At 35.9% G+C, this 72,089-nt stretch overlaps 1 protein-coding gene across 1 annotated transcript; it reads right to left on the reverse strand.

Moving 5' to 3' along the window:
* Positions 1-36,683: 36,683 nt before the first annotated feature.
* On the reverse strand, positions 36,684-40,151 carry LOC113306497 (F-box/LRR-repeat protein At3g58900-like). Its single transcript, XM_026555427.1, has 3 exons — positions 39,204-40,151; positions 38,558-38,883; positions 36,684-37,095 (listed from the first exon to the last, which is right to left on the reverse strand). The coding sequence occupies exons 1-3, from the start codon at positions 40,149-40,151 to the stop codon at positions 36,684-36,686; spliced, it is 1,686 nt and encodes a 561-aa protein (XP_026411212.1).
* Between the last annotated feature and the right edge of the window lie 31,938 nt (positions 40,152-72,089).

Genomic DNA, 72,089 nt, shown 5'->3' on the forward strand with positions numbered 1-72,089 from the left:
AACAAAATAACTACCGTCAACAAGCACCATCATTTTTCTTTTAACAAAATTGATAAACCCTAATATTCAAAACCCTAACCGTGTGTAAAGATAAAGAACTACCGGAAGAACGATGAGATTCCACCCTTGTTGCAGCATTTTATATAGAGAGCATCATGCCAAATTTTACAATTATATATAACGACGAAATAGGAAAAAAAAGTGATTAAGTTAACAAAATCTCATACAAAATAGATGCAATTAATTAGTAACCATGAAATAAAGATTATAGAAATGGTATATTAATTATTAGTTATCAAATAAGTAAAATAATATTTTCAAGATTTTGTTTACATTTTCTTTGTTTTTTTTAACTAATTATCAATTACTAACCCTAAAATAATATTTTTTTAATAAGGAAAATAATCCGTAAGGATTTTGTTTACATTTTTTATTTTTTGTTAATTATAGAAAAAAAATTAAGAAAAATGATTTTTGGAAATCATAGTTTCTTTTGTATTAGCGCATTTTTTTTGTTTTGTGTTAGCTTATTCAAACAATAATTTTTGTTCCAAATCATTGATACAGATTACTAAAAAAATCTAATTGATGTGCAGGTCCACCAATAAAGATTTGCGGAAAAGAGATTCATGACCCAAGTTTTGCAGAATAGAGATCTATGACCGGGTTAATCAGGATTTTTTTTGAAATTTTATTTTTTCTCGATTTAATTGATAGTTTGGGATGTAATTAGGAAAATTACGTTTTTTGTGCATGTAAACGGACAATGGACACTGAACACTTGATGATCATTCGATCAAATTTTTTCATCACGTGATGATCATTATATTTATTTTTTTGATTATCATGGTGGAATCCTGATTTGATATATTATTGGCATGTTAGGAGATTTTTAAGATTTTGTTATGGGAGGCAAGAAAAAGATTTTTAAGATTTAGTTATTTTATTTTCAGAAAAAACATTATTCTATTAGTTAAAATTTAATATTCTATTCCCAAAAAAATTTGGTGGAGCCAGAATCAACCAGAAGCGAGAACCAATCAGAAGTCAGAATTAACGTGGAGCTCGGGTGAATGAGAACGTTCCAAAAAACTCTGTTATTATATAGAGAATAGTGTAGAAAAACCCTTTTAATTTATTAAGGAAACGGAAAGTTCCACACTTATTACCCAATTAGTTCATTTCTCGGTACAGATAGAGTAGAGGACTTTTCCTAAATAAAATAAGTAGCTCATCACAGGCTAGAAAGACGATCCTAAACAGTAGAATCAGAGACAACAAGGATAGAAAAAGAAGAAGCGAGAGTCAGCCTTCAAAGGGAAGGGATGTTGTTCTAGAGAACATAATTAGGGGCAAATGCATGACGGTTGTTTTTCGATAAAAAACAAATTGACGTTTTTCTTTTTATAACCATGGGTAGATCGAAACTATGCGACATTGACACTTTAAAGAAGTCTGGACCAAAGTTGATGAAGTTTTTTATAAGACCTATCCATGTGCACACGTCAAACATCTAATTTTGCCATTTTAATTCCCACTATGGGTATGCCAAAGTGCCAAACTTATCTGCCTATATGTGAACTATAACATATGGCCATACAAGACAGAATTTCCAGCGAGCGACAGACATTCCATCGCTAGATGGTCAAAATATCATTCGTTGGTCTTTCCAACACCAGCAATGGTCCACTACGTCGCTCGCTGACTCGATCATCGCTCATCAATTCCGCATCCAAGGTCTATAATTTCCCCCTCTATACATACCAAATTTCAAACTCATTTCAACTCACAACATAATTTCTAAACCTCTCTAGAATTTCTCAATCTTCTTCAAATCTAAAACAATCATACCTTCTTTACAATTCTTAATTTCTCAATCTTTTTAAATTTCTCGACCTTTTTTCACTTTTTTTTTCTTGGATAACCGATTTCCAAATCGGTTTCCTATTTTTGTTTCGGTTGTTTTTATTGGGTTGAGGTACCCCTCTTAAGTACCTATTTTTCAATGAAATTTCTCTTGACCAATCAAAAAAATTAAAAAATAAGAAATCTTGTAATATGAATTTGCAATCTCAAAGTAAAGTCAAAGGTAAAAAAACCCAAAGTTCGTGGTGGAAAATACAACCTCACACAAGATGAATGCATTTGTCGTACTTATGATTTTTTTTACCCAACGTTGTATCGATGGTGCACAACAACTTGGTAACACCATGTGGGAAAACATATTTCATAAACGTGAAGCACAAACTATGAACATCAATTGTCGTGATGTAAAAGGATTGGCAGATTGCTTCATTGTAATCAATAAGGAAGTCACCTCTTATGTTGGATGTATAATGGAAGCCAAGAGAGGCCGGGAGAGTGGTCATATGGATGGTGTTGTTGATGTTCAAAGACAGGTTTGTACAGATTGGTAGCTAAAAAATGGAAACAGTTCTCTTAAGAAAGTTTTTATTATATTTTGAAGGTGTTGAACAAATATAATCCATAATTATTAGCAGCTATTCAACAAGTACCTGAAAGGTCACCATACAATTATTCTCCCTCAACACCAAATTCCTCACCATTTTCAACCGGTCCATCAAATTCTTCACCAGAGACCCCAAGAAACTCAAATGTCAACTTAATTCTCAATAATGATGATGCTAATAAAAAAGTTCTAGGAAGAAACATTGCAAGACTTGCCAGAAAATCAGCTCAAGAAGGTGGAAGCTCCGATGGATTTAACATGGAGGAGTATATGGAACATCAGAAGGCCATCGAGAAGCAAAGAGCGGTTGATAGGAAATTATAAAACAAGGAGAGTAAGAAAAGTCGTCTTTCTCAAGAAAAAATTGTGAATGACTGAAAAAGAAGGGGTCTAACAACCACACCCAATATTTCGCTTATCAATCTGTATGGACTAACTCCAATATAGTTTCAAGAGAATCAACTAGACATTCAGACTCAATCTTAAGAAAAGTATATCCAAGAGTTGTATCTCAATTACTTAACTCAATCTACAATCAAACAAATAGGAATTTGCGAGCCCGATTGAATACAATAAATAACTTGGACGGTATGAAAAACCAATATCCAAGTGTAAATCAATTTAATAAACAACCAAAGGTTGGATTCACAATTGATTGAACTTACGCACAACCTGTGATATTTCAATCATATGGAAAATATAACACGGAAAATAAATAACAAAGACACTATAAGTTTTGTTAACGAGGAAACCGCAAATGCAGAAAACCCCCGGGACCTAGTCCAGATTTGAACACCACACTGTATTAAGCCGCTACAGATACTAGCCTACTCCAAGTTAACTTCAGACTGGAATGTAGTTGATCCCTAACCAATCTCACATTGATCAAGGTACAGTCGTGTTCCTTACGCCTATAGAACCACGCCAGATTCTGTGCACTTTATTCCCTTAGCTATGTCACCCACAACTAAGAGTTGCTACGACCCAAAGTCGAAGACTTGATAAACCAATCTGTCTCACACAGAAAAGTCTATTGAATAGATAAATCTATCTCCCTCAGATATACCAATGAGTTATGTTCCGTATTTTGATAAATCAAGATGAACAGGAACCAATTGATGCATCGGACTTATATTCCCGAAGATCCTCACAATAATTTTAATCGTATGGTAGCGAAACAAGATATTGTGGAATCACAAACGATGAGACGAAGATGTTTGTTAGATCGAACTTATCTTGTTACACACGAATGAAAAGTGACTTCATTTAGATATGAGTAACCTTACCTAAAAGTGTACACCTTTGTTGGCTCAACAATAGTTAACCGAAGTTATCCATTTGAACAGTTTCAGATCAACCTTGTTCATCTTAATCATAACTAGTTCAATGACTAAAATGAAACTAGTTCTAGAGTTGTTCAATTGTTATATTCTACACAATTGAAGAAAAATCGATTTTGATTCACTCGAATCAATTCATGAACATTATAGCCATGGTTTGCAAAAGATTGCATTCCTTATTATATAAATGTATTCGTTCATAAACAAACCGATTTTAGAACATAACCTACTCACGCCAGTACGCATACCGGTATGCATACTAAGTTCCCGGACTTTCATTAACCAACCAGTGTGCATACGGGTATGCATGCTATGGACCTATGGTTCCCGGACTTTGAATAACTTGCAACAGTTAGCATACAAGTACGCATACTGTGTTATATCCAATTATGGTTATTTGTTATAAACTCTCATTTCAATCATTGAAACATTCTTAAAAGATGACAATAGATGTCTCAAAAAAATTATTAGCTTCAAAGCAATTTTCAAGTGATCGAATTATCAATACGAAACATTCCGAGTCTACATCAAATGACTGTCTCACACAAATCATGTAAGATGTTACAAGGCGATTTTCACATGATCATCTTTTGATTTTCGTCAAGAATATAAGATGAACTTGGTTAAAGAGAAATCTTATCAACACATATTTCGAGAAATATGTAAGCGAGTTAAACTCAGCTCGAAATATCAAATGTGTATAATTGAAGTATATATAGCTATACGATTTTTATCTCAAATAGGAGATAGAGTAGATAGAATTTTGAGTGATAGATGAGTTAAAGTCTCCACATAAATTTTGTTGATGAAGTTCCACAAGCTCCCCTTAGTAGTTCTTCGTCTTCAATTGATGAACTCCGTAAAGTATAAAGCTCAACTACACTTCATATCCTAATCCGAGACTTAGCTATAAGTAGACTATAAATAAAGACTTATAGTTTTGGCAACTAAACTTAACAAACAAGCTTGAGATAGCAACGCTTGCGAGTTCGACCGAGCAGTGCTCTAACAATCTCCCCCTTTGTCAATTTTAATGACAAAACTATCAATACATATGGATTACAAAATAAATAAACTTTGTGGCTTCTCATCCAAATGTTTGATTTCCTTGGTTCTTCAACATTACTCGAAATATTCGTCACTTCCAAGTATTCCAGTGATTCTGAACGTGTTCAACTCAGCATCATAGTTGTTGAAGATCCGTAGCTATAACAATGAGAAAATAGTATCTCTCAATCATTGTTATACAATGTCGTAGTATTATTACACAACATCAAATTCCAACTGTATCATAACTTTGACAACAATACTATAATGATATATGAAAAGGCGGGGGTACCCAAATATACCACAAGCTAAAACTTTTCCTACCTATAAGTCTTTTCTCCGAAAGTGATTGTCTATGGACTGAGTCGAGACAATACAACCAATCGGTTCACACTTCGTGTGATCGTCTATGGATACGAGATCGAGACAATGCAACAACGAAGTATGTTTACTTGATACAAAGGTTCGGACTTAACCAAATACAATAGGATTGCTTATTAAGTAAATAGGAATTAATGTTTGTGTAATTTACTTTAATTATAATAAAACAATTATAATGCGAAATATGAAGTAAATGACACAACAATATTTTGTTAACGAGGAAATCACAAATGCAGAAAAACCCCGGGACCTTGTCCAGGATTGAATACTTTCAGGATTAAGTCGCTACACAAAATTACACCTAACTTCGTATAGTTGAGACCAATCAACTAAACCTATAGTTCACCTAGTTCCGTCTGTATTCCCACACCTCCAACTTATAAATAAGTCACGTACTTGGAACAATTCCTTTGGTTCGTATTCCAAACAGGAAAGGAATAACAAATTTGTTTGGTATCAACTCTATTCAACCAAGTGATATGAGTCGGACAAAGGCTCTTCGGTTTATCTTAACATAAACTCCTTCGTCGGGTCCTTAGATATATCTTATGTTCAATTACCGAAGTAATCGTTTAAGATTAAGCCAACAACACTCTTAATCCAAAGAATTGTGTTGATGCCAACCTACTCAATTAATCAATCCAATCTACCACAAGGATAAACCGATTATTAATTGGATCCTCTTTTACCAAAACAAGTATTGTGCACACCAAAGATTATAAACCCAAGTCAGATCTTCTATATTTTCTTTGTCTTCAAACCTTCTTAAATATTCAATAAAAACCTGCACACAATCACTTGAATCTCTTGTGATCAATCACGCACAGAACATAGTCTGTTAACAATGGATTATCACAAGATCGTCCTTATCACTAACAACAGTCTAAAGATCCCTGTCGAAACTCTGAACTAGTTTGAGTGAATCTTATATCAGAAGAGAAGATTGATCAAAATTTTAATTGTTGTTGTAGTAATATAAGATTCGAACTCTAAGATTTGTGAATACTAAATTTAAAGGTTTAACGAAAATAATAAAAGAGAGCTACTTGGACTAGGATTCCACCGAATTCATATCATAAGGCTCAATTATTCATTCATAGACTCTTATTTTTCCAAAGTAGATTCTCAAAATATTAGTTATAAATCGTAAGCATGGGACATCAAATATTTAAGCAAGCATGACCCATCAAATAAAATAATAAATAATTAATTCAAATCATATTTCTATTTTAATTAGTACAAAAGTCATACAGAAAATAAAATAAATTTACCCATGTATGAAATTTGGATTCTTCCGTCGACCCATTGTAGGGGTCTAGCTCATCATGTTGTAGACACACTTAAAAGACTATTTTATTGCTCAAAAAGTGTTTACAATGGTGAAAATGAAGAAAAATTAAACGCAATTATTTTGCTCTTCCAAAACTCCCCTCCTCTCCGGATACCTGTTTGGTCCTATTAGCACCCTATTTATACACAACAACTCATTACTCAAACATCTTTTCAAAATATTCTTCCATAACTCCACCAGATCTTGTCTTTAATGAAAGATATCTCAGGAATAATTTCTTTCTCCATTTATCACACATCTTCCTCTATTTGCTAGAATAAAATCCTGGGGATATTATCTTTTTTTATTTATAAATAAAACAACAGATTTTCTTTCTCCTTTTCAATAAAAACAAACTCATCAATATATTATCTCTTTTAACTTCAAGATATGAAAACTTCCTGTATAATAGGCAAGAGAATATCTTTTCCTTAAATCTTTGAGATCTGCCATAAATTATGTGAATCTGTTTCAAATGAAGAAGAAGAGTTTGTCTTTATCCATTTGTTGGGTGCCCGTATCTGAAATTATGGGTGCCTTTATCAGTTCCTCTTGTTGCCTTTAATACTTTTTCGAGCTATTTTTCCAAAAGAGCTTATTTCCTTGAAAAGACTTAAAACAAGATTATTAGTGATTAGATTAGTCATAGCGAATGTAGTTATGGATGAAAATGCGTCACACTTGCGTGCTCATCAAATTCCCCCACACTTACATTTTGCTAGTCCTCGAGCAAAACAGAAAATTGACCCGCAATACAGCTGGTCATATAATAAGATAGAGAGAAAGAGACCCGCTACACAGCTGGTCATATCAACTTTTTTTTGACCCGCTAAACAGTTGGTCATAACATGCAAGAAAAAAAAACCGCTACACAGCTGGTCATAACCCTAATAATCATAATAATTTTTTTTTTTTTTAGACCCGCTAAACAGCTGGTCATAACATGCAAGAAAAAGAAAAAGACCCGCTACACAGCTGGTCATAACCCTAACAATCATAAAAAAATTTTTATTTTTTTAGACCCGCTAAACAGCTGGTCATATAATAAGATAAAGAGAAAGAGACCCGCTACACAGCTGGTCATGATTTGCAAGGAACTTCCTAAAAAATAAGTAAAAAGTTAACCCCTTCCTCCCCTCCCCCCCCCCCCCCCCCTAAACATTACATTGTCTTCAATGTAATTTAGTCATCCAACAGAAATATTAAGATGGGAAATGCAAAAAGTAAACCAAAATAAATATACCTACTGGAATGTACAGAAATGGATCCCCAAAGATTAACAGCCTGAAAATTTGGGGATCAATCCAAAATACAGTATTTACAAACGACAACTTCACAATTATGCTATGAAAATATGGTGACATTGAAACTGTCTGAAATAGAGGATTACCCCCAAACCTAATTTTTACTTCACATGGAAGTGAGTATAGCACATAATATGGGGATACTATTGGGATAGGGAAATTTTCAATAGGCTCATGCATGGTATCAGAAACAGGGACGTCCTCTGGGTATTTGGATGCAAAGTATTCCAACAAAATTTTTGAAGCACATAATTCTAACCCTAAATTAGGTAATTTTTGGAAGTCTAGGGGACTAGAAACAAACTCTAAGTCGGGTGAAAGATATTTCGAGATAGATTATCCTAATAAATTATACAAATCATCTACACAATCATTCACAGGGTCATCTACAAATTCTATCTCGACCAGAGAGTCACTACAAGACTGATCATCATCATCATCATATAATTTTTTACATTCAAGAATTCTCAATCTTAAGTCCAAACTAAGTGGTGTGTGTTTATAATACTTCTCATATATCTCTAGAGGAGATTCTTCACTTACCACATGTGGATCAAAAACTCCATACCGTTGCCTACGCTTATATTCAGCAAGCGTCATCTCAGACGAGGTTTCCTGATAATTTGACTTTCTACGCTTATACTCCGCCAGCGTCATCTTAGATGACGTATCCCCAGAAGAAGTCATCATCCTCTAAATGTCCCTGAAAAGAAATACAAAAAGAAACGCGTAAAAAAGAAAAAAAAATCTAAAAAAAATTGAAAATGCTGTACAAAATAAAAAAAAATAAAACTAAAAATTAATCTAAAAACAAATCCCCGGCAGCGGCGCCAAAATGATTAAATTTTTAATTGTTGTTATAGTAATATAAGATTCGAACTCTAAGATTTGTGAATACTAAATTTAAAGGTTTAACGAAAATAATAAAAGAGAGCTACTGGGACTAGGATTCCACCGAATTCATATCATAAAGCTCAATTATTCATTCTCAACAATTATCGCTAAATAAAAATAACATCGACTCTTATTTTGCCAAAGTAGATTCTCAAGATATTAGTTATAAATCGTAAGCATGGGACATCAAACACTTAAGCAAGCATGACCCATCAAATAAAATAATAACTAATTAATTCAAATCATGATTCTATTTTAATTAGTGCAAAGTCATATAGAAAATAAAATAAATTTACCCATGTATGAAATTCGGATTCCTCCGTCGACCCAGTGTAGGGGTCTAACTCATCATGTTGTAGACACTCTTAAAAGATTATTTTATTGCTCAAAAAGTGTTTACAATGGTGAAAATGAAGAAAAATTAAACGCAACTATTTTTCTCTTCCAAAACTCCCCCCTCTCCGGATACCTGTTTGGTCCTATTAACACCCTATTTATACACAACAACCCATTTAGAGCTGGCAAACAAGCCGAAACCCGCGGGTTAACCCGTGTCCGACCCGTGAAAACCCGAACCCGGACTGGCTGGTTTCTAAACAAGTCGGGTTCGGATTGGAGAAATGGTGACCCGTCGAGAAACGGGTTAACCCGGCCCAGACCGTAAAACCGCGGGTTAACCCTTTAACCCGTACTTCCCTCTCAGTTAGTATATGTGTCCCTCTCCTTCCCTGGGTATAAAAACATAAAAAACCCTAGCTTCTTATCTTCTCTGCTTTCGTCTTCTCCGTCTGTGTCTTCTCTGCTAAAAAAAACCCATCTATTGTGATTTGTGTGAGTAAAAGCTAGGTCTTGATTCTTGAACTAAACAGAGAACCCCTCTTTTTCGGCAGTGAAAGTGAGTAAGAAGATTCGAAGAAGGTATACGATTTTCCTTTTATCTCTCTATCATCTCCATCTAAAATTTTATTCTCTTTGTCTTTTTTCCTCTCAATCATTCCCTCAATTTATCATTTTTTCTGATTGAGTGAAGTTACAGAAACCTCGTATTAAGGAGTTTCCGAACAAATTCTGTTTTTTTTTTTAATTTAATCTAAGAGTAGAATACAAGAATACCGCCGGCCAGATAATCTTGTTTCTGTTCAATGTATAAACATAGTTTGTTTGTTTTTTTTTTTTTTTATGAAGAAAAAATTAGGGGTTTTCTTAGATCTGCAATGCATGTGTTTTTGAGACCATTTTTTGCTCGATTTCAACTGTAAGAATTGATAAGATTTCATTTTTACAACAAGGGTTTCTGAAATTGATGCTAATCGTACCGTCTATTAACCTTTCACGGTTAAAGAATTAGGGATTTTGATTTTCTAATTTTTATGGTTTGTTTAGATGATTCTGGATATATTTTTAAGGTTTTCATTAAATCTTATATGTTTCTACTGATTTGGTGTTTTTTTTTTAACTCATACAATGGTTTGTGATTTTTATTTGCAGGTAAGATTTGTGGGTTTCTATGTATCATCAGCATCAACAACTCAGGAGTGAATTATGGTAGGTTCTGTTTTTTTTTCCTGCTTAACTTTTTCTGTATTCATTTTACAGTTTGAGTGGGGTTGGTTTTTTAGTTTAGTTTATGCATTTGGTTGTTTTATATGATTTTGTACACTTATTAACATGTTTAGGCAGTCTTGTATTTGAAGCAGCAAATAGATTGTATTTTAGTGTTAATCTTAGTGTTTACATTTGTCGTAATTACTTCGTTCTTATGTTACAAGTAATTTTAGATCCCTGAAATATCATGTTTAGGTTGGTTTTATATGATTTGATTACTAAGATCAGTATCATGTTTAGTGAATCATGTATCTAAATGATGATGTTTGTATGCAGGGACGACCTGTGATTTTGCTTCCCCGAAGTTAAGAAAAAACTGTTGCCCTGATCATAAGGATTTTTGGTAATGCTTATGCACAATACTAACTGGATTATAGGTTCTTGATTGCAGTTAGCTAGTTATCATCATTTAAGCTGAAATGATTTGATATATATGATAGTAAATGCTGCATGATTAGGTCCATGTTAAACGGTTGACACCCTTGCTTATTAGCACATATTATAGTCTATGAAGTAGAGTTCATTATAGCGTTTATCTTGATCAAATTTCATACTGCATTTGGTTGTGCAGTTTGTAACCATACAGATTATTGTATGATAATGAAGTTTTGTGACTGTCAAGTAAGTAATGTACTGATTTTTGAGTCTTTGACCTATTCTTTGTGGCTCCATCCAGGTCCAGGATGTCAAGTGTACAAGAATAAGTTGGAGCAACTCAAAGATAAACATGGAAAATGAGAATGTTTTTTGGACAGACAGTTATCTCACAGTGTCTCCGCTTTTTGTATAAAAAAGAGATTTGAGATGTTTTTTTTGGACAGTTATCACTTTTTTTAATTAACCACAAATATATATTTTGTGCAGGAAGTCCAGAAGTGGTTATTAATATCTTTATATTGGACTTGGTGATACAGAGTACAAACAATGGTAATACTATTTACTACGGTCTTGAAGGTTATTTTTTTTGTTGAAGATATCACGAACTGATGATGTAAATGGGTTCCTTTTGTGACTCTATAGTCTATACTGTGATTCTGTGAATCTGAGACTGTGATACATTATTAAGTTTTGCAATTTTCTTGATCTTTGAATCGAAATATCAAATGAATTAGATGAAATGATGAATGTTAAATTAAGTACTTAGGTTGGGAAGGAGCTTTAGATGGCCTGAATGTAGCCGGAAATAGCCCAGAAATCGATTTCTGGCGAGTTGACTCAACAAAAACCAGCTAACCCGTGAGCTCCCGTGAACCCACAAGCTTTACCCGTGAAGAATTTCAACCCGCAAGCTTAGGCTTGTATTAACCCGTAACCCACGGGTTGGTCACAAGCCAGCCCCGGCCCGCCCGTTTGCCAGCTCTAAACCCATTACTCAAACATCTTTTCAAAATATTCTTCCATAACTCCACCAGATCTTCTCTTTAATGAAAGATATCTCAGGAATAATTTCTTTCTCCATTTATCACACATCTTCCTCTATTTTCTAGAATAAAATCCTTTGGATATTATCTTTTTTTATTTATAAATAAAACCACAGATTTTCTTTCTCATTTTCAATAAAAACAAACTCATCAATATATTATCTCTTTTAACTTCAAGATATGAAAACTTCCTGTATAATAGGCAAGAAGATATCTTTTCCTTAAATCTTTGAGATCTCCCATAAATTATGTGAATCTGTTTCAAATGAAGAAGAAGAGGGTGTCTCTATCCATTTGTTGGGTGACCGTATTTGAAATGATGGGTTCCTTTATCAGTTCCTCTGGTTGCCTTTAACACTTTTTCGAGCTATTTTTCCAAAAGATCTTATTTCCTTGAAAAGACTTAAAACAAGATTATTAGTGATTAAATTATTTATAGCGAATGTAGTTATGGGTGAAAATGCGTCACACTTGCGTGCTCATCAAAGATCCTCGAGCATAAACAAACTAGGTGCAATCAGATTTCAACCACTATTAGTCAATCAAATCAATCGAAAACGAAAGATAAACCGCAATTATCTAGTTTCCCACCAACGGTATACGCTAGAGCTTCTCAATCCCAAATAAGACTTTAAACTGAGCGGCCGTAAAAGATTTCGCCTAATTAGGTTACTCTCCTCTCCGAATAGGCGGCTACACCAGTAACAACAACAAAAGAGGAAGTATGTTGTTACGAAGGATTAGTTTGCTAGAAAAGCAAACTTCAAGTATTTATAGACAAGGAATTTTAGACACCAAGGAATTTCAAAAACCGAAAATATTCTCAAGATATTCACTAAAGCACAAATTCGGTTTCCATAATTCCTGGAAATGCTATGTCCAAAAATAATGATCGAAATCTCTCGGAAAATCTAATTAGTAAATGCATATTACTGGTTCTTATATTTCCCTACAAAATGAAATTAATAACCTTAATTAAAATATTCTTAACTTACTTATGTTTCGATCCTGGGATTTTCTTCCTTTAGCTATAAAGAATAACTTTGAACAATTAAAGAAATAAACATTCACAGCACGTGTTCAAAGTATGTCGACATCCTTACTTTGTAAGTTCTCTTTCACACTTACAACCTTGAAACCGATTTTCCACACTTCCAAACAAGTTTAGAATTGGTTCATCTAACTTTCAAGAACTATGTGATTGATCGAACAAACATTCAATCACAATCATGGGTTTAACGGTTCTACCAAAACAGGTTTCGGTTCTACCTCCATGTGAGTACTGTGCATAGTCACACTAGATTTCCAAAAATTCGATTGACTAGGTACTAGGATCGGTTCCCTACATATATATGGTATCTAACTTATATGTGTTGCACATGTCCATAGGATCGGTTCCCCTTTCTACTATAAATCTTGTTGCACCTCATACAAGGATCGGTTCCCCTTTGTGATGTACTGCACCTCTTACTAGGATCGGTTCCCCTTTCCCAAATTTGGTCAGATATAACACAAACCCGATCATACCATCTCAGGTGATTACTTAAGATCGGTTTCACTAATAAAAGTCATACCAATACATAAGTCAGGCCATTGTAAATATTTCTACCAAGAACACAAATAAGTTGTAAGCGGTTATACTCAATCACACATATTGGTTGTTCAGAAGATATGCAATGAATAACAAAACCAATAACACCTGGCAATTTCCTTTTTCGGTTCACAAACAAGTTTATGAACTTACTTCCTTAGAACACATGTAAAAATTGTTCCCTAGGATGAAATCCTCACCTCATACCCATACATAATCACAATAGCATTCAAATGATTATGGTGATGTCTTATCTACAGAGTTTAATGGTTAAGCAATAAACCTCGTATTGTATTCCTTAATACTATGTCTATCTAGAGTTCAAATATGCTTCGCATTTATGTTTTCAATATGCACGACTTGGAAGATACGTTATGGAATGGAACAGTTCAAGTCAAATATCACTAACCTCAAGTGGAAGGATGATTGTTGTCGTTTTAGCTCCTTGCTTCTTCACATCTTTAAGTCTTCGCAATACTTGTAATGTCTCATATCCTAATACTTTCAATCTAACCTATACGAAGTTGACTCTAGTACATAATCAAGCAACTCTTAACATGAGTTTTGATTCACTAAAATATGACAACCAAACTTGACATACAAACGCTTGGTGGTTTCAACCGAGCAATGCTCTAACAATCTCCCCTTTTGTCAATTTTAGTGACAAAACTCTTACATCATATAAATAAACAAATTACAAGAATTCATTACACATACGCTTGATTCCCGAATCCAACAGCACAGTAAACTGCTTACATTCAATCCTTGAAAATGTCGTTGTTGACATTATAATAACAAAGATATTACTCCCCCTAAGGAAGATAGGTAGATCTTCAATCCACACGTCTTTGTTATACCAATTCATATGACATGTTACTCCCTCTTAGTTTGTGCTTTCACTCTTTCGTTAGATAAACATTCAAGCACCACTGTTCTTTTCCTTAGCGATACCAATCAATATAAAATCAATGACAGTATCACTTGTTTACTCCATATACCTCCCCCTTTTTGTCACAAAAATTACAAAGAAACGAAAAAATAAAGGACAACACGAAAAGAATCTTACAAATCTCAATAGACTTGAAACCTGTATAGTTAGGCACGAGGGTTCCACACATCGTGTTCTGATAACCAATATCAAAACCGAAACTAAAAGTAGTTTTATTTTGATATGTTACCAAGGAAACAATTGTCCGAAACAATTTTTCCACTTTAGTTTAGCAAAACACAAATCAACTAAGCACCTTAGTCCCTTTGCTAAACCGATTGTTCAAAAACAACCGCTTAATTCGATAAGACCAAAATAAAGATAACTCTATTTTTCTCATCAGGTTCTAATTATCCATAAACTTAGACCTTTCATTTTTAAACAAGACAAGTACTAGGTTAGTTAAATAGCACTTCTTGTTAAGGAATTTGATTAGACTTGAATAACCAAAACCTCACTTTAATAAGTCTAACTAAGATCATAATTAACTTAGTTTCTCTTACCCGGAATCGAATTGGACTAAAAAACTCATCCCGTACACCTTTTATTTCATTAAGCCATAAATAATTCATACAAACTAACATAAATCAACTTGCATAATTATTCACCTTAACCGGAAGCAATTGAAACAACATAGACATTAAAAGCACCGCAATTGCACCGAAATTTTGTAAGACTAAACAATTGATACCATACAAACGCAAGATAACAATAGTTTTTCTTAACCGGAACCAATTGAATCACACATAACATCAATTGTACCAAAATTTTGTAAGCCTAAACAATTGATACCACATAATAAAGCAAGATAACAATAGTTTTTCTTAACCGGAACCAATTGAATCACACAAAACATCAAGTATACCGAAATTTTGTCAAGCAAAATCAATAAATATATATGATATAAACTCATGCTTTTATTAAACAGGAAAACAATTAACTAACAAGATTGTTACCTCAAATTTCGCATCCACTTCTCCAATATGTTTGCATCTTCGTCCAGGGAGATTGATATGGAAATATCATCATGTTGTCATCCTTATGCATAAACAAAGGAATAACAACAACCAACCTTTACCAGAGAAAGTTTAAAAATCGTTTTTAACAATTACAAGAAAAAGTTGAAAACCGTCGAAACACATATGCTTTTATGCTAAAACAAAACCGATTCAATATATTGTGACTTTTTCACATATTGTTTCTACCAGAAACCCTCATGATTCTTTAATAAGGCCTACCAACATGGGCTAGAACTTAATCATGCTAAATCAAAAAGTCACCCAAATCAATGTAGTCAATATCAGATTTCGGTGAATATCGGTCAAGTACCGAGACACGATATTTCGGTGAATACCGGCCAATACCAGCAATATCGGCATCTCGGTGAAACATCGAAACCGATATTATCGGAAGTATTTCGGCCATCTCGGCCGAGATTAACTACATTGACCCAAACCACAAGGGTTCACAATATATGAGATCGAATATTAATGTAGTAAAACCGAAATCAAACATCCCATAAACTTACACAGAAATAAGATAAAAGCATGCAACCACATGCTATGTAAACTGAAAACTATCACAAGAAAAATTACCAATCAAATAATTTTATTCATAATAGACCAATAAAGTCAATAAAAGAAATCAAAAATTGATGTCTATTATTCTAGATTAAGTAATTTTAACTCATTCATCCTTGTTATCCTCTGTTTCCATGATTTCATCAAGGTTCTCTTCAAAAATTTCAAGATTGTTGGAGTGAAAACTGATCATTTGAAGTTCATGAAAATCTCTATATGATGCCCAACAAACAACATGAAAAATAATTTCCTTTCGAGCAACAGAATATAATTGCTTCAAGAGTTCTTTTCGTCCTATCAGTTCGAGAACTCCTTAACATAAGCTAGTATCCCTTACTTCAGTAAGAGAGGGCATGATCTGATATGAGCACAAATCAGAACAAATTTCGAATCTTCCTTTGTTGGAGGAATCTAATACACTTTCCACTTCCTGGATATAATATTCTCCCACAAATTCATTGTAATACCTTTTATTCTCAGTGAAAAGAATTATATGAATTTTTCTAGTTAGCAGATCATGAAATCTACATGAATATATCAAATCAGATATAACATACTTTAAATCGTTCATTATTGAAAACCATGAAGGTTTCGAATGAGAATAGGGTCTTTATAAGATCTTATCACTTATTAAAAAGGAAACCTTTATATACAAAGATTTTCGGTAATCTTTCTCAGAAGGAAGTAATCAAAAATACCCATTTTTAAACAAATTTCGATAACACAGGAGTGCTTGGGTACAGTGAAATTTTTTATTATGCGCAAGTGCATCATTTTTGACTGTTCTTTCTCTTCCATTTCTTGAGATATGATATGTCATCATAATCTAAGAAAGGTTTAGAGACTGATTCTTTTAAAGGATGAGAGACAAATCTTGCCAGTTTAAACTCATTTTTCTTATACCCCTTTTTAAATGATTTTGGTATATACTGGGTAGACCAAAGATCAACATAATATTCCTTTTCTCTATTTGATAAGAGATGGGGATCAAAGTTTATTTTTCCCAATTCCTCTGAGACAAACCGAAGAGCATTTTGCATCTTGCGAATCTTTCATGATTTCTGAACATGTTTTTCACTACCACAAGAATAACAACATTTGATATTATGAGAGATGTAATGTTTGTAGTTACATGTTTGTGCAAGATCGTTGAAAGTTCCTTTATGATTCTTTTCTCTCCTTAGCTTTGATCTCTTTTCTTCTTCATCAACTGTTTGTTTTTCCCTGCAGATTTCTGAACAATTGTGTTCAGTATTTTCTTTTGGAGACTCCTCTGTTTGAGTATATGCAGATTTGACAAAGTTAGTTTCATTGTTAGAAACTATAGTATTATTTCCTTCAAATCCTAAACAACGTGTTTCTCGATGGTATCTTCTAACTCCAATAAATAATATAAGTTGTTTGAACTCGCATTCATTTTTCCCAACATAGAGACTTCCTCTTTTAATGAAATGTTTTCATTGAGAGTGATGCTGAGAGATTCCTCTAAACAACTTATGTTGAAAAAGAAGATTTTCTTCCTTTTTCTTGAAGCACTCTTGTTGAGAGTTCAATTTTATTTTAGAGTCATCAAGCTCTTTCTCCAATATATAAAAAAATTCTTGAGATCTTTCCAGATCTTTTTCACAAGCCTCTACATGACGACGTTCAGTATTTATCCTTTTTTCATAGTCACAAACTTGTTGTGTGAATTCTTCTTATAACGATTCATGCTCTTTGAAACTTCAATGTTAAATCTCGTTCTCTTTCAAGAGTTAAGAGAAGTTCATTTGAGCAGAAAAGAAATTGTTTACTCAATTCCTTTAGTTCAGAAGTTTTCACACTTGATCTTTCATCAGAGATCTCAATAATAGAACTAAAAAATGCCTCGCTAGAGGTCTCATCATTAGAATATTCTGAGATCGAAGAACACTCTCCTTTAGGGAACATATATTGTGATACGTTAATTGATCCTTTCTTTAGTTTTCTCTCTCGCTTAACTTTTCCTTGGCCCATATCTTATAGGTTGGATCGCACCAAACATAGATTGTTAGATCTTTTCGTGTTTGCATGCTCTGATACCAATTGAAAAGGCGAGGGTACCCAAATATACCACAAGATAAAACTTTTCCTATCTATAAGTCCTTTCTCCGAAAGTGATTGTCTATGGATGGAGTTGATCCAATACAAATAATCGATTCACACTTCGTGTGATCGTCTACGGATACGAGATCGAGAAAATGCAACAATGAAGTATGTTTACTTGATACAAACGTTCGGACTTAACCAAACACAATAGGATTACTTATCAAGTAAATAGGAATTAACGTTTGTGTAATTTACTTTAATTATAATAAAACAATTATAATGCGGAAATATAAAGTAAATGACACAACAAGATTTTTTTAACGAAGAAACCGCAAATGCAGAAAAACCCCGGGACCTTGTCCATAATTGAATACTCTCAGGATTAAGCCGCTACACAAAATTACACCTAACTTCGGTTAGTTGAGACCAAGCAACTAAACCTATAGTTCACCTAGTTCCGTCTGTATTCTCATGCCTCCAACTTATAAATAAGTCACGTACTTGGAAGAATTCCTTTGGTTTGTATTCCAAACAGTAAAGGAACAACAAATCTGTTTGGTATCAACTCAATTCAACCAAGTGATATGAGTCGGACAAAAGCTCTTCCGTTTATCTTAACATAAACTCCTTCGTCAGGTCCTTAAATCTATCTTATGTTCAATTACCGAAGTAATCGTTTAAGATTAAGCTAACAACACTCTTAATCCAATAAATTGTGTTGATGCCGATCTACTCAATTAATCAATATAATCTACCACAAGGATAAACCGATTATTAATTGGATCCTCCTTTACCAAAACAAGTATTGTGCGCACCAAAGATTATAAACCCAAGTCAGATCTTCAATATCTTCTTTGTCTTCAAATGTTCTTAAATCTTCAATAAAAACCTGCACACAATCACTTGAACACAGAACGGAGTCTGTTAAAAATGGATTATCACAAGATCGTCTTTAGAACTAACAACAGTCTAAAGATCCCTGTCGAAACTCTGAACTAGTTTGAGTGAATCTTATATCAGAAGAGAAGATCCTCAAGAATAAACAAACTAGGTGCAATCGGATTTCAACCACCGTTAATCAATCAAATCAATCGTTAAAAAAATATAAACCACAATTATCTAGTTTCCCACCAACGGTACACGCTAGAGCTTCTCAATCCCAAAGAAGACTTTAAACTGAGCGGCCGTAAGAGATTTCGCCTAATTAGGTTACTTTCCTCTCCGAATAGGAGGCTACACCAGTAACAACAACAAAAGAGGAAGTCTGTTGTTAGAAAGGATTAGTTTGCTAGAAAGAAAAACTTCAAGTATTTATAGACAAGGAATTTTAGACATCAAGGAATTTCAAAAACCGAAAATATTCTCAAGATATTCATTAAAGCACAAATTCGGTTTCCATAATTCCTGGAAATGCTCTGTCCAAAAATAATGATCGAAATCTCTTGGAAAATCTAATTAGTAAATGCACATTACAAGTTCTTATATTTCCCTACAAAATGAAATTAATAACCTTAATTAAAAGATTATTAACTTACTTATGTTTCGATCATGGTATTTTATTCCTTTAGCTATTAAGGAATAACTTTGAACAATTAAAGAAGGAAACATTCACAGCACGTGTTCAAAGTATGCCGACAACCTTACTTTGTAAGTTCTCTTTCACACTTACAACCTTGAAACCGATTTGCCACACTTCCAAACAAGTTTAGAATTGGTTCATCTGAATTTCAAGAACCATGTGATTGATCAAACAAACATTCAATCACCATCATGGGTTTAACGGTTCTACCAAAACAAGTTTCGGTTCTACCTCTATATGAGTATTGTGCATAGTCACACTAGCTTTCCAAATATTCGGTTGAGTAGGTACTAGGATCGGTTCCCCACATATATATGGTATCTAACTTATATGTGTTGAACATGTCCATAGGATCAGTTCCCCTTTTCCTAAAAACGTGTTGCACATGTCTATAAGATCGGTTCCCCATTCTGGTATAAACCTTGATGCACCTCATACAAGGATCGGTTCCCCTTTGTGATGTACTGCACCTCTTACTAGGATCGGTTCCCCTTTCCCAAATTTGGTCAGATATAACACAAACCCGATCATACCATCTCAGGTGATTACTTAAGATCGGTTTCACTAATAAAAGTCATACCAATACATAAGTCATGCCTTTTTGAATAGTTCTACCAAGAACACAAACAAGTTGTGAGCGGTTATACTCAATCACACATATTGGTTTTTCATAAGATATGCAATGAATAAAAAAACCAATAACACCTAGAAATTTCCTTTTTTCGAGTTTATGAACTTACTTCCTTAGAACACATGTAAACATTGTTCCCTAGGATGAAATCCTCACCTCATACCCATACATAATCACAATAACATTCAAATGATTATGGCGATGTCTTATCTACAAAGTTTAATGGTTAAGCAAAAAACCTCGTATTGTATTCCTTAATAATATGTCTATCTAGAGTTCAAATATGTTTCGCAGATATTTTTTCAATATGCAGGACTTCAAAGATACGTTAGGGAATGAAACAGTTTAAGTCAAATATCACTAACCTCAAGTGGAATGATGATTGTTGTCGTTGTAGCTCCTTGCTTCTTCACATCTTCAAGTCTTCGCAATACTTGTAATGTCTCATATCCTAATACTTTCAATCTAACCTCTACGAAGTTGACTCTAGTACATAGTCAAGCGACTCTTAAGATGAGTTTTGATTCACTAAAATATGACAACCAAACTTGACATACAAACGCCTGGTGGGTTCAACCGAGAAATGCTCTAAAAATTTCCCCCTTTGTCAATTTTAGTGACAAAACTCTTACATCATAAGGATAAACAAATGACAAGAATTCGTTATACATACGCTTGATTCTCGAATCCAACAACACAGTAAACTGCTTAAATTCAATCCTTGAAAATGCCGATGTTGACATTATTATAACAAAGCTATCACTCCCCCTAAGGAAGATAGCTAGGTAGATATTCAATCCGCACGTTTTTGTTATACCAATTCATATGACATGTTACTCCCCCTTAGTCTGTGCTTTCACTCTTTCGTTAGATAAACATTCAAGCACCACTGTTCTTTTCCTTAGAGATACCAATCAATATAAAATCAATGCCAGTATCACCTGTTTACTCCATATATTTGTCCCCCTTTTTGTCACAAAAATGACGAAGAAACTAAAAAATAAAGGACAACACGAAAAGAATCTTACAAATCTCAATAGACTTGCAACCTGTAGATTTAGGCATGAGGGTTCCACACATCATGTTCTGATAACCAATATCAAAACCGAAACTACAAGTAGTTTTATTTTGATATGTTACCAAGGAAACAATTGTCCGAAACAATTTTTCCACTTTAGTTTAGCAAAAAACAAATCAACTAAGCACCTTAGTCCCTTTGCTAAACCGATTGTTCAAAAACAACCGCTTAATTCGATAAGACCAAAATAAAGATAGCTCTACTTTTCTCATCAGGTTCTAATTATCCATAAACTTAGACCTTTCAATTTTAAACAAGACAAGTACTAAGTTAGTTAACTAGCATTTCTTGTTAAGGCATTTGATTAGACTTGAATAACTGAAATCTCACTTTGATAAGTCTAACTAAGATCAGAATTAACTTAGTTTCTTTTATCCGGAATCGAATTGGACTAACCAACTCATCCCGTAAAACTTTTATTTCGTTAATCCGTAAATAATTCATACAGACGAACATAAATCAACTTGATTAATTATTAACCTCAACCGGAAGCAATTGAAATAACATAGACATTAAAAGCACCGCAATTGCACCGAACTCTTGTAAGCCTGAACAATTGATACCATACAAACACAACATAACAATAGTTTTTCTTAACCGGAACCAATTGAATCACACATAACATCAATTGTACCGAAATTTTGTAAGCATAAACAATTGATACCACACAATAAAACAAGATAACAATAGTTTTTCTTAACCAGAACCAATTGAATCACACACAACATCAAGTATACCGAAATTTTGTTAAGAAAACTCAATAAATATATATGATATAAACTCATGCTTTTCTTAAACAAGAAAACAATTAACTAACAAGATTGTTACCTCAAATTTCGCATCCACTTCTCCAATATGTTTGCATCTTCGTCCAGGGAGAATTGATATCGAAATATCATCATGTTGTCATCCTTATGCATAAACAAAAGAATAACAACAACCAACCTTTACCAGAGAAAGTTTAGAAATCGGTTTTAACAATTGCAAGCAAAAGTTGAAAACCGTCGAAACACATATGCCTTTATGCTAAACCAAAACCTATTCAACATATTGTGACTTTTTCACATATTGTTTCTACCAGAAACCCTCATGATTCTTCGATAAGGCGTACCAACATAGGCTAAAACTTAATCCTTCTAAATCAAAAAGTCACCCAAACCACAAGGGTTCACAATATATGAGGTCGAATATTAAGTTAGTAAAACCGAAATCAAACATCCCATAAACTTACATAGCAATAAGATAAAAGCATTCAAGCACATGCTATGTAAACCCATGTCTGGATACATTGCAGTTTGTGTACTTAGTGTGCGAACTGTTTTGTCGGAATTCAGGACCAAAAGTTAAGTTTGCATACCCGTTCATAAAGTTATTCAACTGTTAAAGTCAGGGTATTGAAGTTTGCATACCCGTTCGCAAACTGATTTAACTGTTGAAATCCGAGAACCAAGTTTGCGTACCCATTTGCAAACAGTTTCAACTGAGTTCAGTCTGGAGATGGCGGTAAATAACGTTTTAAAATTATTTTGATTCATATATTACCTCACAGTCTCACACGGTGAGATCTTTTTATTTTATTTTTTCTCCATTTACCTTTAATCTGGCTTTGTACCAGTCCAATTTTCTTTAGTGTTTATGCATTGCTGGTTGCTGCTGAAGCTGAGGAAATAGTTATGATCAGGGTCAATTCTTATTAAAAGTAGGTTCTTTGTCGTATTTTCCCAGGTGTTCCAGCTTTCTAATTTTGAAAGATTGCAATGTAAATTGATACTTTTGGGCTCGAATATACTGGATATGAACACGAATTTGTAGTTTCACCAACATTCTTGTTATAAATTTGCAATTGAGAAGAATTAGAGTCTGGCATGATATGAACTGCAATGTATTTTCAGGTCACCGGAATCTTAAATTTTCAGATAGCCGGAACCTGACATTTCAAGCTGGAATCACTTGAAACGGTTTTTTTTTTTAATTCAAATCTAACAATTTCCTAATGGGAAACATGTGTTACCCTATTTTGAAAAATAAAACACATGTCATCTCTTTATTAGTCACTTGAACTGTTATATAAAGGGTTAGCAAAGATTATAACACAATTACCGTATTACAAACTAAATATAAAGTGTAAAATGCCAATAATTAGGATAAATCTTGTAATGAAAATGAAGTGTTATCCTATTTAATTTCTCTAATGGAATAAAAGAGTTAGACAAAATTCTAACATATTATATAACTGCCTATGGGTAAGCATTTTTCTTAGTTAGGGAAATTAACTTATATTTCTTTAGTAATGCTTTTTTTCCATAAGGAAAACCTTGATATGGTGTAGTGATCACTACGGAGAACACTTGCTTCCTTTCTGGACATTCGTTTCATTCTTACTTAATAGGGTTATTTGGTTTTTGGTACTCAGGTTTTGACCATAACCTGAGTTTGGTCTAACATTTGTCCAGCCTTTGCGTTTGGTCTAAAGACCAACGTTGACCTGCATTGACCACGTTAAACTTTGACTTCTGTTAAGTAATTAAAACTAGACTTAACCAAGTCAAAGTAAGTCAACGTTGGTATTTAGACCAAACACAAAGGCTGGACAAATGTTAGACCAAACTCAGTTTTCGGTCAAAACCTGAGTACCAAAAACCAAATAACCCTACTTAATAAGCTAGCAACAAATGATAGTTGTAGCTCATCTATCATATCTCTGTTGGAGAAAATGAGTTTTAATTAAAAAGATTTTATGGTCTTGGTATGGTTTGATCTAATGACCTAAGGGTCTAAGGATACTCACTCATTTTTGGGTGAATGAAGTGGAACCTTTAGTCCCACATTGTGGAAAACTAAAGAGGAGCTCCACTATATAATCATACACTTATGTATGAATTGTAAAACGTGGGTGGAGCGGGTGGGCAAAAATACATATTTTGACCCATGCGATATACGCATATACCATGCACCAAGTCCCTTTCCTATTCGGATTTACTTTTTGGAGAATTTTTTCTTTAGGAATTTAATTCCAAAATTATTTTTTAAGAGTTTTATTTGTGGGAAATTCCTTTTACGAGTTTTACTTGTTTTTGAAGAAAACAAAAAAACCTAACTTGATTTGCAAGTATCTCATCCTATAAATATGACTCGAAATTCTGTTTTTAAAAAACACACAAAGCAGCGACTATCTCTAGGTCTACTTTTCTTCTTCTTCTTATATTTGTGCGGCGTTTTGCTTCCATCCCTGTTGCTGAGTTCAAGAGTGGGTAACTTGCGTTGTGCTAACTCAAGTTATATCGGGCAGTCTTATCCTGGACACATCTTCGCACGTTGGGGTTTAGCATTACTTCAGAGTATACCCGCGAACTAATGTGTTAAGGACAGCTTGTTGAACCTGTGATTCTGCCCTCATCAATTTGTTCGTGGTAGAGTTGTTTGATACTGTTCTTTATATTATTGTTTGATACATCTGACGTTTCTTCAATTGTTGCAAGATTCCAACAATCTTAACACATTATTCCTTGTAACAATGGGAAAGAACGATGTTGAAAGACCACAGAAGTTTAACGGAAAGGATTTCAAGAGATGGCAATCCAAGATGCTATTTTATCTAAGCCATCATGAACTGGATTATGTACTTGTTCCACATGCTGAATTGATGAATGCTGAAGGTTTAACTGAGGAGGCGATCGAGTATAACAAGAGGTGTAATTTTCTGGCGAAAAATCATATCATGAATGGTTTGGAAGATGCGATGTATGATTTTTACAATGCTAAAGAAAATTTCAGTGCTTATGATTTGTGGACTGCGTTAGAAGCAAAGTATCAAGCGGAGACTGCAGGGAGCAAGAAATTTCTGGTGGCGAAGTTTATGGACTTCAAGATGACGAATGATAAACCTGTTGTTGATCAATTTCTCGAATTTCAACAGATCATTAATGAGATTCTTGCTGAAGGTATGGTCATTGATGAGACGTTTCAAGTATCTGCGGTAATTGAGAAGTTACCATCTTCTTGGTCTGAATACAAGAAAAAGCTAAGACATGAAACTGGCGAGATCAACATGGTTGAATTAGGAAAGAAAATTCAAGTGGAAGAGATGCTGTGCACCAAGGATAAGAACGTGTCTTCTGCAAGGGACATGAGTAACAAAGCTCATATGACTGAACACAGATCTTCCAAAGCTGGAAAAGGTGAGAGTAACAATCGTAACTCTAAGCGTGGTCCTCCCAAGAAAGGTATGTTTCGAAAACCAGAGTCTAGCATTACTAAAATTAAGGGTGCTTGTTATGCGTGTGGAGTTACTGGACATATGGCAGTTCACTGTAGACATCGTAAGGACAAAAAGGATAGTGCTAACTTGGTTGAAAAGAACAAGGACGAGTTTTCTGCAGTAGTGTCTGAAGTTAATTTGGTGACCAATGTGATGGACTGGTGGGTAGACTCTGGAGCTACCAAGCATGTTTGTGGGAACAGAGACCTGTTCACCTCCTACCAGAGGGTAGGGGAAGGCGAGAAACTCTATATGGGTAACTCATCTGCATCAGAGGTTGCAGGAAAAGGAAAGGTCGGTCTGAAGCTCACATCTGGCAAGACTCTCACATTGAATGAAGTTCTTCATGTTCCAGACATCTGCAAAAATCTTGTTTCTTGTTCTGTTTTAGATGATAAGGGTTTTAAAGTTTCAATTGAGTCTGGAAAACTTATAGTAACTAAGGGCAATGATTATGTGGGTAAGGGTTATAAGACTGGGGTCTTTACAAACTTAATGTAACCTGTCCTGAAGTGAAATTGAATGATTCTTCTGCTTACATGTGTGTGTCATCGAATGTTTGGCATGGTAGACTTGGTCATGTAAATTACAAATCAATGCATAAACTGGCTAGCGTAGGCTGCATACCCAAATTCACTTTGGATAAAAGTTATAAGTGTGAGATTTGCGTAGAATCTAAGCATGCTAAGAAATCATTCAGGAAGAATGTCCAGAGAAACACTAAACCCTTAGAATTGATTCATTCAGACGTAGTTGACATGAAGTCAGTTCAAACTAGAGGTGGTAAGAAATGGTTTGTCACTTTTATAGATGATTGTACGAGGTACTGTCAGGTTTATTTGCTTAGAGGGAAGGACAATGCCTTAGAAGCCTTTAAGATATATAAACGTGAAGTTGAAAACCAATTGAATGCTACCATTAAAACTTTTAGGTCTGACCGTGGTGGTGAGTATCTAATTCCTATTGGAGATTTCTGTGAAGAACATGGGATAATACATGAAACTACAGCCCCTTATTCACCTCAATCCAATGGTGTAGCTGAACGAAAGAACCGTACCCTTAAGGATATGATGAATGCCATGTTGATTAGTTCAGGATTACCTTCGAATTTGTGGGGGGGGCTATCCTCTCAGCCAATTACATCCTGAACAGAGTACCCTTTAAAGGATCAGATAAAAGTCCATATGAGTTATGGAAAAGTAAACAACCATCTTATGATTACTTCAAAGTGTGGGGGTGCTTGGCAAAGGTGGCCATCCCTCCTCCTAAGACAAATAAGATAGGACCCAAAACCGTTGATTGTGTTTTTATAGGGTATCCTGAGCATTCTAGTGCTCATAGGTTTATGGTTGTGAGTTCTGAAATTTCTGACATAGGGTTGAATACTATCATGGAGTCTAGGGATGCTGAGTTCTTTGAGAATGTTTTTCCTATGAAACGTGATTCTCGAAAGAGATGTTTAGATGATCCCCTAGAATTTACATCATCCAGTCAGTCATTACCTTTAGAGGAAGATGAACCAGAAATAGAACCTAGAAGAGGTAAAAGGGTTAAAACTATGAAAACCTATCCTGGTTGCATTACATACCTAGCCGAGTCTGATCCTCAGACTTACAAAGAAGCCATGACTTGTCCTGAAGCTCCGTGGTGGAAAGAAGCTTCAATTAGTGAAATGGATTCCATTCGAGAAAACGGTACTTTTGAACTTGTAGATTTACCTCCAGGGTCTAAGGCCATAGGTTGTAAATGGATTTTCAAGAGAAAACGTAATATAAATGGAACTATTGAAAAATACAAGGCTAGGTTGGTAGCGAAAGGCTATAAACAGATAGAAGGTATAGACTTCTTTGATACATATTCACCAGTAAGTAGAATTAGCTCCATTAGGATGTTAATTGCTATAGCTTCTGTCCATAACCTACAGATACATCAAATGGATGTAAAGACAGCGTTTTTGAATGGTGAATTAGATGAAGAAATTTATATGGAACAACCCGAAGGATTTGTAGTTAAAGGTTGTGAGAAGAAGGTTTGTAAACTGAAGAAATCTTTGTATGGATTGAAACAAGCACCTAAACAGTGGCATGAGAAATTTGATCATGTGATGATTTCTAGTGGTTTTAGAATTAATGAATCTGATAAGTGTGTTTATACTAAACTTGTCAAGGATGCCTGTGTGATTGTATGCTTGTATGTTGATGATATGCTTATACTAGGTACAAACATGGATGTTATTAATACCACTAAGAAAATGTTGAATGAGAACTTTGACATGAAAGACTTAGGCCCCGCTGATGTCATATTAGGGATGAAGATTAGAAAAACTTCTAATGGCTATAGTCTGAGTCAGTCTCATTATGTTGAATCCATACTTAAGAAATATAATCAGTTTGACTGTAAACCTGTTTGCACTCCATATGATTCTTCTTGCAAACTCATGAAGAATAAGGGTGTAGGTGTTAACCAACTTGAATACTCAGAGTCATAGGAAGTCTGATGTATTTGATGAATTGTACGAGACCAGACATTGCTTATGCTGTGAGTAGGTTAAGCAGGTATACTTGTAATCCAGGGCAGAAACATTGGGATGCACTTAATAGAGTGCTAAAGTACTTGAAGTACACAATGACCTTTTGTTTGAATTACGAAGGGTATCCGGCCGTCCTTGAGGGATTTTGCGATGCGAACTGGATAGCAGACTCAGAGGAGTCTAAGTCTACGAGTGGATATGTATTCACTCTAGCAGGTGCGTCTGTATCTTGGAAGAGTTCCAAACAGACATGTATAGCTCGCTCAACTATGGAGTCGGAGTTTATTGCGTTAGATAAAGCAGGAGAGGAGGCCGAATGGCTAAGAAACTTTTTAGAAGATATTCCTCTCTGGCATAGGCCTGTGCCAGCTATATCTATACATTGTGACAGCAAATCTGCAATAGGTAGAGCTAAAAATAGCTTCTACAATGGAAAGTCTATACATATGCGTAGAAGACATGATTCTTTGAAATTACTAATCTCAACAGGCGTTATTTCCATAGATTGGACAAGGTCCAAGGAGAATATCGCGGACCCTTTGACGAAAGGCTTGTCCAAGGAGATAGTTAGTAAAGCATCGAAGGGGATGGGGCTTAGGCTCAAATAATTAAACTTGCCATGAAGGATACTCAACCTTGCTGACTGGAGATTCCAAGATCAAGGTTTCGAATGAGACAACTAATTTGTGGTAGTTAAAGGTAAACACTATCAGATAATTTTATTATCTGTCCCTTCCCTATGGTGTTGATGTGATAGTGTGACTGCATGTGGAGGATGACTTTTAATTAAGTCTTAATGAGTTCTATAGTTTCAATTTAAGATTGAAGTGGGGTGTAGCAGTAAGCACTCTTGATGGAACTCACCTATCTGAATGAGGAAGTGGGTCGCTTCCTATGAGAATGGAGCCAATTCTTTAGAGCATTCTGAGAAACAGTATGTCCAGGGCCAAAATGGACAAAACGGCACGAACTTAGCAACACTTGGAGGATATCATGCGTGGATATTATTTGAACTACACCAAACGCTAGCAGTTCAAGACATCGCGTTCACTGTTTAGCTAGTAGTTCCGGTAACTTCTCACTAAGCAAGGTTCAAGACCTCATGGACACCTTTGCCTAAATGGTATTTTCCTTACTCTGATTTTTTCGTTTTCCGATATTTCATTCATGTGGGGGATTGTTGGAGAAAATGAGTTTTAATTAAAAAGATTTTATGGTCTTGGTATGGTTTGATCTAATGACCTAAGGGTCTAAGGATACTCACTCATTTTTGGGTGAATGAAGTGGAACCTTTAGTCCCACATTGTGGAAAACTAAAGAGGAGCTCCACTATATAATCATACACTTATGTATGAATTGTAAAACGTGGGTGGAGCGGGTGGGCAAAAATACATATTTTGACCCATGCGATATACGCATATACCATGCACCAAGTCCCTTTCCTATTCGGATTTACTTTTTGGAGAATTTTTTCTTTAGGAATTTAATTCCAAAATTATTTTTTAAGAGTTTTATTTGTGGGAAATTCCTTTTACGAGTTTTACTTGTTTTTGAAGAAAACAAAAAACCTAACTTGATCTGCAAGGATCTCATCCTATAAATATGACTCGAAATTCTGTTTTTAAAAAACACATAAGCAGCGACTATCTCTAGGTCTACTTTTCTTCTTCTTCTTATATTTTGTGCGGCGTTTTGCTTCCATCCCTGTTGCTGAGTTCAAGAGTGGGTAACTTGCGTTGTGCTAACTCAAGTTATATCGGGCAGTCTTATCCTGGACACATCTTCGCACGTTGGGGTTTAGCATTACTTCAGAGTATACCCGCGAACTAATGTGTTAAGGACAGCTTGTTGAACCTGTGATTCTGCCCTCATCAATTTGTTCGTGGTAGAGTTGTTTGATACTATTCTTTATATTATTGTTTGATACATCTGACGTTTCTTCAATTGTTGCAAGATTCCAACAATCTCAAACGGCCATATGCTGAGTGCCTAAACCTTAATTCTAATCTTATCTTTGCTAGTTAAGCATATTCTTCTCTGTAAAAATAAACATATATGCCCAGTAATTACCGAAGTGTGTTTCTGCATTTCCTTGATCTTGGTGTGAAAGTTGAATTAGGATTTAGGACGTGGGAAGTAAACAATAAGAAACTGTGTTGGTAATATCAATATACTCCCTCCGTTTTCAAAAGACAGTCCGCTTTGACTTTGTCAAAATATTAAGGAGACCGTAGTAGTTTACATGCATACCCTTGGTTACTTGCATAATTTATTTGGATAAAAATATTAGTAATAAAAACTACCAAAAATTGTTATGGGATTGTAAATAGAAAATTAAAAAAAGAAAGCTAAAAGAAATGACGGATATATTTGTTTCCTTAATTATACAAATTTCATTAATATTTTAGATTGGGACCATTAAAAAAGAATTTATGAATATAAAACTTTAAGGGTATATTAGAGAGTTTATTAGAAAAATATAACTATAAACATAAGTTGGACACAATTTTGAAACATACCAAAATGAAATAGAGGACGGTCTTTCAGAAACAGAGGGAGTAGCTAATAATGATTAATGCTGCTATGCAAGGGTCGTGTTGTTCTGCGGTGGGAGCATTTGCGTGTTCATGGGATCCTCAAAAGCTCCACAAGGCACGATATGTGTTATCACATCAGACGAAACTTAGGTTGTTCTAACTGGGCCAATTTCGGTATAACCGGCCCAGAAAAGCTAAAGGTCGAGTACTCTTTTATTTCTATTTTTGTTCCAACGACTAAGCTATATATACGCATGCCATACACTGTGAGAATCGATGTTCCGTTAGCTCATTTCATATTATCTCTGTTTGTTTATAAAATTTCATACGATTTGCGACCTATCTCCTGCTTAGCTCATCGCAAATGGTTATAAAAATGTGAATTATCTTAATCGGTTAGCTACGTGTCCCTTATAAATAGGACAAAACTATAATTTCTCTTGTGATAATTATATAATTGCCCCTCCTTTTCATGTATTTGATAAATACCCTTATGACACAACAAATATACCCCTTTTTCTATATAAGTCCACCAAGGATCCATCAACGTTATTATTCTTTCCATATTTACCCTTTTTCTTCTAACTTGCGATTGATTCACTTTCCCACTTCTTCTTTCTCTCATGTTCTTTCAACCAACAACAGTACCACTGCAACCACCACCACCAGCTCCGCCGCTGCCACCACCATCAGCTCCTTCGCTTTAATCTTATTTTCATGCTTTCTGCACAACCCCTACTCTAGCTTCATCACCGGAAGTTGATCCTTCCTTTTCTTTTTCTTCATCTTCTACCACCACATTCGTCGCCGCCAACTGATTCAGGATTTAATCCACAATTATCAGCAACCGATGAGACCCCCTCTTCATCTTCTTCTTCGTCTAAATATTAATTTTTTAAATCAGATTCAACGAGATTGAGATTGAGATCGAGATCAATTTTAGGTTTACATTTCTGGTAATATTGTAGTTAACTTTTTCGGATTATTGAACGGAAAGAAGTAATTATGATGATAGCGATGGTGGTTCTGGAAGCGGCGACGGTGGTGGAGGAGGTATGGCATTTGTTTTTACGTTTCAGAGATTTTTCAAAATTGATTTCGTGTTTGTATATGATTTGATTTAGATTGAATCTGTGTTTTATCTCAATTTGATTGATCTCGAGAGTATTGGATGATATTCAGGTTTTAGGTTTTGATTTCTGGTATTTTTAAAGTTGATGATGGTGGTGGTGCTGTCGGTGGTGGAGGAGGTATAATTTGTTGTTGTATTCTACGTATCCAAATTCAACTTACATCAATAATTATTGTGGTTGCGGTGATAGTTTGGTAGAGATGGGTGTGATTTTGGTTGTTGGGAGATGGTGGTGGTAGTGATACTTCTTACTGGTTGTGCTGGAGGATATCAAATCTCAATTAGGAAATTTATCCAAATGATTTTTCTAACTGGATTCACAATCTACTGTTATGCTAGTTGATGATGATGGTTGTGGTGGTGGCAGTGGTGCCGACTGAAGTAGACTTCTCTTAATTTGGTGTTGTACTGGTGGTAGTGGAAGTTGTTATAGTGGTTGTGATGGTGATTGTGGTGGTGGTGAGGCTCGAATGATAAAGAATGTTAGAAATGGTAGTCAACAATCAATATTTGTGTATCAACAATAGAAATTGATCTTAGTGTAAGGAGTCAACAACAAATATTTGTGTATCAACAATAGAAATTGACCTTAGTTTAGGGAGTCAACAACCAATGTTTGTGTATCAATAATAGAAAAATGGAATCAACAACCAATATTTGTGTATCAACAATAGAAATTGATCTTAGTGTAAGGAGTCAACAACAAATATTTGTGTATCAACACTAGAAATTGACCTTAGTTTAGGGAGTCAACAACCAATGTTTGTGTATCAACAATGGAAAAATGGAATCAACAACCAATATTTGTGTATCAACAATAGAAATTGATCTTAGTGTAAGGAGTCAACAACAAATATTTGTGTATCAACAATAGAAATTGACCTTAGTTTAAAGAGTCAACAACCAATGTTTGTGTATCAACAATGGAAAAATGGAATTAACAACCAATATTTGCGTATCAACAATAGAAATTGATCTTAGTGTAAGGAGTCAACAACAAATATTTGTGTATCAACAATAGAAATTGACCTTAGTTTAGGGAGTCAACAACCAATGTTTGTGTGTCAACAATAGAAGGGAATCAACAACCAAATTTGACAAATATTTTTGAACTTTTGATTTTTTGGATGAACTTCAGTTGTTGACACCTAATATTGATGGCGGCAGCGGCGGCAACAACAATGGTGGTGGTGTGTGGCGGTGGTGGAACATTATTGGTGGTTGTATTTAGTAAGTGGTGGTGGTGGATTGGTGGTGGTGGCGATGTGGCGGCGATGCTGTTGGTGGTGGTGAAATGGTGCTGCTGGTGGATGTGAAATAATAGAAAAATCTATCTTTTAATGGATAAAATTTTTAAATGGAAAATAATATTGTAAATGAGGGTATTAGGGTAATCTATTTTTTAATGAATAAGGTATTTTAAATGATATGGATATTTATATTATTGTATAAGGGTATTTAATAAATTTACACATTTTTCTTTCGCATCCATGCGAGGTTTCCAAGTTAAATAACATCATTTGTTTTGTGTATTCTAGCATAAATGAACCCGAGATGTTGGAGTAAACTATAAGATAAACTTTATGAGCACCGGCAGTATTGTTTACTTTCCTGTCTAAAGTCTAAACAGATAATCAAGTTCGGTCTTACGAAGATTCTTGACAAAATGGGTATTTTCTTCGGAAAATGGGTTATTTGTCCAGATATTTTTAAAACATGGTTCAAATGGACGAGTAAAAATTAGTATGGGTGAATTGGACACCGGAAAAAATAGCAAGGATGAAACTGATTCATCCTGACTTAAACTTAAAAAATAGCAAGGATGAAACTGGATGCATCCTGATGTAAATTGAAAATAAGAAAAAGTATTTGAAAATGGGTAGGATGAAACTGTTTACATCCTGGCTATTTTTACATTTTTTTCCATTTAAACAGTATCAAAATCTACGTGTCCTTTTCACCCAGGAATTGTTGATTTTGGTCATTTTAACCAATTCTGTATATTTTCTTCCAAAATTAGACACGTGAAGGATTATGATGATAGCAAGAGAAAAGGTTTGCTGGTTGATGCGTTGAAACTGAAAATTTAAAAGAGATTAAGATAGACAGATAGGTTAATTGGAAATCTTCCCTTCGCCATCTTGTAATTCCATTTGTTCGCCAAAAAATGCTCAAATATTATATTCTAGACTTGTAATTAATGATCCATTTTAGTGTAGAACAATAAGGAACACACAGTTTAGTGTAAAAAATTACACCAGTTTTCATTTTCTTTGTATGTACTGAACCGTAGACCTTGGTTAATGCAAATTAGCCAATTAGGGACAGAATTTTGTTCCTATTCGCATCCATCAGGTTGTCAAGTCCCACCGAGGCACCGACCTATTGTGTGTAAGAAAATATTAACCGTTCATTTCTTGTCTCATTCTTGTAGGACCATTAGATCTTCTTAATTCCGTGTACAGTAATATTACAGCCGATACAGGCTTGGCAAATAATAAATACGTTACCGTAAAATCCAACAAGAACACATGGGGAATTTTTTATCTGGTTAGCTGACTCAGAGTCTGACTCGTATGGAGGTAGAATAGATTTGTCGCACGCGTCATTACTTAGTCGTCTGACTCGTCTGGCTCAAACTCGTTCTTAGAGAAAGATGGCATCAGCAATCCAAGATTACAGGTATATATGATCAAGATTGAAGAAACACCCTCCAAAATCCAAATCCATGTATTCATCTCATGCTCTTGTCCTGATTTAATAACAGGGTACTAAAAGCGTGTTAGGTATTTCAGAAAAATATGATACAGTAAATGCTATTTTATATAAATTATCATTTTTTTCTTTAAGTGCCGAGAGGAAAAAAAAAAAGAATAAAAAGAAAAGCTACAGGAAAATGAGTTTCTGCTGGGTATATTTCCGTGTTGTGTTTCGTCTTGATTCTACAAATTAAGTCCGTTAAGATGTTGGAGGAGACTGAAGATAATTGGTATAATAACAAGAAATAAATCCGTTCGCAAACAGCTGATGTCTATCCAACTGACACAAAAATTGTGGAGGTTGTGGAAGTAACAGTGAAAACTGGATGATGAACATAAAGGTCAAGAAACAATGTCAGTTAAGTGGTTTACATCAATGCGTTGTTTGGCGTAGATACTCTTAAGATACGAGACGAAATTCTATTTAGTTCAAGATATTGTTATCATTGATTAATTTAATTCAATTACAGTACAAGGTTCAAGCCGAATAATGTTTCAAAAAGTATACAAGATGTAAAATAACTTGGCTAAATTGGGGCCTATACCATTTAATTAGGGCCTAAAGCTAGATGATAAAAAATGTCACTAGAAATCACTTTACACCTTCCCTTATCAAAATAATTACCAAACTACCTATTTTATCCCCGATTAATTAGCACTAATTAATCGTATTAGGGGTTAATTTTGTTTTGGATGTGAGATTAACTAATGTTAGAGAGTTCATCAAAACATCATTTTTTTTCGTAAACAGTACCCAGAATCGGTTAACGTTCATTCACTTGTAAATCGATTCTACATTGGTGTTTACGAATTAACAGAGGACATCCATAATCAGTTAACATTGACATGTTTTATAACCGATTTCGAGAATAGGATTTTACTTATGACATATATAAACCGATTGTTTCCTTTCATTACCAATTTTCTTTCATTGCATTATTATTGTAGGATGCATTTAGCACATGCATCAAGTCTTTAAACCCCTAGGCGACCCTAGTGGACCAGTTATAGTCTCGTGAGGGTTTACATAGAGGTCTACTCACAAAACCTATACAAAAACTTCTAAAGCCATCAATCTTCCTCCGACGACGACGATACAACATCCAAGTAGGCCGGGTTATCCTCCGGGATTCTATCTGCCAAGAAGTAATAGCTTGCATCAAAGGCGAATGCTTCCCCCTTTACTTCCAAGTAGCGCACTTTCACGACTTCGTGCTACAGAAACACAAAAACAAGCTTACATTTGTTAGTGGTTTTTCGTTGGAAGATAACACAACATGGGGTACGTAAAAAAAACCACAAAATTACTTACAAATTGTGCAATGGACAAGATGAAGGGGCGAGTGTTAAAAATCTGAGGTTGGAGAGCTAAAAAAGAAAATATCGCATTTTCGATGAATAGGTGCCTATCATGGAGTTGTTGAACACTTCTTGCATTAGGATTCCTAAATTCTCGGCTAAATTTGTTGTGTACTTTATCTCAAAAGGTTGTTGAATCCTCCCTTTCGCAGGATTGACATCTAAATCGATTTTCCGCATACCATGTTTTCATGATTGCCAAATCTTCCACGGAGTCGAATGATGTCATTTCTTGTATGTATATGTATGAAATGAGTAGTTGTGGAGTATATGGAGTGAGGGGGAATAAAATGATCAATTTTGGGGTAAATGGGGTCCAAGAGTGATGTCTCTATTTATAGAGAAAGTCCCAAACGACTTCTTTTTTTGAAAAACGTGAAATAATTTGAAATAATCGATCTTTTAGAAGGACTGTAAACCCCGATTGTGTTTGTATGCCACAAGGAATCGGAATTTCTTGCGACCAACGTAAACCGATTAAAAACAATTTAATTCACTGACACTAATCGGTTTATATATATTCATATGTGAACCGATTCTAGCTTGGCTTAAAAACATCTAGGAAGAATGGCTTGCACAATCGGTTTATGTTGACATATCGAGTAAACCGATTGTTGGCATGTCAGGCTAGAATCAATTTAAACATTAAGTGCATTAAGTTCAACACAAGATCATCCAAAATAAAAACATCAACCACACAAATATCATCCAAAATACAAACATCAACCATCCCAAAAGACTTAAAACAACCACAAGTCTTGTAAACTTAAAGTTTTAGTATTTAAAAGTTAAACTTAAAAACTTAAGGAGAACCAGGAGCATTTGCAGCAGCAACAGTATCAGGAGCAACATCACCACCACCAGCACTAGCATCTGGAGCAGCTGCAACACCACTAGCAGCAGCAGCATCAAGAGCAGCAGCTTCTGCATCATCCATGGCTATACATTCAGCCATTTCTTCAAACATACCTTCCAACTCATGGTGGTGATCCCTCTCAGATGAAATAATGTTTTTCCTCATCCTAGCGAACCTCATAAACTCAACAAGCTCTTCCAGTGCAAGCATATCAATCAATGCGAGGGCTTGTTCAAGACGGGTCTCAGCTCCGATAACAAACTTATATAGGCTTCTCTCTGGCACTCTTTGTGGTTTCCTCAGAACATCATCCAAGGTTACCTCTCCATTGTAAAATACTAGGTGTGTGAAGTCCATTCTACACAAAAAAACAAAAAACAAGTAAGAAATCGGTACATATAGAAATATAAGTAATCTGATTCTGAAGAGACTAAAGGAATCGGGTTATGTGGTACATGTATAAAACCCGATTGTGGAAAGGAAGATGAAGAGACTATAGTAATCGGATTATACATATTACATATATAAACCGATTCTGGTGATGTATTTTCATATTTCATTTCTACCCCAAAATCGGATTATGTTAATCATCAGGTGAACCGATTACTGTGCATGCTCTTCATGGACGAAAACAAAACCCATAATCGGTTTATTCTATAGGTCAATAAAAACCGATTCCGGGTGTAATCAAAATTTTGATTTGTCAAGAACGAAGATTTAAATATGTAAATCAACAAGATATGAAGAATCATAGATTGGGTTGATGGAGATTTACCTTTTTCTTGTGTGGATCGAAGATTCGTTGGAGAAGAAGATGAAAATTAGGGTTTTGAGAATTTGGAAAGATTGGGATGGAAATAGAAAGGTTTTTTTAGGTTTAGTTTTTTTTAGGTTTGGATTTACTGAAAATAGAAAGATTAGAATTTATATGAGAGAGTTTTAGGAATTAATGTGGGAGTAAATTAGTATTTTTTAGAAGTTTGGGTGCCTATAGTAATTCGGAAGTGTAGGAAGGAAAATTTGATAGGCCCCAATTAAATGGTATACACCCAATTTAGCTCTGGATGAACTATCCATTAATATACTTTAATTTTTCTATCAGAGAAAATTTTATATACTTTTAGAGAATGATAGCATTCAATGAAAGACACGGGTAATAAAATAATTCAAATTCAGATTATACTCAAATTTTAGAACTAGTTTGTTTTTTATCTTCAATTATAGGAATTATGCATATATGTAGTAGTACTTTTACAATTCTATTTCATGAAATAATTAAAGATTGAATGACCGATTTTCTAACATACCAAGTTCATACAAGGCTTTCTGTAGGAGTTTCAGTTTCCCTAGTAATCTGATAGAGCTAATATGTCCAATCGTCAATCACACCTTCAGACAAAGCGACAAAGGAGGCTGTACATGGAGACTGGAGAGAGGAAGAGTCATGTGGATTCTTTAAGCTATACGGGCTACAACATCGTGCCAACTTAAGACATTGCCCTTGGGTGCCAAATAAAATCACCAGACTTTGTACGGTTCGATATGGAATTGCAGACACAAAAGTATTAAAGCTAGAGGATAGGATGGTTTTACAGACAAAATTAATGGGCACTGAAATTTAGTCTTAAATAGCATTTAACGAAGTTCGAAACAAACATTTCCATCATTCTTTTCACAGAAGAAGACATCTCCAGAAAACAAAAGAAAAACTAAAGGAAGAAACCTCGCATCACTGGGGCTCGGAAAAAAGTCTCGTCTTTTCATTGTGTGACTAAAGCATACGCACATAGTAAGTTTCCTCGTCTGTTCTTACCCAACACCCCATTTTGATGCGTGAAGAAGCTCTTGGAAGTGCTCTTAACTTCTTCATAAATTGATTTCTTACTCTCCGAAGTGAGTTAGTAATAGGGTAAAGAGTAACTTCCTCTAAAACCTTCGCATTTTCCAACAAAAAACTCAAAAGTTTGAGCTCCGCATCACATCCTACAATTTCTTCAATACGGACAGTGCTGAGATGAGACAGCATGCCTGGGAATGAGAATCCTACCTCCCAATCATCTCCAGCGTCTAACAATTTTCCTATATCCAAACAATGAAATGAATGCTGATAATGAGTACCGATGTACACCATTGAAGTTGTTTTAGACTGTGTTCTAAAGATATAAAGTGACCAAACTAAATACATAGAGGATAGTTAAACATTACCCCGTTTCGTTTAAGTATCAGAGTTTTTATATTCGGAGAGATCTTGAGTAAGTACGCTATCATGCGCAAGCTACCTCCAGTAAACCATGTTTCCAGCCTCGAGCATTGAAGATTACATAAGCAATGGTGTTGACATTCCAACAAGCCGGTAGCTCTCGACAAAACCTTGAGAAAATTCTCTTAAATAATCTTGAAGCTAAATCATATATGGATAACCAAAACTACTTAAACGAGTTAATAAGATTAAAATTAAAAACATACCTCAAGGAATCCAGGTGATAAGTCGAGTTGTTCCACCTTATAAACGGCCACAAGAAGTTTAACCATATGTATAGCATTCACTTCTTTTTCCTCGGCGAACAGTTGTTGGTTTTTATCTCCATAGTTACCGGTAAAGCTGATGAGATTAGGGGAAGATAACTTCATCATTTTAGGATTAAGATGATGTCGCCGAGAACTACTACTAGTGCTGCTCCGATAACGATATCTCGGATCACAACTACTATGATGATAAGTGTATTCAAACTTCTTAAGACCGAGAGACTCAACAGTGAAATTCCCTTGATTATCAGTTTGTATATCACAATTAACTAAGTTCAAAGTTTCAAGAAGTGGACAGCTTGAAAAGAGCCTTTTCGATAACCCTGCATTGGACAGTGCAATTCCACCAAGACACATAAACATAAGCTGTGGTAAACTCATTGAATTGGGAAGAACAATGTGTACATCTGAACCGTAAGACAATAGTGTCAACTTTTTCAGTGATTTGCAGTTAAGCAGTCTAAGAGGAATCTCATATGTCATAACACTATTATATGCCTGATGAAATTTTAGTGTTACTTCTTGAACGTTATGCTCAACGGCAGTATCGACCCATCTGGAAACACTTGCTGTTGCACTGCTACTAAATTTATAGAATCTCAACCTAAACCATTGGATGTCACAGTCATTGCGGAGCTTGAATACCCCATTAATAAAATTGTTAAATTTAACCGGCCGTGCATATACGCTCGGGTAATAACAACAATCGAAGTTGAGAAAAGGTAGAGATTTCCAAATATGAATCCATCTTTTCGATAAAACGCAAGTTTGTACTCCATATTTTGTATCACTGAAAGACATGATGTGATGAATTAGTTCATTTGGTAACATACTGATTCTATCAACTTCGTTTTCTTCATTACCAAAAGAAGATATTTTTTCTACCATTGCTGAACGGAGATGTTAATTTCTTCTTAAAAGCTGCTAAACGGATTCAAAGAAATACCTGTGTTTATTAATGGCTGAGGCTGATGCGAAAACCCTAGCCTCCAACTCCAATTGGATGAAATGAGCGAGATTCGGCCTTGTGTTACTTTAACAATTCTAATAAACTGTTTTTACACCTCTTTTACACCTCAGCGAGAATGTGCAGCATAGTGATAACTTGAGAGTAGCTTTCAAGATAGTTGTATGAGAGAATCTGGCTAGCGACTTACTAAAATGCAGAACAATACTAAAATGCAGCTTTTTTATTGGGATTAAACTAACAAAATTGATATCTTAGCATGAATAACAACATTCTTTTCCCAAACTGGAATTCAACAGAAAATGGGTCATTTGTCCAAATATTTTTAAATCACGGTTCAAATGGACGAGTAAAAAATAATTTGGGTGAAATGGCCAAAAAAAAATAGCAAGGATGAAACTGGATTCATCCTAGCTTAAATTTAAAAAATAGCAAGGATGAAACTGGATACATCCTGTGTAAATTAAAAATAAGAAAAAATATTTGAAAATAGATACTATGAAACTGGTTACATCATGCCTATTTTTACATTTTTGTCCATTTAAACAGTATCAAAATCTAAATGTCCATTTCAAACATGAATTGTTGATTTGGGTCTTTTTAACCAATTTTGTGGGAATTCAACTCCTAAACTTCCTAATATCTCCATGGAAATTGGATTGTCATTTCCGTTAAGGATGTCTTCACAAACAAACATGTAAGATGCTGCTCAGGGACTCATCAGCCAAATCTACAAGTCAAGTCTATCAAAAGAAGAAAAAAAAATTATAGTATAAATATCACATGTTGCCCCATGAGAGTGAAATTTGTATCTGGACCTTGTATAAGTATCTTGGCTCCTCTACCTATCCAAGGACCCATGAGTGATACCAAGACGAAAACAAACACAATCTAAGGATTTTAACAACATTGCTAATGGGGTGTCAGATTATTTATATATTCAATAATAAAGGGATCCCATGCTAATCTCCATCCAAGGAATCAAAGGCTAAGAACAATGCTACCTAGTGGGGAAAGGGAGCAGGGGATGTGTAGCATCTTCGCTTACTTAGTCGGCTGACCGAACTCGTCTTTGACCCATTTCCCATCCAGACTTAAACTATGCGCATAGGGTAGGCGATAGGCATGAAAATAGAAATTGCACTTCACCACACAAAGTAACGCTCTTCTTGATGAGCTAAGGTTGTTCGGATAATTCCTCTTTCCGTCATGCCTTCAAGAATCATGTGTATCTCAATGCTTACTACCATGTGCTAAAAAAGTGTGCATTAACCAAATCTGTCACTGTATAAATAGGAATATGCGGATCCTGTTGCATTAATGGAGTTTTTTAGAGCCGACTAACATGGTCCCTTTGGTGCATTTTGAAATAGATTTAGAGATGTCAGAGGAAACTGTAAGAAATTTTTGTTCCATGGAAAGATGGGATATCCGTAGATTTTCACAAAATTGGTTAAAAAGACCAAAATCAACAATGTTTAGGTGAAAAAGATATCTAGATTTTGATACTATTTAAATGGACAAAAATGTAACAATAGCCAGGATGTAAATAATTTCATCCTGCCAATTTTCAAATATTTTTTTTTATTTTTAATTTACACATGATACATCCAGTTTCATCCTTGCTATTTTTTAAGTTTAAGCCAGGATAAATCCAGTTTCATCTTTCCTATTTTTTTGTTTCCATTTTACCCATATTAATTTTCACTTGTCCATTAGAACTGTGTTTCAAAAATATTTGAATAAATGACCCATTTTTCGGTAGATCCTCTGAGGCATCTCTTTTGAAATGCAAACTAGGTTCTTTGTTGTCTAAGTTATTTAATTCGACATGTAAGACAAATAGTAAGATATCCGTTGAGACGCCTGAGATCAAAATCAATTATGCAGGATAAAAATCTCTTTTTGATTTCACATCAGCTCATTTATTACGAGCATGTGAATAGAAAATGTAATTGTCTTATTGATACTTTATTTTTTTTTCTGTTGGTTAGTAAATACAATTTTTGGTTGTTTATTTTTTTTTTCTTTTTGAGAAAAAAACTCTCTCTTGGATGTAGTTACCAAACCTGGTATCATACAAGGTCTTGTAACGGGTCATAATTAGTGTGTACATATTTCATCATCGAACACGTGTATATATAGGAAGATACGTGGAAAGCATGCAGGCAAAGTCATTAAAACACGATGACACACGCCCATAGCCAAGAAGCCTATCCCGGCGACGTAGGATCTTTGCCCGAACAAATCTAAGGGCAGAAGTTAAAAGATGCACCGAAAACAAAATGTACTGCGGAGCACCAAATAACTCCCGAAGAGTTACTTTATCTCATCCCCAAAAGAAACTAAGATCAACGGTGAAGAGAAAGTTAACTGACATGGACGTGACAGGGGCAAAAGACACTTCTCTGACACGAGCAGGCGCCTCAGCTACCCGCATTAAACACTCTGAGCAGTGTACGTGTCGATCAACCCGTGGAACGAGCGAGGATGGCTCTGCGTGATCAAGTAATGAATGAAGACCTCCGCGTGATGGACACAAAACACAAGAAGATAAGGTTCCGACGGCCCTCAGAAATGGGTCCCACACTCTAACCCTATAAATACCCCCTCTCCACCAAGAGTGAGGGGATCGGAAAAATCAGGGAGAGAAGGAGAGAGAAAGATTGTGAGTGTAAGTTAGTCCTTTACAATATACAGACCTATGTAAACTCCAAAGTCACTCGACTATCCCTGTAACCATCAAGTATATAGTGAAACAACAACCCCGTGGATGTAGGCCTTAGTGCTGAACGACGTAAATCCCAGTCTTATTTACATTTCAGCACTTTATATTCGCCTAACGCTCCTTGAGTTTTACTTTTATACTTCGTTTTCTTTATCTTCCCCTGCGTAAACTCCCCTCGCGATGTTATTAGATGAGGCTATGATAAACCCGAGGGTTTTGAGCCAAGGAATCAATGCAATCGTACTATCAGTGTGAGACGGTACCTAGAGTGCGAACATTGTTTGTGAACATATAGATGCCTTCGTGATTTACGCGTTCACAATTTGGCGCTAGAAACAGGGACTTCGTCCCGGTAAAAGATTTATCATATCCTGTGATTTCATATTAAATTAGCATATGATTGCTCGACCTCATTAGCTCTGGCAGTATCTGTCGAAGCCATTAAAACTGGTTAAAATATTTATTGCTTAGATCCATGGATTTACATTTTTTAGATCTCGTACGGACTTGTCTTTCCGATGGGTTTTTGAAAATTGTCAAAAAGATCTACGTGCATTTTCAAAGGGATCCTTTCACGTATCCACATACCTTCAATGAACCCGCATTTTTAAAAGTTCTCTGTGGCCCTCGGGCAGTTTTTTTCTGTCTTGGAGTAATGAATTTCGTAAACTAACCCGATCCGCACGGACATTTCTGTTTCTCGCTGTTTGAAATTCCCTTGTGCAGAAAGAAAACGACAGCACGATTGAAAAGATGCAGGAAGCAGGAAAATCCAAAGCCTCGTCAAAAGAAGCACCAAGGACAACCCCGGTCATCACCCGGAGCAAGCAGAAAGGAGAAAAAGCCAAAATAACTAGTCAGAGACAGGACACTGTGGAAATCACTTCGCCTATGAACGCTAACTCCGTTGCAGCCGCGGCCCTCAGAGCAGCGGCAGCGAAGTACAGTACGGCAGCGGCAGCCCCAAAGGCTGCGGAAGCCAGCAAAACTCTTGTTACGAATCAATCTCACCAACCAAAACAAAGGGTGGATGAATCAAGAACACATCAACCCGCGCACCCGCCAACCTTCGGAATGCCACCAACAAACGAACAGAATCAAACTGTGCCGGTGGGCACTCCGCCCGATTTGGAATTGCCAACAATCGAAGCTGAACCTCCACCACCTTTAGTACAAACCATAGAAGAAGAAGGCACCATGGCCGTAGTAGCACGAGCGGGGATTCCCAATCAGGGGTCAAACCAATCACATCGACTGATGGCTGAGCTTGAAGAATTGAAGAAAAGCCAGCAGGTTTACGCAGATGTTGTAGTTCTGCTGGCCAGAGAAAACCAAGATTTAAAAGACCGGATTGCCCTAAGCACGAAGACCAGTCAACAACTTGATGAGGCAAATTCAAAGGCACCAGAACCAAATAGAGACCGAAGAGTCATCGTAGCAGCCAATGGAGACACGGCTAGGAGAAGTAGCGCATCTGACCCAGATTACAATGACGGAGAGTCAGACTATCACGAGCAGAAGAGCGTAGGGCATCACCGCGCGATGGAAGAGCTACGTGATGAAATGATGGCCGAGATCAGGCAATTAAAAAATAGACAAGGCGGGGGAAGGTTAGAAGAGGTCATGAGAGAGGCTAACTCCATGCCCCTAACTCATCGCCTGGCCAACACCCCTATTCCGCTGAAATGCCCTGTCCCGACGTTCGAATGCTATGACGGATCCAGTGATCCCGCTGCACATATTCGGTATTATAACCGTGTCTTAGCTAGATGGAGTCAGAACGACGCCGTACTCTGTAGATACTTCCCGTCAAGCCTGAAGGGATCGGCATTGTCTTGGTTTGATAATCTGCCGCCAGACTCCATCCACTCCTACGACCAACTCGCAGAAAAGTTCTTAAGAACTTACATGTACAACAAGACTGTTAACACCGGAATGGATAAGCTCTTTTCACTGGCAATTGGCTACAAGGAAACCACGAGGGAATACACCAACAGATGGCACAAGATCTGCCAAGCCATAGAAAGTGTGGACCCAGTAGTAAGTATCAACTTCCACAAGTGGGGATTAGACCGAATGAGTCCACTATTTGTTGAGATTCATGGAAGCGTGTCTAAGACAGAGGGAGATCTTCGAATAATTATTGAAAAGCACGCTCGTCTTGAAGAAATCCAGCGTGAAAACCCGATTATATATCAATCGGTAATAAAATACGACACAAGGCAACCGATTTTACATCAATCGGTAGTCTTGTACGACCATAGGCTACCGATTAACGAAATAGAAAAATGTACAATTGTTCTGTATAAAAAACTTCAATAATCAGAGGATAAATTAATTCATAAACAACCGATTATGAAATATCAAGATTTACGAATATTTCATTTTTGGAGAAATTCGTATTTGGGACGACTTTTTACAATCAGACATTTGTTGATGTATAAATCTTCCGATTGTGAGAAATTGAAGCTTTCAATTTGGGGATTTTTTTCATATTCGGTAGCTTAATACATCAACATATGTCTGATTGTAGATAATCGGTAGATATTGTACTCAATTATCTACCGATTATTTGTCATTCATGGCATTCAATGCATGCAGAAATCGAATTTCCACGTTCAAAAACACACATAAAAGCACATAACATGGGTATTAGAGTTTGTTAACAACATACATGTATGTTTGATGCATTATTATCTTCGATCTCGGGTGATTCTCCGTTTTCTTCCATGAAAGCGTCGTCTAGGGTTTCATCTCCACAAAAGTTTGGATTATTCAACATATAGCCTGAATCGTCATCTCTAAACGGTAGTGAACCTTGAACTTCAGCAACTTCACGTTCTTCTTCGTACCCATCCATGTTTATGGAAGTTGGCAACAATCGGAAGTTGGCAACATATACCCACTTCTTTTTTTTTTTCTTCTTCTTCTTCTTCTCTCACTCAATCGGAAGTTATCTCACAATGACTGAATTTTTTTTCCAAACACTAATGTATAGACCACAGACTACCGAATACAAGAGTTTGCTTCCGATTATGTTTTTAAACTACCGATTATTGTTTTGGCAAAGGTTTAATCTGGGGTTACTTATAATCGGTAGTTTACAAGTTAGATTATCTATCGATTATAGCAGATTTCAAAATTCATCAAATGAAGGATTTAAGATAAATCTCATTTTGGGGAAACCCGTAATCGGGAGGTTATGTAATCTATTTAGCTTCCGATTATGGATACATCCAAAACTCAACCAAGTGGTTATGGTTGGCTCTGCACCCTCAAACCAACCTATGGAATTTGAGTTCATTGAATTTGAGGCTACTTATAATCAGTAATTTTGCAAGCTGGATAATCTACCGATTATAGCAGATTTCAAAATTCACCAAGATGAATGATTTATGAAAAATATCATTTTGGGGCAACCTATAATCGTAAGGTTTTGTAATCTATTTAGCTTCCGATTATGGCTCTATCCAAAACTCAAACCAAGTGGTTATGGTTGGCTCTGCATCCTCAAAATCTATGGAATTTGACCAAGGTTGAATATGGGGCTACTTATAATCGGTAGTTTTACAAGTTGGATTATCTACCGATTATAAAAGGGAATATTAGCCGAAATATCCACACTAATCGGTAGGTAGTTTTTCAATTTAACCTACCGATTCACTGTTTACCTACCAATTAAGGTGTAGGTTACCGATTATGGAAGGGCATCGTTGCCATTTCGAAAAATCAGAGATAAGGGGTAGCTTAGATTTACGTTTGGGTGACTTTTTTTGTCTTTTTGTGTCGCCCCTAATTTTTTTGGGGTCGCCCCTAAAAATGCCAGGTTAAAAATGACATGTAGGAAACTGTTCAGGGGGTCATCAACTGCATCCACAAACCTGTCTTCCCAAAGAAAAACTGTTCCACATGACAAGTTGCAACAAATATGACGTTCTAATGTCAACTGGAGCTAATAGTAACGTTGTACCCAAAGGGTGTTTGCCGATCTGTGTTGTTATGCCGCATCATTTGTGTGTTCATGGGGTTCTTTAGAATGATTTGTTGTTAGTGAAATATGCACATTTGAGACAATATCACTAGCCCAACAAACTGATTTCTCCTGTGACATTTTTATTGTGTTCAGCTGTTTGCCATTGCTCAAATTTACTAAGCAGTCACAATATTGTCTATTGTCACATGAAACTTACGGTGTTCCAAATGGTAACATTTTGGTGTGAACGGCCCAGTAAATCATCTCATGCTTGACTCAATGAATGGGTGAAAAAAAAAGTGAATTGTCTTAGTCAGTTAGTCATGAATGCACTCTATAAATAGGATACACACAAAATTGTTTCGCAGCAATATGAGGTTACCTGGTTGAATATCATCATTCTGATTCGTTTTTATGATGTCTGCTAGAGTAAATCAGATATGGGAGGAAACTGTAAGATGAATTTCAATAGCCTTGGTAGAAGATTTTAATAAAATAGTTTCCATGCATATCATATATCTCTCTTCGAGCTAAAATTCCATAAAATTAAGAGATGATATTAATGTAAGGACTCTTTCATAATCATGTTTAAAGTAAATGAACTGCTGCTTCTTTGTGAAGCTGCGCTGCATGATTCAACTTTACATAGGAAAGGTGAGGGGGGCAACAGAACAACAATCGATCTATGAAAAACTAGAGCATGACCATTCAACAAACATTTTTTAATTTCTTAACATGAATAAAATAAGTTCTTTTCTCTAACAATGTTTTAAGACTTTATTCCTTTTTAATTTAATCACACGTTTCCATACTATATGCCCCCTCGGTTTATGGAAAAAAAGTATCTCCATTTTGTTAATTTAACCTAATTCTAGGCTAAAATAAAAACTGATAATAACTTTTTTAGTAAAACACAGAATAAGTATAAAAGACACAACAAAATGGAATTCAGTCCCGAACTCTCTAATTTCCCCTTAAATTTTATGGTCATTTCCCTCGATGTCTTTATAAACAGATATGTCGTTCGTTGACGTAAAATTCATACAGTGGAAAATCCCGATAAAGACAACCCCGTGGGGGCCCAATAGGAGTTAGCAGGGGTGGGCATTACCCATCATAGATCCCGCATCATATGTCTCTACCGGTAGACTAGGCATTATTGATAGATTTGTATCACACGCTCTATGGAACTTAGGTTTAGGGCTGACGTGTCCTTCGATTCCCATAATGAATGTAAGGCTTCGAGGGTAAAAGTAGATATGACTTGTGCGCCTCTTTTACAGTTTTTTATACATCAACAGGCAATGCCGCAGGTCATACCCAAGACATTTGTAAATTGTTCATTTCACGGAAGTGCTTAACTTTACCGCTTATTTCTTATCTCGTTTTTCTAAACCCTTGGATCTTCTTAAAACATGACTTTGAGTCCAGTAATAATTGCAAGTTGCAACAGACACAGGCGTGTTAATACAGTAAAAAGTAATAAAACAGAGACAAAATTACCACCGTCAGATTTAACAAAACAAAAAGGGAAATTTCATCTTGGCTAGCTGACTCCGGTCTGACTCGTACGGATGTGGAGGTAGATGCCAGTTTCTCACATTCGCCATTCCTTTAGCCGTGTGGCTCAAACTTGATTAAAACTCAGTAAAAGGAGAGAAAGAAGGTAGAGTTTACAATACAATTAAGAAATATTAAGACTCTATAAGCACAAAACTAAGGAAAGAAACTTGATGCCAGTTATTCATCACTTGATTGTAAGATATCTTGGAGAATCCAAAAGTAGAGCCCAAGAGAGTATAACTGGTATCTGAACCTAAGTTCCACACTAGGTTACTTTGTTTGAGAATGTGCAGCTTAATTCCATGATGGAAACTGTCAGCTTAACTATCATGCATGATAAAATTCTGGTTCCGAGACTCCAAGAAATTAGCCTGAAAATAATTTGTCGCGAAAGAGCAATTCAAGAAAACGATGAGTTGCATGACTTGTAGTTTCATCCACTATGCAAAAAAGAAAAGAAAAATGCAAGTATGGTGGAGCTGCAAAATGCGCCTCAGTAAAACACATATTTAGCCGAGTCAGACTACCACCATAATCTAAGTATGTGTGAGTTTTGGTGCTACCCTACCAACAACTGAAAATAGCATGTTTCGCTACCTATCCACGGCCCTCGATAAGGTTCTTCATTATTATAGAAACTGTGTTTGTCATAAATTTTCAACCAGCAGTTTACTCATTATCATGCTTAACTCATTGATTACCAGCATTTTGTGCTTTATTTTTAGAGTATTGTTAAGTGTGTACTCTCTTATGCACAACTTATAAATGCTCATATTTACTTCTACTAGTAAATTTAAGGTTAACTAAAAAAAATAAAAATCTCCATATATGCTAAAATTGATCTTATGAATTTGAAATGTTGGAGCAAACTACACCAATTTTTTTTTAAATGCTCAACATATAGCAACAAAAAAATGCGACATTAATGGATCTCTGCAGCTACACAATCAAAATCTGGAAATACCTCTTGTTTGTTGCTAGCTAGATTTTTCTATCTCATTTCTTTATTAAACTCCTTGTAGACAATTGGACGTCTGGTACATTTTTTAGTGTGAAAAAAGATCTAGGCTATATGCAAGCATTCACTTGTCCTTATAAAGACTTTATGTAAAAGTCGGGTTTAGATGTTAAGATAAAGGCTTTCTCTGGGGATCGTGTTATTCCCTTTTTTTCTAATATATTAACCTATGACATCATTGTGAACTGGATTTTGGAAATGTTCATCCACCTTCTCCTCTTTTTTCTTTTTTGTTGTTGTTTTCTTGGGTCCTTTGACTTCTTGCAAGATTTTGGTGTACTGTCTTGTAATCTCTTTTTTGGGCTTTGCTTCGTAGAATTTGCCTCCTTGAACATGATTTTATCTTTGCCAACCAAAACAAAAAAATACGACGTCAGTGTAGATTTTTATAAACATAGATTTATCCGATGAGTTGTTATTCTCAGAAGTTATGAAATATATTCATAACTCTCTGCTGGATGTAGTCCGTGCTAGGTCTAACCTGAGTCAGGCCATATATTGCCAGTGCTAAGCCTATGCTAGAGATTCACTGACAATTTTGGTAAATCTTTTCTCTTCCTCTTATTCATGATACTTTCATAGATATTTATACATTACGGTTCTCCAAACTTACCTAAGACACTGATTTGAGACTTTCCTTATAAGTCTCACAATCATGACTTACATAACCAATCCTTTCCTAATATATACCACTTACCTTATCAGTCTCAAGTTTGTGACTGATATGGACAATACTTTCTATATATATACCACTTACCTTATCAGTCTCAAGTCCGTGACTGATATGGGCAATACTTTCCATAGACTAACCATTACGGTCTTGGAAAGTATTACCACTTTCCTTAATACCCCCCCTCAAGACGGAGCATGCAGGTCACAAATGCCCATCTTGGACAAAAGACCTTGAAACTGAACTCGGCCTAATGCTTTGGTGAAGATATCCGCCAACTGTATTCCTGTGGGCGTATACGAGGGAGAAATAATTTTCTGTACTATCGCATCCCTGATGATATGACAATCCACTTCGATATGTTTAGTTCTTTCGTGAAATACGGGATTCTGAGCAATATACAATGCCGACTGACTATCACAAAGAAGACTCATTCCCTGTGTATGAAGAATTCCCAAATCACCTAGTAATTGCTTCAACCACTTCAATTCACAAGTAGCTGCAGCCATAGATCTATATTCTGCTTCAGCTGAACTCCGAGAAACTGTGTACTGCTTTTTAGTCTTCCAAGACACTGGTGAATCTCCAAGAAGCACAAACCATCCTGTCAACGATCGTCTAGTCAAAGGACAGCTTGCCCAATCTGAATCACACCATCCTTTCAAACTTAAACAACTATCAGAGCGCAACAAAATTCCTTGCCCAGGATTCTTTTTCAAATATCTTACTACCCGAAGTGCAGCTTCCCAATGTTCTTGTCTTGGATGCTGCATAAACTGTGACAAAATATGCACAGAGTAAGCTAGATCCGGTCTAGTCACAGCCAGATAAATCAATCTTCCGATCAATCGTCGATACCTTTCTGCATCACTCAACAACTCCCCTGTTGCTAAAGCCAAACGATGATTAGTTTCCATTGGAAACTCTGCCGGTTTTGCTCCTAACAACCCCGTCTCCATAATAATGTCTAATGCATATTTCCGCTGACAAACATAAATGCCTTGTTTACTGCGAGCAATCTCCAAGCCCAGAAAATATTTTAATTTTCCCAAATCTTTCATCTTGAAACACTGTCCCAAGTATGTTTTAAATTTATTTAACTCCACTATATTATCTCCTGCAACAATCAAATCATCCACATACACCAAGACATTAAGTTGCATCTTTCCGTTTATCATAGTGAAGAGAGAATAGTCTGAATAAGATTGCCGAAAACCATAATTCTTCAAAGCTGTTGATAGTTTCGCAAACCAACAACGTGGAGCTTGTTTCAAACCATACAATGATTTCTTCATTCTACATACCATATTAGGATTGCCTTTCGCAAATCCAGGTGGTATTTTCATATACACCTCTTCCTCCAAATCTCCATGTAGAAACGCATTGTGTACATCCATCTGATGTACTTCCCAATTTTTAACAGCTGCAACAGCTAGAAAAGTGCGCACTGTTGTCATTTTTGCTACCGGTGCGAAGGTCTCTTTGTAGTCTAAGCCTTCCACTTGATGATTTCCAAAGATCACCAATCTTGCTTTTAAGCGAACCAAATTCCCATTTTCATCATACTTCTCTGTATATATCCATTTACTTCCTAGTGCTCTCTTCCCCTCCGGCAGTTCTTGCAAAACCCAGGTATCTTGTTCTTCTAGTGCTCGTATTTCTTCTTCCATTGCTTTCCGCCATCCTGGATGTCTTATGCTTCTTTAAAATTGCGAGGTGCTGAACTCGCAGTTATAGCTGCAAGAAATTTCTTATATGGTGTAGAAAATTTTCACAACTAACATAATATGTCAAAGGATACGGCGTACCTGAGGAGGATGATTGTGATGTATGAAGATGAGATGGACCATTTTCTCTAGTGGTGTGCGTCACAAAACCCTTAAGTCTACTCGATGGAATTTTCATACGCTTTCCTTTGCCCATATCACCTTCTACAGCAACACTATTACCCGGACTGACTGCTTCAGCAGGTCTCTCTTGGACTGCTGTACGTTCCTCTTCCGTCGCAATCATATCTTGAACTCTTTCACCATCTCCGTTTGTCGCAGTTTCATCAGGCATACCCCAGCGTCTCCTGCTGTTGCTGTTATGCCTACAGCGTCTCCTGCTGTTGCTGTTACACTCGGTACTGCCACGCTCTCACTTCTGTTGCTGTTGCTGTCACCTCTTCATCATCGCTCCAGTCACACGCTGGATTCAACTGAGCAGTCTCAGCTGATACCCAATCTCCTCGTCTCAATATAATGACCAGGCTGATCACTCGCAGTGCGAGTTGTAACTGTCGACTGCTGCACCACAGACGTGCATTCTTATATGGGAAACTATTCTCATAAAACTGGACATCTCTTGACACTAAGAATTTTCTTTCATCCAAGTCATATACTTGCCATGCCTTTTTACCAAATGGATATCCAAGAAAAACACACCGCCTTCCTCTACTTGCAAATTTATCCCCTTTGTTATTTTGATCATGCACATAACACAGGCATCCAAACACTTTCAATTGATTATACGGAGGTTGCTTTCCAAACAATATTTCATACGGCGTTTTATTTTCCAGAATAGGTGTAGGAGTACGATTAATCAAATACGCAGCTGTCAATGCGCATTCTCCCCAAAACCGTATTGGCAAGTTGGCTTGAAATCTCAAAGCCCTTGCCACATTCAATATATGTTGATGCTTTCTCTCCACTCTTCCATTTTGTTGCGGAGTGCCTACACACGATGTTTCAAACACTATCCCATTAGTCTTAAAATATCCACGCAATGAATTAAACTCAGTACCATTATCACTTCTAACAATTTTGATATCTTTATCAAATTGTCGTTTCACAAGAGCTATGAAATCAAGAAACGTTCGTTCAACTGCAGTTTTATTTTGAAGCAAATGAATCCACACACCTCTTGAAAAATCATCTACTATTGTTAAAAAATACTGTGCTCCACAAGACGATGTAGCCCTATAAGGACCCCATAGATCTATATGAATCAATTCAAAAATACAACTGGCTTTATTTAGACTACTAGCAAAACTACTTCTATGTTGTTTCGCTCTTGGGCAAATATCACAAACTTCATTATGCTTCTTCAATCTACTTATACCCGGCAACCTTTGCAATACTTTTTCTGATGGATGTCCCATTCGTCGATGCCACAGCTCGTATGATGCTCCACTGACTGCCATAACTTCAACTTGAGGCACACCACAGAAAATGTATAGTCCACCTTGTCGTTCACCCATTCCAATCACCTTCCTCGTCAACCGGTCCTGTATAAGACATAAATGTTAGTACATTGCACCGTACAAACTAATTCATCAATAAGTTGTGTGACAGAAATTAGGTTACAGGTTATTTGAGGCACATAAAGCACATTATCAAGTCTCAAACCGCCCTGTAGAATAACAGTCCCTATTTTCTCAGATTGTGCATATTTCCCATCTGGGAGTCCAACAGTACACTTCACAATATCTTTCACATCAATCATGTCATCTCTTCTACACGTGACATGATTTGTAGCTCCCGTGTCAATAATCCAATTCGGTTTAGTTTGCTTACCTTGTAGTTGGGACGTATTTTTCTTTGCATTCAAAAACTCAAGCACCTGTCTGAGCTGTGTTGCGGTTACTCCCATCAAATCTGAGCCGTCTGAGGAATATGTGTTATTTGACTGCTTTGTCTCTGCTATATTTAGATTATGTGCTCGAACCTGATTTCCCGTTCCTTGTCCTCTGCCTCCTCTTCCATTCGCAAAACCACCACGTCCTCTACCACCAGTTCTTCCACCTCTACCATATCCTCTTCCACTTCTCGGTTTATCTCCCCACCATTCAGGGTATCCAATAAGCTGAAAACAACCTTCATCCGAGTGTCCTTGTCTGCTACAGTGCTTGCAATATTTATTTGGATCATACGTGTTGTTGAGAGGACGTTGATCAGATTGTACCTTGAACGCCATCACATTGTCATGAACTTCCGGTGTGGCGGCTACATCTCCTTTCCTAAGACGTTCCGAGTTTATCATTGTTTGATATGCTACATCTATTGAAGGCAGTGGATCTCTTGCCAACAACTGTTCACGCAAGGACCATAGACAGCATCCAGTCCAATTAAGAAATAATGTAATAAATCTTCTTCTCTCAAAGTACTAACCTGTGTTGCAATATCACATTCGCACTTGCCACACTTGCACGTTGGTACCTTCATATATGTGATCATCTCATCCCATATCTTATTCAATCTTCCAAAATAAGCAACCACACTTTCTGTTTGCTTTTGTTTACATTCACTTAAAGATGTCTTCAGCTGGCATGTCCGTGTTCCACTTACAACACAAAACCGTCTCTTCAAGTGGTTCCATAATAAGTTTGCATCATCAAAGTCTCCCAAACTGGATCTAAGTGACGGCTCCAATGTGTTACTGATCCAAGAAACAAGCATCGACTGAATTGCCACCCATTCTTCCAACTGTTCACTTTCTTTAGGTTCTTTGATTGTTCCATCAATGAAACCAAACTTCCTCTTAGCTATTAATGATCTTCTTATGGCTCTAGCCCATTCATCATAGTTATGTCCTTTTAGAACAACCGGTGTGATAATTATACCTGGACCATCACTTGATCCTAGATGATATACTGGATTCTTCTTTTGCGTATCATATTCTATATTCTTGTCCTTGCTTGATTCTTCATCACCACCCATTTTTTTTTTTTTTTTTCAATCAACTGGCTCTGATACCATGACAATTTTGGTAAATCTTTTCTCTTCCTCTTATTCATGATACTTTCATAGATATTTATACATTACGGTTCTCCAAACTTACCTAAGACACTGATTTGAGACTTTCCTTATAAGTCTCACAATCATGACTTACATAACCAATCCTTTCCTAATATATACCACTTACCTTATCAGTCTCAAGTTTGTGACTGATATGGACAATACTTTCTATATATATACCACTTACCTTATCAGTCTCAAGTCCGTGACTGATATGGGCAATACTTTCCATAGACTAACCATTACGGTCTTGGAAAGTATTACCACTTTCCTTAATATTCACCCTACATGATGCGCATAAATCTAGATTACGGAGACAATGCGAAACCTCTCTAGCGGACCCCTTACCTGTAATGGCTAGTAGCTGGGTACAGCACTATAGCAGCCTGATACACAGTCCTCCCTTTTATATCTTTTCAGTGATTAAATCAACCTGAAAGAATATTTCTTCAGGCTGTGTCCCTGGCCCCAACAGCAAATTAGCAATGTACGAAACGTCAAAATGGTCAGCTAGCTAAGCAATAAACATGGACAGACTTTTGCTCCTAGTCTCATCGTCAACATGTCAACTTATTCACCCCTAGCAAAAGTTAAGATTTTACGTGACTAAAATATTAATCGTTTATTTTTTATCTCAGTTTCGAAACTCTTTGAGCTTGTTAGAGCATTCATTTTATCTTCTTCGAGCACAATAATTACAGCCAATACCGGCGTCGTAATAATACAGTACGTAATAGACAGTAATAATAAGTTCCCGTTATCCGAGAGCTAGTACTCCACATTATTCAGCCGAGTCAGACTCAACTGGGTTATTGTATCTCTTACCAAATATCAACGTTTGATAGCCAAATCTGGTCACAGGTGGTGATGACTGGTTGTGATTATTTTTTCTCACGTAAAAACTGTTTGTCTGCTGTTCAAATTTGCTAACCAGAATATGTTAGGGAAAATCAGGCGCAGACCCAAAGAAAATAATATTTTCATTGTCAGGCCCATAATTAATTTTAGGTACTGTGATACCTAAAATTGTCCGAAATTATTAAGAATCAGTACATAACTCGTTATACATTCTATTTTTTCAGGGATAACTCGTTATGCATATTATTTTTTCAGGGGTATAATTGTAAAGCAAACTTGAATATAACATATCTAAAAATCCGCGCCTTGGAATTTAACAAATTTTATCTCGTTAGAAAGCTTTTAAAGAGAGCTGCGCAACGAGCACAAACAACAATATCAAATTTTTGTTTTTCACGAAAAAATCGGAGATGATCATCATTTTAGGAATTTTTTTCGAAAACTGACTACATAGCCATTATGCAGCCACCAAAAAAGATGCGTAAAACATTCTGCAGACGTATAACGAATTATGCAACCATTTTCTCGACTGCATAATAAATCATGCATATGCATAACAAAGTTATGCATTAGCCATTGTTTTGGTTGATTTTAGTGCGTACATGAAAAATTGATGCATAATACATTATGCATCCATATTTACGGATGCATATCAAGTTATGCATCAATTTTCTCGATGCATAAAAGATTGTGCAACAATTTTCTCGATGATAATGCATTATGCAGCCATATTTTCGGATGCATAACAGGTTATGCATCCATTTTCATGACTGCATAACATGTTATGTAGATATTATTGTAGGTGCATGACAAGTTATGCAACCTTATTTTTTGTTGGTTTCAATACTAACAAAAAAGTAGCTGCATAACGTGTTATGCAACCGTTTTTGGACTGCATAACAAGTTGTGCAAAAAAAAAAAACTGCATAATATGTTATGCAACTATTTTCGGGACTGCATAACAAGTTATGCAACAAAGTTTGTAGATGCATAACTTGTTATGCATCACTATTCACACCCCCATTTTCTTCCAAATGCACGTAACGCGCACAACAAACCCATCTGGTATTGGGCCAAGGTGATGAAACATTCCATTCACAAACGTACATCTATATTCAAACGAAATCTCCCGGTTCAAATTACTAATACAACAGATGATCCAAATTCCAAAGACATACTTCTCAATTCTCAACACAATACTTGGATTCGTATATTCAAATCCACAATTCATCAAGATTTACCCACAACAAATAAGCTTCCTGTCATAATATATTACCATGGTGGTGGGTTCATTCTTTGCAGTACATTTTGGACTATATATCATGAGTTCATGACTACTGCAAATCCAAGGAAACTACTTTAGCAGCAATAGTACTTTTAGTAGAGTATCGTCTGGCTCCGAAAAGTCGATTACCAGCTGCTTCCGATGACGCTGTTGATGCTCTAAACTGGGTTAAACACCAAGCTTCCGGAGGTAAACCAAGAACATGAAAAATGATTTTCACAATATTGTTCTTGAGAATCCTTGCAGTATTCACATTTCAAACAAGAACATGCTAAACATCCGACGCCCATTCTATCTCCAACTTTGAACTCTTTCACATTACTCCCTGTTTTTGTAATCACACCCGTATTTTCATGTCTACAGTAATTACTCCCTGATGTCCAAAACTGTGTGAAGCTACTTGTTGGACTTGGTAAAAAGAGGGTTTATTGCAAATGTCCAGTGTGCTGAAGTATGGTGCTCGATGACAAAGGAGTTCTTTGCTGAGTATTTGAGAAAACAAAATTTCAAGAAAAAACAGGTCGTCTTAATACTTTCCAACTACACTCTATCACTAAGCTTCATAAGATCAGATGTTTTCTATACCCACAATTTATTTTTGGTGCATTTTAGTTGTTAATTCTACTGCCCAAATAATTTTGGCATTTCGAGAATTCATATTACTGTACTCAAATTCATCTAAAATGAGGTCTGCTACATTAATGGCTACAGTAAAAAAGCATGTGCATATATGATCCTAGTAAAGTTTATACACTTCACTGGTTGGATGCAGAGATTTTCATCATCGTCTTCAAGACTAGCATCTAAAACGAGGTCTGCTAAATTAATGGATACAGTACAAATGTTGAATCCTTCCACATATGATACAAATCAAAACTCTAGTCAGAAACACAATAAATCGATTCGTTACCTGACCACGGTAGAGCTCCTTCCATATCGATTTCTGAATGCGCTTCAAATACCGTAAATATCAATTCGTTACCTGATCTCTCTCTTTAAACCCAGAAATCTCAATCTCTCAGTAGCAGATCTCATCTTCTACTCAATTTTTCAGGCCCTAAATATCCAATCTCTCTTTCTCTCAAAGGAAAGCCATTGAAAGAAAAAGAGATTTCCGAGAAAACTTAATTTAAAAAAAAATGGGTCTCATAATAATTTTTTTCAAATATATGGGTGCGCGCATGACATTTTCCGACCGTGGGTTTGAGGGTGGAAAAAATCTGAGAATTGGGTCTGGTGGTAGTTTTCACAATATGTTATCACATAAACTTAGGTTCTTCTAAACATGCCCATTCTGCATAAACATCCCAGTGAATTATCTCATGCTCGATTCATGGAATATGTGTAGAAAAAGTGTGAATTATCTTAATCAGTTAGTTAAACGCACTCTACAAATAGCATAGACTGAAAATTTTCTTTGGCATTCTTGTGAAGTTTCCAAGTTAAAGAATGTCATTTCTAATAGCATAAGAGAAGTGTGTGTTAAATGTTTGTGTGATGTGTGAGTGAGAAACTTGTAAACGTGCAAGATACACGTGAGAGTGGTGGTGCTGGTAAGTGCTGTTTGAGTATATAACTCGACTGAAATCATTCTGTAATATTCTGTCAGGCACCGGCTATGGGCTGTCCCACCTGTTAAGGGTAGACCAAACGCTATTTAGTAAAAATAGTAATAGTTGGCGTGTTAGTGTCATGTGCCAGTACTTGAGGTTGTTTTCCCTTATAAGGTTCGATCTTCTGGAATTGCATTTTTCATGAAAAATTAGTAATAAAAAGTATCTTTTCTCTCTGAAGTTCTATTCTCCCCAATTCAATCTCCATCCTTAGAGATTTTGAGTTTTTTCTGTGCTAACTTGTCAGGTAGATCCTTACAATTGGTATCATAGCACTCTTTCCTGAGTGACCTTGCCATGAAGAATCAAGCAGAAATTGAAGAATCAATCACCGGGATTGATATCTTAGAACAAGCTCAATATGAAGCTAGAAAGGTAGTATACTACGAATTATTCGATCTGAGAATGAAGTCTATGAATCTACTCTTGTATAAGAACTCTCCCAATCGAGATTTTAATCTTCTGCAAACAAGGATTCTCATTTCTATCGCCGAAGAAAGGTTGGAATCACTACCAGAAGTTGGGGATCTGGAAGCTACGAAGATGGAGGAGGAGATTGTCATAAAAGAAGTAATTTCTATTGATTCAAAATCATCAAGTCATCTCTCTGAGGCTGTTGGAGCTAACCCTAACTTTTCTACTCACAATTGCGAGAAATTGGTATTGCTTCACCAACATTTTTCCTCTCACAAATTCGAAGTACTTTATTCTTTTCCTGTTGGGGGTAAGGCAAATTCGACGTTTCTGGATTACCAAGAAGGTAAAGGAACTTCAGCTCACGAGATAAATGGATGCAATATGTTAAATATGGATTTTAATGATGAATTTCATCAGTTTGAGGATCAGAAGATTATTGATGAAGATAGCCTTAATCAATTTTCTCCTAACTCCATTAAGTTTATTAGGTTGTATCTCATTACACACTTAATTCAGATTACTTCTATGGGTAATGTTATGTCTAGTGCTCAGTGTACTCGGTTATTATTTGATAGAGGAAGAGTATTTAATTGGTCTATTTTAATGAATCAATACACTGATGAATTGGCGTATGAGTTGAGTTCTATTCATGAGTACGGGTTAGAAATTCTGTTGGTGAATACAAATGCGTTTTTAATTGTTAAAGATGATGGTAGAGGTGATGCTCGAAAGTTTTCTTACAAAATGCAGCTACAATGTGATAGTCTCTGGACCCCTAACTTGAGTTTTCAGATATCAAGGCAAGGTGAGTATAGCAATGCACAAGAAATTTTTGATAGATTGCTTGTAGAGAATTTTAATCAGTCTGTTTCATATATATTTACAATTCTCAAGACGTCTTCCATCTTATTCATATCTGGAGTTAATTCTGTATGTGTTGTACTACCTAGTTTTGATTTTGTACGAGAGATAATTGATCGTGAGAGGGAGTTTGAAGATACTAAAAGAGATCCTAGCAAGCTAATGGATAAAAGACTACAACAAGATGGTATTCTGTGGAATGTTTTAACTCTTTTAGTACTTCAAGTGACAAGCGAAATTGAGTTTGTTATTGCACAGGAAAGGCTCAAGCAAAGGATGGCTAGAATTATCAGTTTTCTGATTCAACTAGGACAAGTTCAGAAGGGTTTTGTTGCAGCAACTTCAAAGTCCAGTGAGAATCGACTGAATTGTACAAAGATGAATGTCGGTGGGCTATTTCTTATTGGTGCAAGAAGTGGAAAATGTTGCTGCGATGGCCTGGCTCTTGCTAGAATGCTATTTGATCGAGGGAAGCTGTTTGAATCTATCAGGAGGTATTCTTATTATATTCATCGGAGTTCTGAATTCTTGTTTAATATACTTACTTCTCGTAAATCTATCTTTAATGAGTCGATCCCAATGCATAAATGTAATGTGAGGTTTGTTTATGAGATGATTACAGAGCATGAGTATCCTTTAGATTGGTTGTTTTCAAGGTCGAATGTGTTTTCATTGGGTAAAAATAGGAATAAATATGAGGATATCAAGTTATGTGATGAAATGCTACTGAAAAATATCAACAGCCCCATGCTACTTGGGTTGAAGGGGCTAATTCTCTTAGAATTCTATCTTTTATTCTTCTTATCAGAGATTTCTTTCACTTTAATTGTTTCTGGCCCTTTGAGTGGTATGAGTAATGGTTGGATTTTAATTGAGCCGTATGGAGTACCTAGTTGTATGGTTTTTGGTGGTAATGAAAGGATTGTTGGTTGGAAGGAATTTCCGGTAAGGATGGTGGGAATCAAGGGAGTGGTTTGTACTTGTACTCAGTTAGAACTTGCAGCCTTGAAGTTAACTGGCATGATTAAGGAAGAGAAGATTATAGTATTTTTGAAGTTTACGGCGATTGGTATTCTCATTCCTATTATTGTTGGACAATACCCTTCTTGTGGAAGTCGACCGTTGGATCTGTTATTTCAGGTTTTGAAAATTGATGGGGTTGTTTGGGATGGGTTAGTTAGTGAAGACACGATTTATAACTTGTTCATTCAAATGTATTTGGAAGTATTTGGTAATGAGAACTGACTATATAAGTGCACTTCCTTCCATAAACATGTACTCGATCTACATAGCTTAGTAATTGCTGGTGGTAGTAGGTTTTCTCCTAGTCGATGGTGGAAACAGGTCCTGTTAATTTCAGGGAGAGAAAGTATTGACAAGTATGTTATAGTGGCAGCTGATTATTATGTTGAGAATACTTCTCAATCATTGAACCAATTGAAGATTTCCACGGCTAATAGTGGGAGTTGCTGCATCCTAGATACATTAGCTCTTCTGCACAAGTTCAGAGGTAAGGTTCTATTGTTGGGGCTAATTGAGGGTCATGCCAACTTCCTTCATCACCACTGTGTCTGGGGGATAGTTGCAGTAAATATAGACAGTGTGAGTTTTATCAATGCTTATCAGGCTGCGACCTCAGCAGCTCTGTCAGTTATGTTCCTTGGTGCTAAAACTGGGAAGAGTAACAGTTCTTTCAGTGCTCGAGAGGAAGCTACAACAGTTTCCATCAATCAGGTTATATTTAGTAGTAGACAAGCTCAAAACTTATACGCCACAGCGATAACAACCATAAGGATGCACAAGGAAGGTTCAATTCGCACCTACTCAGTCGTGTCAACTGCAATTTCTGGGAGTTCTAGTGCTGAAGAGATAAGCGCAGGTGAGAGTTGTTTATTGATTGATGTGGAAGGGAACATGAAAGATGACTATATATATATGTCTTCACAGGCTACAATTCTTTATGATAGTTTTGTTACAACTTAAGAACCATCAGCTTTCAGATACTATCAGTATACAACTCTTCATGCATACTCATCTTACAGCAAAAGGCAACTTACTGGATGGGTACTTTCTTACTGCATATCTCTTCAAGGTGTTTGTAGAATCAGTTTAGGTGCCAATTTTTAAGTGTGGAAAATGTTACATTATTATTATTGCTGCAAATGGTTCTCTTGTTAGTACCCACCAAGCCGCAAATTATGAAGAAACTGAGTCTGCTTTCCTTGGAGTATTAAGTACAGTAAACTTAACTGCATTTGATAACTTCTGAAGGTGGATCAATCACTACTTTTAAGGAACGACTACAACCAAGTTTGATTCATACAGTTCGGATGAATGGTTTCAGCTTCTTATGGTTCCGGGTGTTGAAGTTTGTGAAGCTGCAAGTCTGCGACAGCTGCGCTCTTCATTGGTCGAGCTCATTTCATATCCTTGAGTACAAGGATAATTTGAAGGAGTGGGATTTGTCAGGCACCGACTATGGGCTGTCCCACCTGTTAAGGGCAGACCAAATGCTATTTAGTAAAAATAGTAATAGTAGGCGTGTTAGTGGCATGTGCCAGTATTCGAGGTTGTTTTCCCTTATAAGGTTCGATCTTCTGTAATTGCATTTTTTATGAAAATTAGTAATCAAAAGTATCTTTTCTCTCTGAAGTTCTGTTCTCCCCAATCCAATCTCCATCCTTAGAGATTTTGAGTTGTTTCTGTTCTAACTTGTAAGGTAGATCCTTACATAGTCATCTTTTCTTATTAATCAAATCTGGTTATAAATCGTTTGCAATGTTGATTCATAATGAATCTAGTATGATATCAGTCCTGAGAATTTAAATTCTCAGAGGTATCGATCCTCTTCCGCTGATTAAACCTTAATTTTCTTTAATTCAACTTCTTCTGCTATTATTCTTCATCAAATTGCTGCTGATTGAAGATTCATGGAGTTCGATTGGGGTTGTGGTTACTGATGGTTCTTGGTGTGAAGTTTGATTTGATCCTGATGCTTCACTTCTACGTCTTCAAACTGAATTAAACAAGATTCTTAGATCTGGAATATGGTTTAAATCACTTGAGCTCTTGGCGATTTAGTTTTTCAATTGTGCTTTTCGTTGGAACTTGATTCTTCTACCTCAACTGCTTAAATCGAATCTATGCTGGTAATCTCTAATTTTATCTTTTGATAAAGCAACATCAAGGTCTGCAATGTAGATTCTGTAATATTCATCTTTTCGTATTAATCAAATCTGATTATAAATCGTCTGCAATGTAGATTCTGTAATATTCATCTTTTCGTATTAATCAAATCTGATTATAAATCGTCCGCAATATAGATTCTTAATGAATTTACTAGTAATTTCATCAATCTTTTATAGAGTAGATGAAACTTGAGATGTTTGAGGAAATTGTTAGATTAATTTTAGGATTATTAGTAATTTTGAAGTACCTGTCAAACATATGAGGAAGATCAAGAAAGGCTTCGTATGTGCCTGTTGATACTGGAAATTTCAATTAATTAAAGAGGCCAGTGGGAGCCGGGGACTGTAGTTATGTGTGTCACATATAGGTTTCTCAACAAAGGTTATAACTTACATATGAAGCTCCGGGCTTAACAACTGAATCCACATGCGTTTTTTTTTTCCAAAATAAATAAATAAATAAATCCCACTTTGTGTATGTATCACATTTTCCCTTTCAAGTGAGTACCCGAAACAAACACAATCAAAGGATTTTAGGAAGAGATGCGGATGGGATCAGAAATGCAATCAAGGATTCGACGATGTTATTATGAATATACAAGGGCAATGGAAAAAAAGATACATGAGAATAAAGTAAATATTTAGTGTTAGTACGGCAAAATTTGTACCTCTGATCATATGCGCCACCACCACGTCGTATCAATTTACTTAAAGGTGGAAAATAGAATCAGCTTTATGTCATTGGTGGATTTGCATTGCAGTAGCTTTATGGAGTTTAGGTCGACAATTGGTGTGTACGTCCTTCCGTTCCGGTAAGGAATTTAAGGATATCGATCTGTGTGGGTGACTTGTACGTCTCTTTAACAGGCAACTGATACTGATTCATTGAAAAATTGTATACACTTTTTTAGTAAGGCATTGTTGTTCCATGCTCGGAGCTTGTTAATCTACGATGATGCTTTGCCGTTTCATTTAAGAAATAACGTTGCAAATTGCAATTAACAACAAAAAAAACAAGGAAGGTACTGGCGCACTGACATATATCTTGCAAAAATCATAACAAGCCATGCCACTTGCAACTTTCAAGGCAGCTACCGACGTACTACCGGCGTGTTAGTACAGTAAAAAATTTACGTGACTAAAATATTAACCGTTTAATTTTTATCTCGGTTTTGAAACTCTGTGAGCTAGTCAAAGCATGCGGTTTACCTTCTTTGAGCACAATAATTACACCCAATACAGGCGTGGTTGTAATACAGTAAAAAGGCAGTAATAAATAAGTTCTCGTTATCCGAGAGCTAGCTGTGCCGGGGGGTTTTAATTGTTCTGAGGCAGAAGGAAATTGCTGTATGCCACATTATTCATCCGAGTCCGACTCAATTCTGTTACTAAAATTCAACGTTTCATAGCCAAATCTGGTCTCAGGCGGTGATGACCGACTATGATTGTTTCCTCACGGAAAAAATGGTTTTCTGCTGTTCAAATTTGCGAAGCAGAACATGTTGTATGTTGTCACATGAAACTTAGGTTTCTAAATGGGCTCATTTTTGTATAAACAGCCCGGCAAATTATCCCAAACTTGATTCATTTTATTTTTATTTTTATTTTTTTTGATGCCCTAGACTAGTGGTTTCTAGACTACATATTACCTCTGCAGTGGTAAGTAGCATGCCAATTTTCAGACCACTTGGTTATTGGCTACTTGATTCGCTGAATATGTGTATAAAAAGTGTGAATTATCTTATGCGCACTCTATAAATTGGAGAGCGTGAAAAGATTTCTTTGGCATTGCGAGGTTTTCAAGTTGAACAACATCATTTCTTTGGTGTATTCTAGAGTAGATGAAACTTGAGATGTTCGAGCAAACTGTTAAATTAATTTTAGGGTATCAATAATTCTGTAATAGCTATCAAACTAAGAAACGGGGAAGACTAAGATACGTTTTGGCATGTATCCATTGGTATCCAAGATTTCAAAGTAATTATGGAGATCATTCGTACCATAGTTCTATGGGGCAAACATTGGTTTCTTATGACAAAGATTAAAATTGGCATATTTGAAGTTACAGGCTAAACAACTGGATCCATAAATTCTTATTTCGAAAAAAAAGAAACACAATACAATTACCTGTGTAGGTATCACATTTTTCCATTCGAGTGAAAGTTGTTTTTTTTAATCCGTGTATAAAAGTATCTTGGCTCCTCCACTGACTCCAAAGAACCATGAATGGTACCCAAAACAAACACAATCAAAGGATTTTAAGAAGAGATGTAGATGGCGATGAGAAATACACTCAAGGATTCAAAGAAGACATTATGAGCATACAAGGGCAATGGAAGAAAAGATAAAGATGAGAATAAAGTAAATATTTAGTGGTAGTACGGCAAAATTTGTACCTCTGATCATTCGCGCCACCACGTTGTATATCCAGTATCAATCTACTTAAGGTGGAAAACAGAATCAGCTTTATGTCATTGGTAGATTTGCATTGCAGTAGCTCCATGGAGTTTAGGTCGATAATTGATTTATACGTCATTCCATTCCGATAAGGAATTTAAGGATTTGTGGCTAAACTAAGTGAGTGACTTGCGTCTCTTTTCCAGTCTTTGATACATTAACAGGCAACTGATACCGATTCGTTGTTGAAAGATTGTATACTTAGTAAGGCGTTTCCGTTCCATGCTTAGTGCTTAACTGCTTATGATGATGTTTTTCCATTTCATTTAAGAGATAACTTTGCAAATTTCAATTAACAACAAAAAAAACATGGCAGGTACTTGCGCAATGACATATATCTTACAAAATCATAACAAGCCATGCCACTTGCAAGGCAGGTACTCGCGTACTGACAAGTACCTTTTAGCCTCCATATGATTAACCTGCCGCGCTCAATACCATGATCGACATCTGCTATGCCAAAAGTGACAAATAGCTGGCGTTGGGAGACCCAAATCGATCATCATTTTCCCACAAAAATCTTGTTTTTGAGTTTGAGGAAACTATGCTAGTTACGTGGCCGGTTGGTGTGAACAGCCTGATCTGCCCGATGGATATTTCAGTTTGATTATATCACTGAAAATATATGAAAGGAAAGATATCACGGTATGTACTGAACCATGCCTTTTTTTCTATAGTTTGTGGAAAGATGAGTCAATGTGTCAGCTCCCAGTCGCATCTACCAGGAAGCCACCAGAAGTTGTCAGCTCATTTTTACCCAAAAACACCTATGCTCCCTACCAACCGTAACATATTACGGGAAATAAATATTAACCATTTATTTCTTATCTCGTTTTGCCTAAACCCTTGGATCTTCTTAAAGCATACAGTGTTACCTTCTAGAATAATTACAACCATCACAGGCGTGTTACTGTGTTAGTACAGTAAAAGTAACAAACCCAAAAGGAAACTCAACCTGAGCTAGCTGACTCGGATTCTGACAGCTAACTCAGGTCCGAGTACTCTCACCGTCTCACGTAGAACTGTTACTTGATGGCAAAAATGACCTGAACCTTGGTTTTGCTTTTTTAACTAGAGCACTCTTGCATTACGTTCGTTCCAATTCCCCCCATAGAATAGCAGCTGGAATAGGTTCCACGGAACATTACTTTGTTTCGCGTTAGAGATCAGCCGCCATGACTGAAATGCAAAGGTGATATGATAAGATGCCAGTTTGAAGACTTGAAGAAATTAATTGAGCCCAAATCTCTGCAACGCAAAAGAGCAATGCAAGAAAAGGCGAGGTGCAGTTTCAGCTTCATTGCAAAACTATGTATTCTTTGTAGGTTTTTGTTATGCAACAATTAAACACAGAAGAAAAAAGGAAACTTATGAGGACAAAATATTCATTCCAGTTCATGCACATTTGTTGTCAACACCAATTCTACCGAGTCAGACTAATAGAAAAATCAAAGATTGTATGAGTTTTGGTGAGAATTTCATGATTTGGATAACAAATCATCACGATATATAAAAGAATGATTTTCTGATATCATAGGCCGCTACGGCACTACCCGTAGTCCGTAGTTAGTGCTAGAATGTCTTAGTTTACGGTTCTGTAATTCTACCTTTCCGCCAGCTCAAAATAGCATGTTTCGTAAAATTTCATCTAGTTTACATTGTCTCATGCTTAATTAACTCCTTCTTTACCAGTAATTTGTACTTTACGTTTAGAAGCCTTTTTTAGATTACGTGATTGAAAAGTTTGTATCATCTCAATCAGTTAGTTGTGAACAATCTATAAATGGCTCACATTTACTTCATCATCAACACTAGTTAATTAAAGGTTAACAAAACCATTTTCCCCCCCTCTATGTACGCTATAATCGTATGGAAATGAAATGTTGAAGAAAACTGCATATAGAATCTTGAGAATTAACTCGTGGATATGGACCCAATAGTTCTGATGAATCTGGTAACTGTATCTTCTTAATTAAGGTTTTTTTTTTTTTAAGCATGAAAAACAAAGAACAGAACTAAAAGGAAATTACACAATTAATTATTTTTTCTAATTAGTTATCTACACAATTAATTATTATGTATAAAAATATTTTTTAAAGTCATAAGTTATCATATTCGTCAAATACTGTAGATTCTAGAGGACAAAAATAAAATGAAAAATTAGAAAAGAAAAAACTTGTAAAAATACTGTAACAGTTTGAACATAAACCGGAGTTACCAATCGAGAAAAACAAGATATATCAAAACATCTTCGTAAGTCTCTCAATTCGAAAACCATAACATGGTGTTGCGTAAAATTATGGTCCTTCAATTATAAAAGTGATTTTATTGCTAGTTCCAGCTCTACCTCCAATCGAGACTCTATTTTTTTTTTGGGGGAAATTGGAATATGTCCTGATTTCGGCTCCTACTTTGGGGATTTATCCCGTTTTTTAAAATTTATGGAAATTTATCCTATCCATTAGCTTTTCGGGTTCTGGTTATTGTCAAATGCCTCAAATATGTCTTTTCATGAAAACAAATTAAATGAAGTTATATTAGTTAGTTTATTTACCTAAAATCCACGAGTGGTTAAAAATGGGATTCTAGATTTTGAAAGTGAGTTACGGGAGGCCGAGCACGAATAATTTTCGTGTAAACCATGCACAGTGGTCGTTCAAATATTGCTTAATTAAATCAAATGAGAGATTAGGACTGGTCGTAGGGAGATGAAGAAAGATGTAATTGCTCTGAGAGTTTATGGTAAAGTTGTGTGTTAGCTTGGATAAATAAATGACTTATTTATAGCTAAATTCTCTAATCTCAGGTCGACAACAATAGGGATTGCTTTCCATGCGGAACACTTTTCCCATCTTATCGGGAATAGCTTGGCTGAGTTTATCTTCTTATTCTATCGCTTTTACTTTCTTTTGCGGTGACAAATAGTCCGCTTTTACTTTCTTATCAAAATCCTAACTAACATCCTCCATTTGTGTGAGACTAAATCAGCCTTTTGCAATGATGTGTTGAGAGATGCAAATATTCACCATAGCCAACGTTGGCCAGGATAAAGGAATATTCTCTAATTTGTGAGCACGACTAGGACGAGTCACGTGTGTTAGAGCAATGCTATGTTGAACCCACAAGTTTTGTTATCTGAATCTTGTTGTCAATAGTAGCTGATCAAAACTATTTCTTGATTTCTAGTCTACTAAGTCAAGTCTTGGACTAGGTTAGAATTTGGTAGTTGAGTATCAGGCATCACCCTCGAAGACTGAAGATCGACAAAGACATTTGGAAAACTTATTTTATCAGGTATATTAAGACTGAACCATGCTAATTTACTCACTGTCTAACCATTCTATCATTTGACACTATGTCGTATGACTTCTAGTAGATTTGCAAAGAAGAAATTTCGAGTCAAGCTTGTCCTGTTAAAAATATCGAAGTATAATTCAAGCATAGATGTTCAAAGGTTCTTAACAATATTATTTTGAAACAATTTATTGTTCGAGAATTAATTTGTCGACAACTGAAAATTTCTCATACAATTAATATTGTCGTTTGGGATGTTTAAACATCATAAGAGAGAAATTTAGAATATCTAATATTTTTTCTCAGGGTAGGTTGGCAAACCAGTTTGGAAACCTTAGATATCTGAGTTTCAGAAATACAGGGAAGGTTGGCGACTACTTCGCAAACCAAAAGTTCAGTTTGGAATAGTTTACGAACAGTGGTGAACTGAATTTTTGGAGTTTGTATGAAAGGCTTAAGGTTGGGGAACCCAGTTCATGAACTGTGTCCATCTGAGTTCACAAACCAAGTACGGTTGGCGAACCCTGTTTGTGAACAATGTACATATGATTTTTCGAGCCGAGTAGGGTGGGCGAACCCGGTTCACAAACCGTAGCACCTTGACTCGTGAACCTTAGTCTTATGGTACATGAAACGTTTCACCAACGGTCCCAGTAGAATTTAGTAGATGCTCAAAGACTTATTTTTTTTAATATGTTTAGCATTGATGCGACTCTCTTAAAAACTTCTACGACTTTATTGACTACTAAAACACTTATGTATGTGCATCATGATTAAACTCTTAAGTGTTTTAATGAACATCAATTTGCTTATAGTTCGAAAGGCATATTTTTCAAAACAGAACGACCATGATACACGGTTTCGTTACCTGGCCATAATGTATATTCTTATATTGTATTTTCAAAAAAAATTTCTCACATGCTTAGTTGAAACCCTAGCAAGAGTTTCATCTAAACAGAGATTATGTTTACTTGATTCTCAAGTTATCTAAGCTTGGATTCTAAGCAACCCATTGTCTTGAAAAACTATAAATATAGATGCTCTTTCAATTGGTAAAATCGATCCTTGACATTTTATGTCCTAGTTGATAGATAAAGTCTTCCTTTATGAACCTAGGTTTCCTCTGATAAACATAATTAGGTTTACGAAGTGAAAGACTTCGCTTTGGGGATTCGTGAATCCAGGTTAGACTATCTTTACCTTGATAGTTAGTGTATCCTGATCTTGGTTTTCTGTTACCGGGGTTCTTGTAATCTCTTTCAGGCAAGATAGATAGAAATCACAAAATTCTCTTCGTCTCAAACTTTGTGATTCCTCAAAATAGATATCTGAAAACTTTTCTTAAGTGATAAGTTGAAGATTGTTCTTGAGAGGTGGTAAAATATCCAGGCTTCTCATCTAAGTGAGTGTAACTGTTCCGGATTGTGAGGTTTGCTAGTTTTTCTATCGCAAACTGACCTTGATCTTTGATTTAAATAGAAACCAAATAGGCTTACCTGTTAAAGGCGGATTGATATCAAAAGTCTTCACTAAGGTTGAAGCAACTCTTGGGATATAAAAGATATCAGCAAAGGGAATCAATTTCGGGGAACCTTGGGAGGTTCATGAGACTAAAGGAGTGCGACTGTAACTGAATTGCTTAGAGGATATTCGATCTCAACTACATTTCATTCCAAAGTCTGATGGCAGGTTAGTGGTTGTAGCGGCTTAATACAGTTTGGTGTTCTAATCTGCACGAGGTCCCATGGTTTTTCTGTAGTTGCGAACGGTTTCCTTGTTAATAAAACTTTTGGTGTATTGTTTTTGTTTTTTTTGGTATTAAATTATTATCTTTATAATTGGATTTACGGATGTAGTACGTAGTCAATCTACAATCAGGCTCATGGACTCCTTTTTCTATGCATACTGACTGAGAAGAGATTGAGTTATAATCTCTATATATACATATTGCCAAGGATCACTAAGTTAGTCAGTTCACAATTGTATTAGGTTTTGTCCATACAGGTTGCCAAATAAAAAAGTTGGTGGTGTACTGGGTACCCTCTCATTTTCAACATGAAAAAGAAAAAAACAAATGCGTCAAAGATCGTGGGTAAAGTGTGAAAGGAACTTATATTGGGCTCTATCTCTTTATATCCAGTGACATATGTCATGTGGAGACCATGTGGGTTCTTTTGCTGAACATAAGAATCTCAAGGGGGTTTGCTCACATTTTTAGATAAACATAAGAATCTCAAGGGGGTTTGTTCACATTTTTAGATAAACACGTACGATTCAAATTCAATTTACAAGATGCGAGAGTGCTTGAGACGCTGATAAAAATCCATGTGTCATAGGTGAAACTTATGCCCGGGTCTTGCGCTCGTACAAGACTCTTCAGATGAGCTGGTTCATCTAGGATTATCATGAAACTGGTTGGGACTCAAATTATGAGCTTGAGTCTCTTCAAAGTCAGCTGGTACACGTGTGAGACAGAGAGGAAGACTTGCGTGCCTAATAATGTCGTTACAATACCTTGGCCCACTCGTCTTAGACCAACATGTATCTTGCAGGGATGTGATAGCAGTCAATTGCGACTGTGTCCGTATATTAAAGATAACATGACCAGTTGTGTCTGGAAAGGATGTCTCGGGAATTTTTCAAAAAGGCCCAGAAAAGAATAACTGGTTGTATCCTGCAGAGATGTTCTAGGAATTATCCAGGAGGCCTCAGTAGTCGAGTCGGGGCCTAGATTAGAAATGATCGGTCAGTATCTCGCAATAATGTACTAGGAATCAATCTCTGATCTCGGATAGGGGAGATCCGTACTTACACGATACAGATGTCTCCGATCTAGTTCATAATTCATCTATCGATGTTTTACAAGTCTACAAAGCATATGACCAGTAGTATCTCACCCGGGATGCATATTAGGAATCATGAAATCATGATCAAATGTGTCTCGCGAAGACGTTTTAAATTCACGTTTGCTCATGCTCACTCATGAGTTGATCGGGACGTTCCATAAGGCCTTTGAGCCTCCGTTACCAGCACTAGCAGTATATCACGGGGATATATACTATAAATAGTGGATATAAGTATCTTGAAGACCACGGGATGAGTATACATGCATCGCCAAAAGATGCTTATAAATCATCAATAAGTGCCTTTCACAAC

This window comes from Papaver somniferum, chromosome 8, assembly GCF_003573695.1.
Source record: "Papaver somniferum cultivar HN1 chromosome 8, ASM357369v1, whole genome shotgun sequence".
Taxonomy (NCBI): domain Eukaryota; kingdom Viridiplantae; phylum Streptophyta; class Magnoliopsida; order Ranunculales; family Papaveraceae; genus Papaver; species Papaver somniferum.

Coding starts and splice junctions, on each gene's coding strand:
- LOC113306497 (XM_026555427.1), bottom strand. CDS start 40,151: ATGGTAGAAAAAATATCTTCTTTTGGTAATGAAGAAAACGAAGTTGAT. Junction 38,884..39,203: donor TATCACCTGGATTCCTTGAG/GTATGTTTTTAA, acceptor TTTAGAACACAG/TCTAAAACAACTTCAATGGT. Junction 37,096..38,557: donor TCTTCACGCATCAAAATGGG/GTGTTGGGTAAG, acceptor TTTTTTGTGTAG/AATGGACTTCACACACCTAG.